The sequence below is a fragment of the Hyperolius riggenbachi genome, chromosome 1 (genome assembly GCF_040937935.1).
Source record: "Hyperolius riggenbachi isolate aHypRig1 chromosome 1, aHypRig1.pri, whole genome shotgun sequence".
NCBI classification, from domain to species: Eukaryota; Metazoa; Chordata; class Amphibia; order Anura; family Hyperoliidae; genus Hyperolius; species Hyperolius riggenbachi.
In genome coordinates, this window is record NC_090646.1 from 686,826,219 (window position 1) to 686,898,307 (window position 72,089).

A 72,089-nucleotide genomic window follows, 5' to 3' on the forward strand; every position below is an offset into this window, starting at 1 on the left:
TGGAGGAATGAAATAATTCAGCTTCCAGCACTTGTAGCCCATATAAAAACTTTTGCTAGAAAAAAAAACTCCGGGATGTGTTAATTACTATTCCCCCTCCAGGCCGCCATGGATAGTGGGGGAATGAAATAATTCGGCTTCCAGCACTTGTAGCCCATATAAAAACTTAGGCTACAAAAAAGGCGCCTGGTGTAGCCCATATAAAAACTTCGGCTACAAAAAAAAAGGCAATAATATGGGCTACAAAGGTGCACCCTACTGTAGCCGAAAACCTTGTAGCCGAAAAAATATGGGCTACAAAGGGGAGCACGCTTGTAGCCTATATCAAAACTCTTTTCTACACCTTGTAGCCCATATTTCGAGAAATATCATTGATGTCTATGGTGGCGCCCTTTTCATACAGGCAGCTCAGGCGCCCTTTTCAACCGATACCTGTAGCTCTGCCCCTCCTGACGTCGATCACTGCACGGATCGCCGCCTCTCTCCGCCCCTCTCTGTGAAGGAAGAGTGAGAGGGGCGGGCAGAGGCGGCGATCCGCTGCGATTGATGTCAGGAGGGGCAGAGCTGAAGCTGAAAGCTCTGCCCCTTCCAGGAAATGCCGGCGGATAGCCCCCCGGGCGATTTGGGGGCTCTGCAGGCCTCGATTTGCGGCGGGGACACGGCGAATTACTTGTAATGGGAGCACTGAAATGAACTATAAGGTAGGACACTTCATGTTCAGAAGAAATAATTAAAACTGTTAATATTGACATTTGAGGACTTTTTTTGTGAAATCCATTATGCGGCCCAGCCTCATCCTGACTTTGCCTCCTGCGGCCCCCAGGTAAATTGAGTTTGAGACCTCTGCTTTAAAGTGAAGCTGAACTCTTGCACAGGAAAGAAGGAAAACAGAGAAATGTACCATGTATGTATTTAGAGAGCCTGTCTAATCCACCCTCATCTGTGTCTAATCACAAGTTGTAATTTATCTCTACACTGTGTCACCTGACTGCCACAACATCTAAGCTCATTTGAAAGTCATACATCAGCATAATTTCTCAAGTATGCATGTCCAGAACACTATCGGCTGCTTTGCACATTCAGGCAGGAGCGCAAATTACAGGAATTATTTGCTGAATGGGGGGCAGAGCAGTGCAACTGAGATGAGCCCATTCAAACCAGTGATCGCTAGTCAGAGTGTTGGACAGAATGTATTTTGGTGGTGGTGGTGGTGGTGGTGGTGGTGTTGGTGACAGCAGGCCTAGGGCACTGGAAAGTATAAATCCGGCCCTGGTGATAATTATTGAGAAGTCAGTAGCCCAGCAGCTCACACCTGCGTTTACCGTTATGCGACCGCGAGAAGACATACACAATGAATCGCTCTGTATGCTGCACATTCGTTTTATTACAGCAGTATGACAGATCATTTGGAGCCATGTGGCAGTGTGGTCAGTCCCCAGTCAGTCCCCATGTGGTGTGCGGTCACCCCCGGTCAGTCTCAGTGTGGTCTATGGTCAGTCTCTGTGTGGCAGTGCGGTCTCTGTGTGGCAGTGCGGTCTCTGTGTAGCAGTGCGGTCTCTGTGTAGCAGTGCGGTCTCTGTGTAGCAGTGCGGTCTCTGTGTGGCAGTGCGGTCTCTGTGTAGCAGTGCGGTCTGTGTGGCAGTGCGGTCTCTGTGGCAGTGCGGTCTCTGTGGCAGTGCGGTCTATGTGTAGCAGTGCGGTCTATGTGTAGCAGTGCGGTCTCTGTGTAGCAGTGCGGTCTGTGTGGCAGTGCGGTCTCTGTGTGGCAGTGCGGTCTCTGTGGCAGTGCGGTCTCTGTGTAGCAGTGCGGTCTATGTGTAGCAGTGCGGTCTCCGTATGGCAGCATGGTCTCCGTGTTGTCTGTGGCCAGCTGTTAGCGAGCGAACTTGCAGCAGCGGGCGGAGGTCCAGTCGATGTTGGCACATCTGCAGTGACAGGTGTTGTTGTTCTGGACATCCCAGGATCCGCAGGCCATCCCACAGGAGCAGCCGGTGAGGGTGTAGCCTGACCAGAGACACAGAGATCAGAGATTATATAATGCCTGTGTATCAGACACACATTCACACAGAGCTATCATCCAGTAACAGAAATGTGAGATTTCAGATTAAAGGATGTCAAATGTGTAAAAAAAAAAGTTAACCACTTGAGGACCTCAATGTTTACCCCCTCCTAAAGACCAGGCCATTTTTCTTAAATTGGGCCACTGCAGCTTTAAGGCCTCGCTGCAGGGCTGCACAACACAGCACACAAGTGACTCCCCTCCCCTTTTCTCCCCACCACCAGAGCTTTCTGTTGGTGGGGTCTGATCGCTTCCCCAATGTTTATATATTTTTTTGGTAAATATATATACATTTTTTTTTTTATAAATTCCCTATCGCTTTAACAATTTCCCCTCCCTCCCCCAGTCAGCCTATCACCACAGATCGCAGCGCTGTACACAGTTATTAGACGGCACGCGCAATCTCCTGTTAGCCCGATATGAAGCCGTTCATGCCAATCGGCATGGAGTGGTCGTCAAGTAGTTCAGTACCTGTGTTTATTCTGTATCCCTGGAGGACGTCATCCACGCCCTCAATTTACTTCCACCTGATCCCCGCTCTGTGCCAGACCCCCGGTCGGCTCCCGACCCCACCACCCAGGTCGGCCTCTCCTGCCTCATGTAAAATGGCTGCCGAAGCTTGCCACGGCTGCACAGTCCGCATAGACGCGAGTGCGGCTGCACAGCTCTAGGGCTCTTCCTGCCGCTTCCTCCCTACAGGCCGTCTCCTGTGCGTGGTGCGGGGGGAGGCCCTATGTGGCTGCGCTGCTCTAGGGCTCATCCTGCCGCTTCCTCCCTACAGGCCGTCTCCTGTGCGTGGTGCGGGGGGAGGCCCTATGTGACTGTACAGCTCTAGGGCTCATCCTGCTGCGCGGGTGGGCCAGAGGCACGCGGAGGGCGCGGGTGGGCCAGAGGTACGCGGAGGGCGCGGGTGGGCCAGAGGCACGCGGAGGGCGCGGGTGGGCCAGAGGCACGCGGAGGGCGCGGGTGGGCCAGAGGTACGCGGAGGGCGCGGGTGGGCCAGAGGCACGCGGAGGGCGCGGGTGGGCCAGAGGCACGCGGAGGGCGCGGGTGGGCCAGAGGCACGCGGAGGGCGCGGGTGGGCCAGAGGCACGCGGAGGGCGCGGGTGGGCCAGAGGCACGCGGAGGGCGCGGGTGGGGCAGAGGCACGCGGAGGGCGCGGGTGGGGCAGAGGGACGCGGAGGGCGCGGGTGGGGCAGAGGCACGCGGAGGGAGCGGGTGGGCCAGAGGCACGCGGAGGGCGCGGGTGGGCCAGAGGCACGCGGAGGGCGCGGGTGGGCCAGAGGCACGCGGAGGGCGCGGGTGGGCCAGAGGCACGCGGAGGGCGCGGGTGGGCCAGAGGCACGCGGAGGGCGCGGGTGGGCCAGAGGCACGCGGAGGGCGCGGGTGGGGCAGAGGTACTCGGAGGGCGCGGGTGGGGCAGAGGTACACGGAGGGCGCGGGTGGGGCAGAGGTACACGGAGGGCGCGGGTGGGGCAGAGGTACGCGGAGGGCGCGGGTGGGGCAGAGGTACGCGGAGGGCGCGGGTGGGGCAGAGGTACGCGGAGGGTGCGGGTGAGGCAGAGGTACGCGGAGGGAGCGGGTGGGGCAGAGGTACGCGGAGGGCGCGGGTGGGGCAGAGGTACGCGGAGGGCGCGGGTGGGGCAGAGGCACGCGGAGGGCGCGGGTGGGGCAGAGGTACGCGGAGGGCGCGGGTGGGGCAGAGGTACGCGGAGGGCGCGGGTGGGGCAGAGGTACACGGAGGGTGCGGGTGGCGTGCTCCGGAGATACAGAATAAACACAGGTACTGAACTTATTTTTACACATTTGACATCGAAAGTCCTTTAAGGATAATATGGGCTGTTTCTTGGTGTGGGGTCCCAGAACCCCTTTTTTGGTTTATATCCTGTAGGGCCCCTTGGTGGGCATTACACACTGCAGGGCCTCTTGGTGGGCGTTATACACTGCAGGGCCCCTTGGTGGGCGTTACACACTGCAGGGCCCCTTGGTGGGTGTTATACACTGCAGGGCCCCTTGGTGGGCGTTATACACTGCAGGGCCCCTTGGTGGGCGTTACACACTGCACGGCCCCTTATTGGGAGTTATACACTGCAGGGCCCCTTGGTGGGCGTTATACACTGCAGGGCCCCTTGGTGAACATTACACACTGCAGGGTCCCTTGGTGGTCGTTATATCCAGCAGGGCCCCTTGGTGGGCGTTATCTACTGCAGGGCCCTTTGGTGGGTGTTATACACTGCAGGGCCCCTTGGTGGGCGTTATCTACTGCAGGGCCCCTTGGTGGGTGTTACACACTGCAGGGCCCCTTGGTGGGTGTTATACACTGCAGGGCCCCTTGGTGGGTGTTATACACTGCAGGGCCCCTTTGTGGGCGTTATACACTGCAGGGCCCCTTGGTGGGCGTTACACACTGCAGGGCCCCTTGGTGGGCGTTACACACTGCAGGGCCCCTTGATGGGCGTTACACACTGCAGGGCCCCTTGATGGGCGTTACACACTGCAGGGCCCCTTGGTGGGCGTTACACACTGCAGGGCCCCTTGGTGGGCGTTGCACACTGCAGGGCCCCTTGGTGGTCGTTATATCCTGCAGGGCCCCTTGGTGGGCGTTACACACTGCAGGGCCCTTTGGTGGGCGTTACACACTGCAGGGCCCCTTGGTGGGCGTTACACACTGCAGGGCCCCTTGGTGAACGTTACACACTTCAGGGCCCCTTGGTGGGTGTTACACACTGCAGGGCCTCTTGGTGGGCGTTACACACTGCAGGGCCCCTTGGTGGGCGTTACACACTGCAGGGCCCCTTGGTGAACGTTACACACTGCAGGGCCCTTTGGTGAACGTTACACACTGCAGGGCCCCTTGGTGAACGTAATACACTGCAGGGCCCCTTGGTGGGCGTTATACACTGCAGGGCCCCTTGGTGGGCGTTATACACTGCAGGGCCCCTTGGTGGGCGTTATACACTGCAGGGCCCCTTGGTGGGCGTTACACACTGCAGGGCCCCTTGGTGGGCGTTACACACTGCAGGGCCCCTTGGTGGGCGTTACACACTGCAGGGCCCCTTGGTGGGCGTTACACACTGCAGGGCCCCTTGGTGGGCATTATACACTGCAGGGCCCCTTGGTGGGCATTATACACTGCAGGGCCCCTTGGTGGGCGTTACACACTGCAGGGCCCCTTGGTGGGCGTTACACACTGCAGGGCCCCTTGGTGGGCGTTACACACTGCAGGGCCCTTTGGTGGGCATTACACACTGCAGGGCCCCTTGGTGGGCGTTACACACTGCAGGGCCCCTTGGTGGGCGTTATACACTGCAGGGCCCCTTGGTGAACGTTACACACTGCAGGGCCCCTTGGTGGGCGTTATACACTGCAGGGCCCCTTGGTGAACGTTACACACTGCAGGGCCCCTTGGTGGTCGTTATATCCTGCAGGGCCCCTTGGTGGGCGTTACACACTGCAGGGCCCCTTGGTGGGCGTTACACACTGCAGGGCCCCTTGGTGGGCGTTACACACTGCAGGGCCCCTTGGTGGGCGTTACACACTGCAGGGCCCCTTGGTGGGCGTTACACACTGCAGGGCCCCTTGGTGGGCGTTACACACTGCAGGGCCCCTTGGTGGGCGTTACACACTGCAGGGCCCCTTGGTGGGCGTTACACACTGCAGGGCCCCTTGGTGGGTGTTATACACTGCAGGGCCCCTTGGTGAATGTTACACACTGCAGTGTCCCTTGGTGGTCGTTATATCCTGCAGGGCCCCTTGGTGGGCGTTACACACTGCAGGGCCCCTTGGTGGGCGTTACACACTGCAGGGCCCCTTGGTGGGCGTTACACACTGCAGGGCCCCTTGGTGGGTGTTATATCCTGCAGGGTCGCTTGGTGGGCGTTACACACTGGAGGGCCCCTTGGTGGGCGTTACACACTGCAGGGCCCCTTGGTGGGCGTTACACACTGCAGGGCCCCTTGGTGGGCGTTACACACTGCAGGGCCCCTTGGTGGGCATTATATCCTGCAGGGTCGCTTGGTGGGCGTTACACACTGCAGGGCCCCTTGGTGGGCGTTACACACCGCAGGGCACCTTGGTGGGCGTAATACACACTGCAGGGCCCCTTGGTGGGCGTTACACACTGCAGGGCCCGCACACACAGCCCCTGGACTGGAGGACACACATACAGTGGACTGGAGGACACACATACAGTAACTGAGCTGTGTGCAATGCTCTCACCTGATGGGCAGGCAGCGTAGGCTCCTGACTGCTGGTTCACATCCACACACACAAGATTACCCCCATCAGAGCTCGTGCAGCCTAAGAGAGAGGACAGGAGAAGCAGAGGTCACATTCTCTCATGATTTTTATAGACAGCAATAACAGCCTGTCCAATGTTCTCAACCTTTTCTTTTCTGCACAGCACTGCATACTTATTACATGCTGCCCTATACTCACTGCACCCTGCCCTGCACTCACTGCATCCTGCCCTTCACTCACTGCACCCTGCCCTATACTCACTGCACCCTGCCCTATACTCACTGCACTCCGCTCTGCACTCACTGCATCCTGCCCTGCACTCACTGCACACTTCCCTGCACTCACTGCACCCTGCCCTATACTCACTGCACCCTGCCCTGCACTCACTGCACTCCGCTCTGCACTCACTGCACCCTGCCCTGCACTCACTGCACCCTGCCCTATACTCACTGCACCCTGCCCTGCACTCACTGCATCCTGCCCTTCACTCACTGCACCCTGCCCTATACTCACTGCACCCTGCCCTATACTCACTGCACTCCGCTCTGCACTCACTGCATCCTGCCCTGCACTCACTGCACACTTCCCTGCACTCACTGCACCCTGCCCTATACTCACTGCACCCTGCCCTGCACTCACTGCACTCCGCTCTGCACTCACTGCACCCTGCCCTGCACTCACTGCACCCTGCCCTATACTCACTGCACCCTGCCCTGCACTCACTGCACCCTGCCCTGCACTCACTGCACCCCGCCCTGCACTCACTGCACCCTGCCCTGCACTCACTGCACCCCGCCCTGCACTCACTGCACCCTGCCCTATACTCACTGCACTCCGCTCTGCACTCACTGCACCCTGCCCTATACTCACTGCACCCTGCCCTGCACTCACTGCACCCTGCCCTATACTCACTGCACCCTGCTCTGCACTCACTGCACCCTGCCCTATACTCACTGCACCCTGCCCTGCACTCACTGCACTCCGCTCTGCACTCACTGCACCCTGCCCTGCACTCACTGCACCCTGCCCTATACTCACTGCACCCTGCCCTGCACTCACTGCACCCTGCCCTGCACTCACTGCACCCCGCCCTGCACTCACTGCACCCTGCCCTGCACTCACTGCACCCCGCCCTGCACTCACTGCACCCTGCCCTATACTCACTGCACTCCGCCCTGCACTCACTGCACCCTGCCCTATACTCACTGCACTCCGCTCTGCACTCACTGCATCCTGCCCTGCACTCACTGCACACTTCCCTGCACTCACTGCACCCTGCCCTATACTCACTGCACCCTGCCCTATACTCACTGCACTCCGCTCTGCACTCACTGCACCCTGCCCTGCACTCACTGCACCCTGCCCTATACTCACTGCACCCTGCCCTGCACTCACTGCACCCTGCCCTGCACTCACTGCACCCCGCCCTGCACTCACTGCACCCTGCCCTATACTCACTGCACCCCGCTCTGCACTCACTGCATCCTGCCATTCACTCACTGCCAGTGGTGCTCAGCAGAGCTCGAATATTCGAGTAGCTCGAATATTCGAGCTCTTTTTCAGCTATTCGAGCTCGGTATTCGAGCTCCGAATAGCTGGAGCTATTCGAATGGGCTATCCGAGTACACTCGAATAGCCCATTCACTATTCGAGCTATTCGAGCAACTCGGCGCTATTCGAGCTCGGTACCGAGCTCGAATAGCGTCATAGCCCAGATTGATGTCCTTAGAGCCAATCAGAGGGCTCCCAGGCCCTCTGACGGCAGCCAATCACAGAGGGGGACCCTGGCCAGCCCCTACCCTATAAATAGCGGCCGCCATGTTCCGTTTCTCCATGCTTGCCTGAGACTTGTACAGAGAGAGAGTTGCTCCTTTGTGCTTTGGCTTAGCAAGTGCTCTATTGTGATCATTTACCTAGCGTTTTTGCTCACCTACACCTGCCATATACACCTATATTGTTGTTAGTTAGATAGACATTGTATTTTAGTTAGTAGCTTGTGTGTTACATTAGAGACAGGCAGCTGCTGCAAGCTTACAGGTTTAGGCCTCAGGGGGGCCTTGCCTCTGTGGGCAGCTGTCCTCTGTTTATTTCTCTCATCTATACCAGTATTTCTGCTGTCCTTTACTAATAGTATTGTAGTTATACTGTACTAGGAGTAGGACACTCACTGACTGTCACTGTTTATAGGCTACTAGCTAGCTCCTGCGTGTGTGCACTCACTCACTGTCTGTGTGTACACACACTCTATTTCCTTCTGATTACTGATAGATTATTGTTAGTTAGTTGTACTTACTGTTACTACTTACTCTTACTGTACTAGGAGTCTAGGACACTCAGTCAGACAGTCACTGTGTTCATAGGCTACTAGCTCCTGCGTGCGGTCACTCACTGTCTGAGTGTACACACACCACCCACACTCCATTTCCTTCTGATCGCTGATTGATTATTGTAATTAGTTAGTTCTACTTACTGTTACTACTTACTCTTACTGTACTAGGAGTCTAGGACACTCAGTCACTGTGTTCATAGGCTACTAGCTCCTGCGTGCGGTCACTCACTGTCTGAGTGTACACACACCACCCACACTCCATTTCCTTCTGATCGCTGATTGATTATTGTAATTAGTTAGTTCTACTTACTGTTACTACTTACTCTTACTGTACTAGGAGTCTAGGACACTCAGTCACTGTGTTCATAGGCTACTAGCTCCTGCGTGCGGTCACTCACTGTCTGAGTGTACACACACCACCCACACTCCATTTCCTTCTGATCGCTGATTGATTATTGTAATTAGTTAGTTCTACTTACTGTTACTACTTACTCTTACTGTACTAGGAGTCTAGGACACTCAGTCACTGTGTTCATAGGCTACTAGCTCCTGCGTGCGGTCACTCACTGTCTGAGTGTACACACACCACCCACACTCCATTTCCTTCTGATCGCTGATTGATTATTGTAATTAGTTAGTTCTACTTACTGTTACTACTTACTCTTACTGTACTAGGAGTCTAGGACACTCAGTCACTGTGTTCATAGGCTACTAGCTCCTGCGTGCGTGCACTCACTGTCTGAGTGTACACACACTAAATTTACTTGTGATTACTACTGATTATTGTAACTGCTAGTTGTACTTCCTGACTGTTACTACTTACTTACTGTACTAGGGGACACTCACTCAGTCACCTCACCAACCAACCCACTCCATTAAAGTACCCCACTTTTCACCCGCCCTTTTACAAAACTTTTGTCTATACGCCCAAAACATTTAAGATGTCTGGAAGTGGCAGCCAGCGCGGTTTGGGCAAGGGGAAGGGCAGCAAGGGAATCAGGAGGAGAGGGAGCAGCATTGTGGCAAGCCGCGGCCGCGGGCGCGCCACCATGCACAGTTCCGCAGCAGCAGCAGCAGCGTCAGTGGCTAACATTCCTCCCATAGCCACTGGCCGTGGACGCCTTGGGCGCCGCCCAGCAGGAGCATCTGCAACTCACGCTGCAGAGACACAGCAGCAGCAGCGTGTAGCACCTGCTCCGATTTTCCTCCAGCCGGGTCGGAAACGTCCCATTGAGGAAAAGGATGCAGACACTGTGGTGCAACTCATGACGGAGGATGAGCAGCCCGCCATCAGCTCTGCATCCGAGGCCTCCACCCTCACCACCACCACCACCACCACCCCTGTTCGCAGCAGCCGCCCAGCAGGGTCTGGGGAGGAGGCCAGTTCACCGTCAGTCGCCGACCTCTCATTCAGCACTCTTTTGACCCCAGGCATGATGAGTCAATTGTCTGCTGTTGTTGGCGATTTTGAGGAGGAGATGCTGATGGGCACTTTGGGGGATGAGGGATTGGACAGCAAGACTGTGGCGACAGTCAAGCAGCCCATCCATGCATCAGGAGAGGAGTTTGGGGGGTCATCATCCCAGCAGGACATGTTTGAGGAGGGGGAGGATGATGTTGATGACCCGGTGACAGACAGAGACTGGGTGCCACCACCTCCAGGGGATGTCGTCCTCAGCAGCTCGGAGGAGGAGGAGGATGCGCTTGTGGGCCTTGCAAGGAGGCGCATCATTGCAAGCATTGGCAGCGACCCACAGCCTGCTGGTGTCTCAGGCTCAGCAGCAGCAGCAGCAGCATCAGCCAGTACCACCACCAGCCGCACCCAAGCCCCCCCCCCCAACCACCACAGGGAGACAGGCAGCAGCGCTTCCATGCCGTAGGGGGATGTTTCTGTCACCAATCTGGCGCTTTTTCACCATGCCCACTGTGTACAGCAAGTACGCCACTTGCAACCACTGTCAGCGGAAGTTGAGCAGAGGTGCAGACCCCTTAAAGTTCAGCACCAGCTCGCTGATCAACCACCTTGCGGCTAAACATTTCCACCAGCATGAGGAGTTCCAGAGGCTGAAGGCATCTGGTGCTGGCAGTGGCACCACACCCATCACTGCACAGCCTTCAGCAGCAGCAACAGCAGCCACCCGCCCTCCTGCTCCTCCAGCAGCACCAGCAGGAGTGCGGAAACGCACTGCTCCTCCCCCCTCTGCAACTCCTGCCGCCGACACTGAGGCCTGTTCTGGCAGCCAGTCCTCAGTGGCCTCCTCCGCTGTGTCTGGTGATTCCCGTGTCAGCAAAAGGCCACGCCAGAGCCTTTTGAGCGAGTCCTTCCAGGGGGTGGTTAGGGCTCTGCCTCCCAGCAGCCGTCGCGTGCGGCAGCTGAACGGCTTGCTGGCACGGGCCATGTGCTCCCAACTCCTGCCGTACACGCTCGTGCAGGAGGGGAGCGACATGCGGGCGCTGCTTGCTTGTGCAGCCCCAGACTGGCAGCTCCCCAGCAGACACTTTTTCTCCCGCAAGGCCATTCCAGCACTGCACCGCTTTGTGATGGCCAATGTGGAGCGAGGGCTGGAGCACGCGGTTGGTGAAAGGGTCCACGTCACCATGGACTCCTGGAGCAGCCGCTTCGGGACAGGCCGCTACCTGTCCTTCACTGTCCACTGGGTCAGCTTGGTGGAAGGGGGTGAGGATGGGAGAGCAGCAGCGGGCACAGCAGCAGCAGCAGCAGCAACACAGTGGGTGGTGCCACCCCGCAGGGTCAGGGGAACTGCAGCGGGTTCCTCCGATCCTCTGCCATCCTCCGCCACACCTGGCCAAACCCCCCGCCTCAGCAGCAGCGTGAAGGCCCGCCACTGCCAAGCGCTGCTGCACTTGGTCAGCCTTGGCAAGACCAAGCTGACGGCAGCCCACGTGTTGGCCAAACTCCAGGAGCAGGAGAGGATTTGGCTGACCCCCAGAGGCCTCAGAGTCGGAGAGGTGGTGTCCGACAATGGGGCCAATCTGGTTGCTGCCATAGACAGGGGAAACCTGACCCACATCCCCTGTCTTGCCCACGTGCTGAACCTGGTGGTGCAGAAGTTCCTGCGCACCTACCAGGGGATGGGCGAACTGCTGGAAACGGCAAGGAATGTTGTGCGTCACTTCCGGCGCTCGGCTGCAGCCTGTGCGAGCCTGGAAGACGTGCAAAAGGAGCTGGATCTGCCACGCCATCGGCTGATCATTGACGTTCCGACTCGCTGGAACTCCACCCTGGCGATGTTGGAGCGTATGGTTGAACAGAGGCACGCTGTCAACCAGTACCTTGCCCTGGCCACTGTTTCCGCAGCTCGGAGAAGGGACAAGACCAGCAACATCCCGTCCATCGTCCCCGATGATGACTGGAGGCACATGCAGCAGGTGTGCTTTGTGCTGGCTCCCTTCCTGCAGGCCACAAACATGGTGAGCAGGGACCATGCTATGGTCTGCGAGTGGGTGCCCCTGGTTTCTCTGCTGAACAGGGCCCTCGATGGTTTGCTGGAACAGGGAGCGGCAGCCTTGGACCAGCAGGAGCGGCAACCAGCTGCGCAGTCCACCTCTGAGGGGGAGGAGGAGGAGGACTTGGTGGAGGTCCCTGACCTGGCTGCTGATGAGGGGGATCAGCACAGCGCAGCTGAGTTGGTGCGGGGGTGGAGAGAGGATGAGGCGGCAGAGGAGGAGGATGAGGACAGCACTGACGTCGATGTGCCAGCAGACGTGGCCCGCCTCTTCCCAATGGCAGCGCACATGCTGGCGTGCCTGCGCAGGGACCCCAGGGTGATCCAGATGAAGCAGAGGGAGGACATCTGGATCAGCATGATGTTGGACCCACGCCTCAAGGGGAAGTTGAGCCAGTTCCTGCCGCCTGCAGGAGGAGACCCAGCGCAACAAATAAGGAGCTTGCAGCAGGCCCTTGTTGAGCGCTTGGAGGAAGCCTTCCCCCAGCCTTCCACCCCCACTGTCCAGCAGCCAGCACAGAGGCAGCAGCAGGTGCCTGCATCCAGCAGCAGCAAGCGCCCCACAGACCTGCTGTCTCTCAGCCACGAGCTCTACAGGACTGTAGAGGCTCCGGCAGCAGTGACTAGAGAGGAGATGCATGCAGCAGCATCCTCCTCCGGTCACAGCCAGCGCCTGACCCGCATGGTGGCTGACTACATGGGGTCGTACAGCGGGCTTGACAGCGATGCCCCTGTTGATCCCATGGAGTATTGGGTCAAGCGCATGGAGATCTGGAGCGAGCTGGCGCAGTACGCCCTGGAAGTGCTGTCCTGCCCCCCTTCCAGCGTGCTGTCCGAGCGCTGCTTCAGTGCAGCTGGTGGCGTGGTCACCGAGAAACGCTCACGTCTGTCTCACAAGTCTGTGGACAGACTGACGTTTCTCAAGATGAACCAGGCGTGGGTGGAAGGCGAGTTCCTGGCCCCTGTTGTCGGCGAGAGGGGGACATGAACTGGCTGCCGGAACCATCGTTAATGTGCCTTACCACCCTTTACCACCTCCTGGCTCCTGCTCACTAAGCCAGCCTGGTTCACTTTGACTATTACGTCGCCTGCAGCCACACATTTTACACCTACAGTGGGCTGCTGTGTACTGCCCTTCTGCTGTCTGTCTGTGTTTCCCACTGCCAGGGTACACAGAATGACCTTCTTCTGCTGCCACTCTGCCACCAGCTATTACGTCAAACAATAGCTATATTGGTTGCAAAACCGAAACCAAACAAACCATTAAAAAAAAAAAAGGTTTAATTTTTCTGAGGTGCCCGGGTTGAAAACTGTGTTGTTCCAGTTGTGTATTGGACACAATGTGGGCTGCACGACCGCTGTCTGGGACCTCCTGTTGTGTTTATTTACGGCCCTGGTATCACCGCTAGGTACCAGGGCTATTATGTCACGCTGCCTACCTGCTGCCACACTCACACTGCTCCTCCATACCTCCTCCTGCTGCTGCTGCTGCTGTCTGTCTGTGTTTCCCACTGCCAGGGTACACAGATGATTTACCTTCTGCTGCCACTCTGCCACCAGCTATTACGTCAAACAATAGCTGCTCGCCTACTCCTCCATTCCTCCTCCTGCTGCTGCTGTCTGTCTGTGTTTCCCACTGCCAGGGTACACAAAATTACCTTCTTCTGCTGCCACTCTGCCACCAGCTATTACGTCCAAAAATAGCTAAATTGGTTGTAAAACCAAAAACCAAAAAACCATTAAAAAAAAAAAAAGGTTTAATTTTTCTGAGGTGCCCGGGTTGAAAACTGTGTTGTCCCAGTTGTGTATTGGACACAATGTGGGCTGCACGACCGCTGTCTGGGACCTCCTGTTGTGTTTATTTACGGCCCTGGTATCACCGCTAGGTACCAGGGCTATTATGGCACGCTGCCTACCTGCTGCCACACTCACACTACTCCTCCATTCCTCCTGCTGCTGCTGTCTGTCTGTGTTTCCCACTGCCAGGGTACACAGAATTACCTTCTGCTGCCACACTGCCACCAGCTATTACGTCAAACAATAGCTGCTCACATAATTACTCTCCTCCATTCCTCCTCCTGCTGCTGCTGCTGTCTGTCTGTGTTTCCCACCGCCAGGGTACACAGATTTACCTTCTGCTGCCACTCTGCCACCAGCTATTACGTCAAAAAATAGCTATATATCTGTGTAATTGGTTGTAAAACCAAAACTACAAAACCATTACAAAAAAAGGTTTAATTTTTCTGAGGTGCCCGGGTTGAAAACTGTGTTGTCCCAGTTGTGTATTGGACACAATGTGGGCTGCACGACCGCTGTCTGGGACCTCCTGTTGTGTTTATTTACAGCCATGGTATCACCGCTAGGTACCAGGGCTATTATGTCACGCTGCCTGCCTCATTGACTGCATGCTGCCACACACTCATCCTCCTCCTCCTGCTGCTAAATTTACCTCCTGCTGTCTGTGTGTTTCCACTGCCAGGGAGCACATACAATGGCGCTTCCAACATGCGTGCGCCACCAGCTATTTGTTGTTACGCTCAAAAATAGCTGCATTTCTTTAAAAAAAAAAAAATGAAAAGAGAAATAAGTGACGAAGAAGACGATATAGAAGAAGATGAAGAAGAAGAAGAAGATGAAGAAGATGAAGAAGAAGATGAAGAAGATGAAGAAGAAGATGAAGAAGATGAAGAAGAAGATGAAGAAGAAGATGAAGAAGATGAAGAAGAAGATGAAGAAGAAGAAGAAGAAGAAGAAGAAGAAGAAGAAGATGAAGATGAAGAAGATGAAGAAGAAGATGAAGAAGATGAAGATGAAGAAGATGAAGAAGATGAAGAAGAAGATGAAGAAGATGAAGATGAAGATGAAGAAGATGAAGAAGAAGATGAAGAAGATGAAGAAGAAGAAGAAGAAGAAGAAGAAGAAGAAGAAGATGAAGAAGAAGATGAAGAAGATGAAGATGAAGATGAAGATGAAGAAGATGAAGATGAAGAAGATGAAGAAGAAGATGAAGAAGATGAAGAAGAAGATGAAGAAGAAGAAGTAGAAGATGAAGAAGATGAAGATGAAGAAGATGAAGAAGAAGATGAAGAAGATGAATATGAAGAAGATGAAGAAGATGAAGAAGATGAAGATGAAGAAGATGAAGATGAAGAAGATGAAGAAGATGAAGATGAAGAAGATGAAGAAGAAGATGAAGAAGATGAAGAAGAAGATGAAGAAGAAGAAGAAGAAGAAGAAGATGAAGAAGATGAAGATGAAGAAGATGAAGAAGAAGATGAAGAAGATGAAGATGAAGAAGATGAAGAAGATGAAGAAGAAGATGAAGAAGATGAAGATGAAGAAGATGAAGAAGAAGATGAAGAAGATGAAGAAGAAGATGAAGAAGAAGAAGAAGAAGAAGATGAAGAAGATGAAGATGAAGAAGATGAAGAAGAAGATGAAGAAGATGAAGATGAAGAAGATGAAGAAGATGAAGAAGAAGATGAAGAAGATGAAGATGAAGAAGATGAAGAAGATGAAGATGAAGAAGATGAAGATGAAGAAGATGAAGAAGAAGAAGAAGAAGATGAAGAAGAAGAAGAAGATATAGAAGAAGAAGAAGAAGATATAGAAGATAAAGAAGAAGAAGAAGAAGAAGTATATACAGTACTGAACAAAATTCTGGACACAACTTCTCTTTTCACCTTTTTTTTTTTTTAAAGGAACATCCCCACATAATCACTTGCTGTTGTCACTTGGAAAAAAATATGTTTCTTGCATCATTAACCCTCAAAACAAGTGTTGGGAAGCTATTTAAGGCCAATTCGAATAGTCAGCTCGAATAGTTAGCTCGAATACCGACTCAAATAGTGAGCTCGAAGTCCGAGGTCGAATCGAATAGTAAAAATTATTCGACTCGAATATTCGACTGACCTCGAATAATTTACTATTCGAATTCGACCAAACTCGAATTTTAAAAAGGGGTATTTGAGCATCACTACTCACTGCACCCTGCCCTATACTCACTGCACCCTGCCCTGCACTCACTGCACCCTGCCCTGCACTCACTGCACCCCGCCCTGCACTCACTGCACCCTGCCCTGCACTCACTGCACCCTGCCCTATACTCACTGCACCCTGCCCTATACTCACTGCACCCTGCCCTGCACTCACTGCATCCTGCCATTCACTCACTGCACCCCGCCCTGCACTCACTGCACCCTGCCCTATACTCACTGCACCCCGCTCTGCACTCACTGCACCCTGCCCTGCACTCACTGCACCCCGCCCTGCACTCACTGCACCCTGCCCTATACTCACTGCACCCTGCCCTGCACTCACTGCACCCTGCCCTGCACTCACTGCACCCCGCCCTGCACTCACTGCACCCTGCCCTGCACTCACTGCACCCTGCCCTATACTCACTGCACCCTGCCCTATACTCACTGCACCCTGCCCTGCACTCACTGCATCCTGCCATTCACTCACTGCACCCCGCCCTGCACTCACTGCACCCTGCCCTATACTCACTGCACCCCGCTCTGCACTCACTGCACCCCGCCCTGCACTCACTGCACACTGCCCCGCACACTGCTCTGCACTCACTGCACCCTGCCCTATACTCACTGCACCCTGCCCTGCACTCACTGCACCCTGCCCTGCACTCACTGCACCCTGCCCTGCACTCACTGCACACTGCCCTGCACTCACTGCACCCTGCCCTTCACTCGCTGCACCCTGCCCTATACTCACAGCACCCCGCTCTGCACTCACTGCACCCTGCCCTGCACTCACTGCACCCTGCCCTGCACTCACTGCACCCTGCCCTGCACTCACTGCACCCTGCCCTGCACTCACAGCACCCCGCTCTGCACTCACTGCACCCTGCCCTGCACTCACTGCACCCTGCCCTGCACTCACTGCACCCTGCCCTGCACTCACTGCATCCTGCCCTTCACTCGCTGCACCCTGCCCTTCACTCACTGCATCCTGCCCTTCACTCGCTGCACCCTGCCCTATACTCACAGCACCCCGCTCTGCACTCACTGCACCCTGCCCTGCACTCACTGCACCCTGCCCTGCACTCACTGCACCCTGCCCTGCACTCACTGCATCCTGCCCTTCACTCACTGCACCCTGCCCTATACTCACTGCACTCCGCTCTGCACTCACTGCATCCTGCCCTGCACTCACTGCACCCTGCCCTGCACTCACTGCATCCTGCCCTTCACTCACTGCACACTTCCCTGCACTCACTGCACTCCGCTCTGCACTCACTGCACCCTGCCCTATACTCACTGCACCCTGCCCTGCACTCACTGCATCCTGCCCTTCACTCGCTGCACCCTGCCCTTCACTCACTGCACCCTGCCCTATACTCACTGCACCCTGCCCTATACTCACTGCACTCCGCTCTGCACTCACTGCACCCTGCCCTATACTCACTGCACCCTGCCCTGCACTCACTGCATCCTGCCCTTCACTCACTGCACACTTCCCTGCACTCACTGCACCCTGCCCTATACTCACTGCACCCTGCCCTGCACTCACTGCACTCCGCTCTGCACTCACTGCACCCTGCCCTGCACTCACTGCACCCTGCCCTATACTCACTGCACCCTGCCCTATACTCACTGCACCCTGCCCTATACTCACTGCACCCTGCCCTGCACTCACTGCACCCTGCCCTATACTCACTGCACCCTGCCCTATACTCACTGCACCCTGCCCTATACTCACTGCACCCTGCCCTGCACTCACTGCACCCTGCCCTGCATTCACTGCACCCCGCCCTGCACTCACTGCACCCTGCCCTGCACTCACTGCACCCTGCCCTGCACTCACTGCACCCTGCCCTGCACTCACTGCACCCTGCCCTGCACTCACTGCACCCTGCCCTATACTCACTGCACTCCGCTCTGCACTCACTGCACCCTGCCCTATACTCACTGCACCCTGCCCTGCACTCACTGCACACTGCCCCGCACACTGCTCTGCACTCACTGCCCCCTGCCCTATACTCACTGCACCCTGCCATATACTCACTGCACCCTGCCCTGCACTCACTGCACCCCGCCCTGCACTCACTGCACACTGCCCCGCACACTGCTCTGCACTCACTGCACCCTGCCCTGCACTCACTGCATCCTGCCCTTCACTCACTGCACCCTGCCCTATACTCACTGCACCCTGCCCTACACTCACTCTGCCCTGCACTCACTACATACTTCCCTGCACTTACTACACGCTGCCCTGAACTCACTGCATGCTGCCCTACACTCACTGCACACTACCCTGCACTCACTGTACGCTGCCCTGCACTTACTGCAGACTTCCCTGCACTCACTGCACCCTGCCCTGCACTCACTGCACACTGCTCTGCACTCACTGCGTACTTCACTGCACCCTGCCCTGCACTCACTGCATACTTCTCTGCATTCACTGCATACTTAACTGCAGACTGCCCTGCACCGTGCCCTGCACTCACTGTATCCTGCCCTGCACTCACTGCACACTTCCCTGCACTCAATGCACCCTGCCCTATACTCACTGAATACTTCACTGCACTCACTGCACACTTCCCTGCACTCACTGCATACTTCTCTGCACACTGCCCTGTACTCACTGCACACTTCTCTGCACCTACTTCATCCTGCCATGCACTCACTGCATACTTCCCTGCAATCACTGCACCCTGCCCTGCACTCACTGCACCCTGCCCTGCACTCACTGCACCCTGCCCTGCACTCACTGCACCCTGCCCTGCACTTACATAGTGTGAAGTGACAGTGTAAGAGCTGTATATACTGTGGCAGTGACGGTGTAAGAGCAGTACATACTGTGGCAGTGACAGTGTGAGAGCTGTATATACTGTGGCAGTGACAGTGTAAGAGCAGTACATACTGTGGCAGTGACAGTGTGAGAGCTGTATATACTGTGGCTGTGACAGTGTGAGAGCAGTATATACTGTGGCAGTGACAGTGTGAGAGCAGTATATACTGTGGCAGTGACAGTGTGAGAGCTGTATATACTGTGGCAGTGACAGTGTGAGAGCTGTACATACTGTGGCAGTGACAGTGTGAGAGCTGTATATACTGTGGCAGTGACAGTGTGAGAGCTGTATATACTGTGGCAGTGACAGTGTGAGAGCTGTATATACTGTGGCAGTGACAGTGTGAGAGCAGTATATACTGTGGCAGTGACGGTGTGAGAGCTGTACATACTGTGGCAGTGACGGTGTGAGAGCTGTACATACTGTGGCAGTGACAGTGTGAGAGCAGTATATACTGTGGCAGTGACAGTGTGAGAGCAGTATATACTGTGGCAGTGACAGTGTGAGAGCAGTATATACTGTGGCAGTGACCGTGTGAGAGCAGTATATACTGTGGCAGTGACAGTGTGAGAGCTGTATATACTATGGCAGTGACAGTGTGAGAGCAGTATATAATGTGGCAGTGACGGTGTGAGAGCAGTATATACTGTGGCAGTGACAGTGTGAGAGCAGTACATACTGTGGCAGTGACAGTGTGAGAGCAGTACGTACTGTGGCAGTGACAGTGTGAGAGCAGTATATACTGTGGCAGTGACAGTGTGAGAGCAGTACATACTGTGGCAGTGACAGTGTGAGAGCAGTATATACTGTGGCAGTGACGGTGTGAGAGCAGTATATACTGTGGCAGTGACGGTGTGAGAGCAGTATATACTGTGGCAGTGACAGTGTGAGAGCAGTATATACTGTGGCAGTGACGGTGTGAGAGCAGTATATACTGTGGCAGTGACGGTGTAAGAGCTGTATATACTGTGGCAGTGACAGTGTGAGAGCTGTATATACTGTGGCAGTGACAGTGTGAGAGCAGTATATACTGTGGCAGTGAAAGTGTGAGAGCAGTACGTACTGTGGCAGTGACAGTGTGAGAGCAGTATATACTGTGGCAGTGACAGTGTGAGAGCTGTATATACTGTGGCAGTGACAGTGTGAGAGCAGTATATACTGTGGCAGTGACAGTGTGAGAACAGTATATACTGTGGCAGTGACGGTGTGAGAGCAGTATATACTGTGGCAGTGACGGTGTGAGAGCAGTATATACTGTGGCAGTGACAGTGTGAGAGCTGTATATACTGTGGCAGTGACAGTGTGAGAGCAGTATATACTGTGGCAGTGACAGTGTGAGAACAGTATACACTGTTGGAGATACAACTGCATGTACTTTATATAGTACTGAGTATTAACACCACTAGACCAGTAGATGGCACTGTAGCAAATACTAAGGTTACCAGTTATGTGTGTCTGTCTGAAAACTTGTTTTCTTTATCTCTTCCTCTCTCTTCACAACTAAGATGTCTGCTGTTACAGTTTACTGAAATGCTCTGTATGCTTGCAACTTAATCCAGCCAAGTAAACCAAGTTCTGCCTCATCACGAGCTTCTAGTGTCTTCTCTAATACATAACCAACAGGTTATGGGCCCAGCTCCAGACACTAGAAAGAGGAAAACTACAAGCAAGTAAGTGCTGCATCTATAATCATACTGAATCCTGTGTGAGCTGCACCCAGAAAGATGGCAAGCGCTTCAGATATGAAGATTACAGTAGCAAAGCTTAACAATACAAACTACCAGCTGTGGAAGTTTAAGCTTGAAATGCTGTTATCCAAAGATGACTTGTGGCAGGTGCTGGATACAGACAGACCAAATGACAACCCAGAAGAATGGGACAGAAAAAACAGGCAAGCAAAAGCAGTCATAAGCCTGCTAGTGGAGGATGATCAACTCATTCATATAAGGAAAGAAAACACAGCTAAAGGTATGTGGACTGCATTACAAAGGCTGCATGAACGAGCAAACCTAAACAGTAAATTATATCTGCTACGCAAACTGTATAAGATGAGGCTGGAAAAAGGGCAGGAAATGAGTGAACATGTAAATGCTATGCTAGAGATTGTGGACCAGCTGGGTGCAATAGGCGAAGAAATGAAAGACAATCACGTAGTAGCATTACTGCTATGCAGCCTCCCGGAATCATACAGTGCCCTTATAAATGCGCTAGAAACTAGACCAGAAACTGAACTGACTCTAGAATATGTTAAGGGAAAACTAATTGATGAATACAGCAGAAGAAAGGAAAACCTGCATAGCGAAGAGAATGAGAGATCAGAGACAGCTCTAAAGGTGCAGGAAGGCACAAGACAAAGCAAAGAAACCAGGGTGTGTTTTTGCTGTAAAAAGGCCGGTCACCTGAAAAAGAACTGCTCAATCTGGAAAGCTGAGCAAAGAAAGCAGGAGCCACCCACAAGAGAAAGAGCTAAAGCAGTCATGCAGGAAAATGAAAGTGCATCATGGAGTGGTACTTTTAAAGTGACTCAGAACAGCACCTTAAGCGGATGGTACATCGATTCAGGGGCAACAAGTCACATGACAAGTGACGAGACATTCTTCACAGAAATTGATTACAGTGTTAAAGACAAAGTCTTCCTAGCAAATGGGAAAAGTATTACTGCTGAAGGTAATGGTCAGGGGTTTCTGAACTGCAAAACACCATCAGGGGGCAAGCAGAGTATCCTTGTAAAGAACGTTCTATATGTTCCAAGCCTAGAAGGAAGCCTATCAGTGAAAACCCTTGCAAGCAATGGACTCACCGTCCAGTTCAGAGGTAATGAATGCACAATTCAAAATGGAAAGCAAATCCTAGCAAGAGGAAAGTTAAATGAACACCTGTACAAGCTCGTCACTGAAAGTGAGAAGGCTAAAGCAGCAACTCATAACCCACATGACAAGTGCATCCACCTGTGGCACAGAAGATTGGGACATCGAAACCCAGAAGCTATAAAGGACCTTGCAAAGAGAGGTCTATCAGAAGACATGAAGATACTGCCTTGCCACACACATAGCAAGTGCACGTGCTGCATCAAAGCAAAAGCCACCAGAACCCCTCTTCCACAGATCAGTCAGAGAAAAACCACTAAACCTATGGAACTGATACATAGTGATGTGTGCGGACCAATGAAAACCGTCACACCCGGCGGGAACAGATATTTACTGACTTTCATTGACGATTATTCTAGGTACACAATAACTTATCTGATGAAGCACAAAAGTGAAACTTTAGAAAAACTTCAAGAGTTTATAGCTATGACAAGCAACAAGTTTCAAAGAAAACCTGAAATAATACGCACTGACAATGGAGGAGAATATACGAGTAAGGAGATGGAATCATACCTGAAGAAACAGGGTATCCTACACCAAACAACTGTACCATATACTCCTGAGCAAAATGGTGTAGCAGAAAGGAAGAATCGCACTCTTGTAGAAATGACCAGATGTATGCTTTCAGATGCTGGCTTACCTAACAGATACTGGGGAGAAGCTATAATGACTGCAACATACTTACAAAACAGGCTCCCATCAAAAGCTATCGAGAGTACACCATACGAAATGTGGAATGGATCAAAACCTAATGTAGGCCACATCAGAGTGTTTGGCTGTAAAGCATATGCCCACATTCCAAGTGAGAAATGCTCCAAGTTGGAGAACAAAGCCATAGAAGGCATTCTGGTGGGCTACAGTGAGCAGAGTAAGGGATACAGAATACTTTGTCCAAAGACCAATAAGGTGACAGTCAGCCGCAGTGTCTATTTTGACGAAAGCGAAGCACCAGATAATACAATTCTTGAAAAATGCGGAGAGGATTTGCGGGCTGAATCAGCAAGAGACACGGACTCATGTGAAGCAGAACAAGAGCCAGACCAAGAAGTGGAACTTACCATCAACGAGCCAGTAGAACCCACTGAGCAACAAGAAATCAGAAGATCCACTCGGACTACAAAAGGGATACCACCCCGCAGGTTATCATATGCTGCAAAAACACATCAAACACAGGAGCCAACATCCTGGGAAGACATAGAAACTTTGCCAAGAAGGGAAGCTGATCAATGGAGAAAAGCAGCTGAAGAAGAAATAAAATCACTTCAAGAAAATAAAACTTGGTCACTAACAGAACTCCCTCCCGGTCGCAAGACCATTGGAAGCAAATGGACTTTTAAAGTGAAATATGATGCAGAGGGAAACATCTATAGATACAAAGCAAGATTAGTTGCCAAGGGATACTCCCAGAAATTTGGAGAAGATTATGATGAAACATTTGCTCCAGTTGTGAAATATTCCACCATGAGAACACTCCTTAGCGTTGCTGCCGGAAAGGGAATGCAAGTGAAGCACCTAGATGTCAAAACTGCCTTTCTATATGGAGACATCAAGGAGGATCTATACATGGAACAGCCACCAGGATTTGAGGAGAAAAAGAACCTTGTATGCAAACTGCAGAAGAGCATCTATGGGCTCAAGCAAGCGGCAAGAGTGTGGAATGAAAAGGTGAACGAAATACTCACGAAAGAAGGATTCTCAAGAAGTAAAGCGGATCCATGTCTGTACTCGAAGAATCAAGAGAACAGATGGACATATATCCTAATTTACGTTGATGACATCTTGACGTGTTTTGAACAAGAAGGGGACTATGACCAAATAGTTCACAAACTGAAACAAAACTTTGAAATTAAAGAGTTGGGGAACATTACTCACTACCTAGGAATTCAAATAGAGCAGGAAGAGGATGGAAGCTATCTTCTTAACCAAAATCAGAAAATTACAGAAATATTAGAACAGTTTCACATGCAAGATGCAAAGGAAGTGAGAACGCCAATGGAACCAGATTATCTGAAATACAATGGAACAGAAAATTTGTTACCTAACAATGATTACTACCGCAGGGCAATTGGAAAATTGCTATACATTAGCACCGTGACAAGACCAGACATTGCTGTAGCAGTGGGAATACTTTGCAGAAAAGTCGCATCACCGTGTCAACGCGACTGGAACGCAGTAAAAAGGGTAATGCAATACCTAAAGGGAACAAATCAGATGAAGCTGAGACTTCCAGCATCGTCAAACCCAAAACTGATTGGATATGTGGACGCCGACTGGGCTGGAGACACCACTGACCGGAAATCTACAAGTGGTTACATCTTCCAGTATGGACAAGGAACCATAAGCTGGTCAAGTCGGAAACAAGCGACTGTTGCACTCTCTTCAACTGAAGCGGAATACATAGCAGCAGCTTATGCATGTCAAGAAGCCATTTGGATTCGTCAGCTTCTACTAGACATGGGACTAAATATGTCACAACCCACACCCATCTTTGAAGACAATCAGGGATGCATAAAGCTCACACAATCTGAGAAGGTTAACCCAAGAACCAAGCATATTGATGTAAAATATCATCTGCTTAGGGACATGCAAGAACAAGGAGTTATCGACATTCAGTACTGCCCATCAGAGGAAATGACTGCAGACGCACTCACCAAACCTTTGCCAAGGGAACGTCATTGTTTTCTACAAAAGAGACTGAATGTTGTATAATAACGCACATGCCGTTGAGAAGGGGTGTTGGAGATACAACTGCATGTACTTTATATAGTACTGAGTATTAACACCACTAGACCAGTAGATGGCACTGTAGCAAATACTAAGGTTACCAGTTATGTGTGTCTGTCTGAAAACTTGTTTTCTTTATCTCTTCCTCTCTCTTCACAACTAAGATGTCTGCTGTTACAGTTTACTGAAATGCTCTGTATGCTTGCAACTTAATCCAGCCAAGTAAACCAAGTTCTGCCTCATCACAAGCTTCTAGTGTCTTCTCTAATACATAACCAACATACACTGTGGCAGTGACAGTGTGAGAGCTGTATATACTGTGGCAGTGACAGTGTGAGAGCAGTATATACTGTGGCAGTGACAGTGTGAGAGCAGTATATACTGTGGCAGTGACAGTGTGAGAGCTGTATATACTGTGGCAGTGACAGTGTGAGAGCAGTATATACTGTGGCAGTGACAGTGTGAGAGCTGTATATACTGTGGCAGTGACGGTGTGAGAGCAGTATATACTGTGGCAGTGACGGTGTGAGAGCAGTATATACTGTGGCAGTGACAGTGTGAGAGCAGTATATACTGTGGCAGTGACGGTGTGAGAGCTGTATATACTGTGGCAGTGACGGTGTGAGAGCAGTATATACTGTGGCAGTGACGGTGTGAGAGCTGTATATACTGTGGCAGTGACAGTGTGAGAGCTGTATATACTGTGGCAGTGACAGTGTGAGAGCAGTATATACTGTGGCAGTGACAGTGTGAGAGCAGTATATACTGTGGCAGTGACGGTGTGAGAGCAGTATATACTGTGGCAGTGACAGTGTGAGAGCAGTATATACTGTGGCAGTGACGGTGTGAGAGCTGTATATACTGTGGCAGTGACGGTGTGAGAGCAGTATATACTGTGGCAGTGACGGTGTGAGAGCTGTATATACTGTGGCAGTGACAGTGTGAGAGCTGTATATACTGTGGCAGTGACAGTGTGAGAGCAGTATATACTGTGGCAGTGACAGTGTGAGAGCAGTATATACTGTGGCAGTGACGGTGTGAGAGCAGTATATACTGTGGCAGTGACGGTGTGAGAGCAGTATATACTGTGGCAGTGACAGTGTGAGAGCAGTATATACTGTGGCAGTGACAGTGTGAGAGCTGTATATACTGTGGCAGTGACAGTGTGAGAGCAGTATATACTGTGGCAGTGACAGTGTGAGAGCTGTATATACTGTGGCAGTGACAGTGTGAGAGCAGTATATACTGTGGCAGTGACGGTGTGAGAGCAGTATATACTGTGGCAGTGACAGTGTGAGAGCAGTATATACTGTGGCAGTGACAGTGTGAGAGCTGTATATACTGTGGCAGTGACAGTGTGAGAGCAGTATATACTGTGGCAGTGACAGTGTGAGAGCTGTATATACTGTGGCAGTGACAGTGTGAGAGCTGTATATACTGTGGCAGTGACAGTGTGAGAGCTGTATATACTGTGGCAGTGACAGTGTGAGAGCTGTATATACTGTGGCAGTGACAGTGTGAGAGCAGTATATACTGTGGCAGTGACGGTGTGAGAGCTGTATATACTGTGGCAGTGACGGTGTGAGAGCTGTATATACTGTGGCAGTGACGGTGTGAGAGCTGTATATACTGTGGCAGTGACGGTGTGAGAGCAGTATATACTGTGGCAGTGACAGTGTGAGAGCTGTATATACTGTGGCAGTGACAGTGTGAGAGCTGTATATACTGTGGCAGTGACAGTGTGAGAGCAGTATATACTGTGGCAGTGACAGTGTGAGAGCAGTATATACTGTGGCAGTGACCGTGTGAGAGCAGTATATACTGTGGCAGTGACAGTGTGAGAGCAGTATATACTGTGGCAGTGACAGTGTGAGAGCTGTATATACTGTGGCAGTGACAGTGTGAGAGCTGTATATACTGTGGCAGTGACAGTTTGAGAGCTGTATATACTGTGGCAGTGACGGTGTGAGAGCAGTATATACTGTGGCAGTGACAGTGTGAGAGCTGTATATACTGTGGCAGTGACAGTGTGAGAGCTGTATATACTGTGGCAGTGACAGTGCGAGAGCAGTATATACTGTGGCAGTGACAGTGTGAGAGCAGTATATACTGTGGCAGTGACAGTGTGAGAGCAGTATATACTGTGGCAGTGACGGTGTGAGAGCTGTATATACTGTGGCAGTGACAGTGTAAGAGCAGTACAGTATATACTGTGGCAGTGTGTTGTGTGAACAAGACATTACAGGTACTGACCCAGAGACTTGATTAGGTTGTTCAGTGTCAGGACATCATTGACTGTGCAGTCCCCGACTCCTGCTTGTGTGACGCCAGCGACCAGGAACATGGACATTAATGACAGGAAGAGCTTCATCTTGTAGAGGACACAGCGCAGTGACACAACTGCCAGAGAAACGTGGACACAGGTCACATATCATTACACCATACACAAGACACTGAGCATGCATGCCTCAGAAGAACTACATGGTGATGTACCAGGTCAGGGGTCATCCAGCTACAGCTACAGGGTGATGTACCAGGTCAGGGGTCATCCTGGTACAGGTTGATGTACCAGGTCAGTGGTCATCCTGGTCCAGCTACAGGGTGATGTACCAGGTCAGGGGTCATCCAGCTACAGCTACAGGGTGATGTACCAGGTCAGGGGTCATCCTGGTCCAGCTACAGGGTGATGTACCAGGTCAGGGGTCATCCAGGTCCAGCTACAGGGTGATGTACCAGGTCAGGAATCATCCAGGTCCAGCTACAGGGTGATGTACCAGGTCAGGGGTCATCCAGGTCCAGCTACAGGGTGATGTACCAGGTCAGGGGTCATCCAGCTACAGGTTGATGTACCAGGTCAGGGGTCATCCTGGTCCAGCTACAGGGTGATGTACCAGGTCAGGGGTCATCCAGCTACAGCTACAGGGTGATGTACCAGGTCAGGGTTCATCCTGGTCCAGCTACAGGGTGATGTACCAGGTCAGGGGTCATCCAGGTCCAGCTACAGGGTGATGTACCAGGTCAGGGATCATCCAGGTCCAGCTACAGGGTGATGTACCAGCTCAGGGGTCATCCAGGTCCAGCTACAGGGTGATGTACCAGGTCAGGGGTCATCCAGCTACAGCTACAGGGTGATGTACCAGGTCAGGGGTCATCCAGCTACAGCTACAGGGTGATGTACCAGGTCAGGGGTCATCCAGCTACAGCTACAGGGTGATGTACCAGGTCAGGGGTCATCCTGGTACAGCTACAGGGTGATGTACCAGGTCAGGGGTCATCCTGGTCCAGCTACAGGGTGATGTACCAGGTCAGGGGTCATCCAGCTACAGCTACAGGGTGATGTACCAGGTCAGGGGTCATCCCGCTACAGCTACAGGGTGATGTACCAGGGGTCATCCAGCTACAGCTACAGGGTGATGTACCAGGTCAGGGGTCATCCTGGTCCAGCTACAGCTACAGGGTGATGTACCAGGTCAGGGGTCATCCAGCTACAGCTACAGGGTGATGTACCAGGTCAGGGGTCATCCAGGTCCAGCTACAGGGTGATGTACCAGGTCAGGGGTCATCCAGGTCCAGCTACAGGGTGATGTACCAGGTCAGGGGTCATCCGGCTACAGCTACAGGGTGATGTACCAGGTCAGGGGTCATCCAGCTACAGCTACAGGGTGATGTACCAGGTCAGGGGTCATCCTGGTCCAGCTACAGGGTGATGTACCAGGTCAGGGGTCATCCAGCTACAGCCACAGGGTGATGTACCAGGTCAGGGGTCATCCAGGTCCAGCTACAGCTACAGGGTGATGTACCAGATCAGGGGTCATCCAGCTACAGCTACAGGGTGATGTACCAGGTCATGGGTCATCCAGCTACAGCTACAAGGTGATGTACCAGGTCAGGGGTCATCCAGGTCCAGCTACAGCTACAGGGTGATGTACCAGGTCAGGGGTCATCCAGCTACAGCTACAGGGTGATGTACCAGGTCAGGGGTCATCCAGGTCCAGCTACAGGGTGATGTACCAGGTCAGGGGTCATCCAGGTCCAGCTACAGGGTGATGTACCAGGTCAGGGGTCATCCAGCTACAGCTACAGGGTGATGTACCAGGTCAGGGGTCATCCAGCTACAGCTACAGGGTGATGTACCAGGTCAGGGGTCATCCTGGTCCAGCTACAGGGTGATGTCCCAGGTCAGGGGTCATCCAGCTACAGCCACAGGGTGATGTACCAGGTCAGGGGTCATCCAGCTACAGCTACAGGGTGATGTACCAGGTCATGGGTCATCCAGCTACAGCTACAGGGTGATGTACCAGGGGTCATCCAGCTACAGCTACAGGGTGATGAACCAGGTCAGGGGTCATCCTGGTCCAGCTACAGGGTGATGTACCAGGTCAGGGGTCATCCAGCTACAGCCACAGGGTGATGTACCAGGTCAGGGGTCATCCAGGTCCAGCTACAGCTACAGGGTGATGTACCAGGTCAGGGGTCATCCAGCTACAGCTACAGGGTGATGTACCAGGTCAGGGGTCATCCAGCTACAGCTACAGGGTGGTGTACCAGGTCAGGGGTCATCCAGCTACAGCTACAAGGTGATGTTCCAGGTCAGGGGTCATCCAGGTCCAGCTACAGGGTGATGTACCAGGTCAGGGGTCATCCAGCTACAGGTTGATGTACCAGGTCAGGGGTCATCCTGGTCCAGCTACAGGGTGATGTACCAGGTCAGGGGTCATCCAGCTACAGCTACAGGGTGATGTACCAGGTCAGGGGTCATCCAGCTACAGCTACAGGGTGATGTACCAGGTCAGGGGTCATCCATGTCCAGCTACAGGGTGATGTACCAGGTCAGGGGTCATCCAGCTACAGCTACAGGGTGATGTGCCAGGTCAGGGGTCATCCAGCTACAGCTACAGGGTGATGTACCAGGTCAGGGGTCATCCAGGTCCAGCTACAGGGTGATGTACCAGGTCAGGGGTCATCCAGCTACAGCTACAGGGTGATGTACCAGGTCAGGGGTCATCCTGGTCCAGCTACAGCTACAGGGTGATGTACCAGGTCAGGGGTCATCCAGCTACAGCTACAGGGTGATGTACCAGGTCAGGGGTCATCCAGCTACAGCTACAGGGTGATGTACCAGGTCAGGGGTCATCCAGCTACAGCTACAGGGTGATGTACCAGGTCAGGGGTCATCCAGGTCCAGCTACAGGGTGATGTACCAGGTCAGGGGTCATCCTGGTCCAGCTACAGGGTGATGTACCAGGTCAGGGGTCATACAGCTACAGGGTGATGTACCAGGTCAGGGGTCATCCAGCTACAGCTACAGGGTGATGTACCAGGTCAGGGGTCATCCAGCTACAGCTACAGGGTGATGTACCAGGTCAGGGGTCATCCAGGTCCAGCTACAGGGTGATGTACCAGGTCAGGGGTCATCCAGCTACAGCTACAGGGTGATGTATCAGGTCAGGGGTCATCCAGCTACAGCTACAGGGTGATGTACCAGGTCAGGGGTCATCCAGCTACAGCTACAGGGTGATGTACCAGGTCAGGGGTCATCCAGTTCCAGCTACAGGGTGATGTACCAGGTCAGGGGTCATCCAGCTACAGCTACAGGGTGATGTACCAGGTCAGGGGTCATCCAGGTCCAGCTACAGGGTGATATACCAGGTCAGGGGTCATCCTGGTACAGCTACAGGGTGATGTACCAGGTCAGGGGTCATCCAGGTCCAGCTACAGGGTGATTTACCAGATCAGGGGTCATCCTGGTACAGCTACAGGGTGATGTACCAGGTCAGGGGTCATCCTGGTACAGCTACAGGGTGATGTACCAGGTCAGGGGTCATCCAGGTCCAGCTACAGGGTGATGTACCAGGTCAGGGGTCATCCAGGTCCAGCTACAGGGTGATGTACCAGGTCAGGGGTCATCCAGGTCCAGCTACAGCTACAGGGTGATGTACCAGGTCAGGGGTCATACAGCTACAGGGTGATGTACCAGGTCAGGGGTCATCCAGCTACAGCTACAGGGTGGTGTACCAGGTCAGGGGTCATCCAGCTACAGCTACAAGGTGATGTTCCAGGTCAGGGGTCATCCAGGTCCAGCTACAGGGTGATGTACCAGGTCAGGGGTCATCCAGCTACAGGTTGATGTACCAGGTCAGGGGTCATCCTGGTCCAGCTACAGGGTGATGTACCAGGTCAGGGGTCATCCAGCTACAGCTACAGGGTGATGTACCAGGTCAGGGGTCATCCAGCTACAGCTACAGGGTGATGTACCAGGTCAGGGGTCATCCATGTCCAGCTACAGGGTGATGTACCAGGTCAGGGGTCATCCAGCTACAGCTACAGGGTGATGTGCCAGGTCAGGGGTCATCCAGCTACAGCTACAGGGTGATGTACCAGGTCAGGGGTCATCCAGGTCCAGCTACAGGGTGATGTACCAGGTCAGGGGTCATACAGCTACAGGGTGATGTACCAGGTCAGGGGTCATCCTGGTCCAGCTACAGCTACAGGGTGATGTACCAGGTCAGGGGTCATCCAGCTACAGCTACAGGGTGATGTACCAGGTCAGGGGTCATCCAGCTACAGCTACAGGGTGATGTACCAGGTCAGGGGTCATCCAGGTCCAGCTACAGGGTGATGTACCAGGTCAGGGGTCATCCAGGTCCAGCTACAGGGTGATGTACCAGGTCAGGGGTCATACAGCTACAGGGTGATGTACCAGGTCAGGGGTCATCCAGCTACAGCTACAGGGTGATGTACCAGGTCAGGGGTCATCCAGCTACAGCTACAGGGTGATGTACCAGGTCAGGGGTCATCCAGGTCCAGCTACAGGGTGATGTACCAGGTCAGGGGTCATCCAGCTACAGCTACAGGGTGATGTATCAGGTCAGGGGTCATCCAGCTACAGCTACAGGGTGATGTACCAGGTCAGGGGTCATACAGCTACAGGGTGATGTACCAGGTCAGGGGTCATCCAGTTCCAGCTACAGGGTGATGTACCAGGTCAGGGGTCATCCAGCTACAGCTACAGGGTGATGTACCAGGTCAGGGGTCATCCAGGTCCAGCTACAGGGTGATATACCAGGTCAGGGGTCATCCTGGTACAGCTACAGGGTGATGTACCAGGTCAGGGGTCATCCAGGTCCAGCTACAGGGTGATTTACCAGATCAGGGGTCATCCTGGTACAGCTACAGGGTGATGTACCAGGTCAGGGGTCATCCTGGTACAGCTACAGGGTGATGTACCAGGTCAGGGGTCATCCAGGTCCAGCTACAGGGTGATGTACCAGGTCAGGGGTCATCCAGGTCCAGCTACAGGGTGATGTACCAGGTCAGGGGTCATCCAGGTCCAGCTACAGCTACAGGGTGATGTACCAGGTCAGGGGTCATGCAGGTCCAGCTACAGCTACAGGGTGATGTACCAGGTCAGGGGTCATCCAGGTCCAGCTACAGCTACAGGGTGATGTACCAGGTCAGGGGTCATCTAGGTCCAGCTACAGGGTGATGTACCATGTCAGGGGTCATCCTGGTCCAGCTACAGGGTGATGTACCAGGTCAGGGGTCATCCTGGTCCAGCTACAGGGTGATGTACCAGGTCAGGGGTCATCCAGCTACAGCTACAGGGTGATGTACCAGGTCAGGGGTCATCCAGCTACAGCTACAGGGTGATGTACCAGGTCAGGAGTCATCTAGCTACAGCTACAGGGTGATGTACCAGGTAAGGGGTCATCCTGGTCCAGCTACAGGGTGATGTACCAGGTCAGGGGTCATACAGCTACAGCTACAGGTTGATGTACCAGGTCAGGGGTCATCCAGGTCCAGCTACAGCTACAGGGTGATGTACCAGGTCAGGGGTCATCCAGCTACAGCTACAGGGTGATGTACCAGGTCAGGGGTCATCCAGGTCCAGCTACAGGGTGATGTACCAGGTCAGGGGTCATCCAGCTACAGCTACAGGGTGATGTACCAGGTCAGGGGTCATCCAGCTACAGGGTGATGAACCAGGTCAGGGGTCATCCTGATACAGCTACAGGGTGATGTACCAGGTCAGGGGTCATCCAGCTACAGCTACAAGGTGATGTACCAGGTCAGGGGTCATCCAGCTACAGCTAAAGGGTGATGTACCAGGTCAGGGGTCATCCTGGTCCAGCTACAGCTACAGGGTGATGTACCAGGTCAGGGGTCATCCAGCTACAGCTACAGGGTGATGTACCAAGTCAGGGGTCATCCAGGTCCAGCTACAGGGTGATATACCAGGTCAGGGGTCATCCAGCTACAGCTACAGGGTGATGTACCAGGTCAGGGGTCATCCAGGTCCAGCTACAGGGTGATGTACCAGGTCAGGGGTCATCCTGGTCCAGCTACAGGGTGATGTACCAGGTCAGGGGTCATCCAGGTACAGCAGCTCTGGCCTAACACTGCTACTGCCTATAGAGCACTCCCTAGTGACTGCAGCTCTGGACTAACACTGCTACTGCCTATAGAGCACCCCCTAGTGGCTGCAGCTCTGGACTAACACTGTTACTGCCTATAGAGCACCCCCTAGTGGCTGCAGCTCTGGCCTAACACTGCTACTGCCTATAGAGCGTGCCCTAGTGGCTGCAGCTCTAGCGCTTTGAGTCCGCCAGGAGAAAAGTGTGATATAAATGTTATTTGTCTTGTCTAATTTTTCTCTTGACAACTGTTGAACACGAAAGGCAAGGCCATGCCTGCCTACATATCCTTAAGCAGTGGCTGGATGGTGTAATAGTTAAGGGCTCTGCCTCTGACACGGGAGACCAGGGTTTGAATCTTGGCTCTGTCTGCTCAGTAAGCCAGCACCTATTCAGTAGGAGACCTTAGGCAAGTCTTCCTAAAGGTGGCCATACATGGTACAATTTTTCAATTAGATAATTTAGTTCGATTATTCCGTTAGATCGAATATAAAGATTTTTCCAGTATGTCCGATCATTTTTCCCGAAAAAACGGGATAATCGTTCGAGTTTCTTGATCGCAAAAAAAAAATATTTTCAACTTTCATTCAATTCGATCATTTACATCGAATAAACGGGAAAATCAAATGTTTTTATTGTATCGTGTATGGGTACCATTACACTGCTACTGCCTATAGAGTGTGCCCTAGTGGCTGCAGCTCTGGTGCTTTGAGTCCGCCAGGAAAAAAGCGTGATATAAATGTTATTTGTCTTGTCTAATTTTTCTCTTGACAACTGTTGAACACGAAAGGCAAGGCCATGCCTTCCTACATATCCTTAAGCAGTGGCTGGGTGTTGTAATGGGTAAGGGCTCTGCCTCTGACACAGGAGACCAGAGTTAAAATCTCAGCTCTGTCTGTTCAGTAAGCCAGCACCTATTCAGTAGGAGACCTTAGGCAAGTCTTCCCAACACTGCTACTGCCTATAGAGCATGCCCTAGTGGCTGCAGCTCTGGTCCTTTGAGTCTGCCAGGAGAAAAGCATGATATAAATGTTATTTTTCTTTTGGATTGAGCATAAATTGTACATGCTAGGCTAGCTTCAGCTAGAAGTGTTGGTGGTATAATGGATATGTTAGTTACCTACCATACACTGAGACCTGGGTTCAATCCCCAGCCACGGTAAGTAAGCTGGCTTTTGAAATACTGGAGTTCCCTGGCAGATGAGACCCTCCTCCCTCCAGTAGGAGCGAATAGGTAGGAGGGTGGAGGGAAGCAGCTGTCCCTCAACTAATTAGTGTAGGCAGACAAATGAGTCAAATGGTATAAGGACCTTGCTTGAAGGAGGGAGGGGTGGGTCTAGAGCAGTGTGTTTGGCAATAATTTGCCTGCTGACTGTGATGTAGAGGGTCAAAGTTTTGCTCAATAGAGTATTATGGGGCGAATTGAACGTCCGCAAAAGTTCGCCTGCTGCAGGCGAACGCGAACTACTAAAGTTCACCTGGAACAGTTCGCTACATCTCTAGTCAGTGATCATCCAGGTCCAGCTACAGGGTGATGTACCAGGTCAGGGGTCATCATGGCCCAGCTACAGGGTGATGTACCAGGTCAGGGGTCATCCAGGTCCAGCTACAGCTGCAGGGTGATGTACCAGGTCAGGGGTAATCCAGGTCCAGCTACAGGGTGATGTACCAGGTCAGGGGTCATCCAGGTCCAGCTTTACCAAAGGATTTATAGTCTGCTACCAGCACAGTGGTGGACCTTTATACACCTCAATGGACCTATACAGACATCAATGATCCTGTATAGACCTGTATGGACCTCTTTAGACCTTTATAGACCTGTATGGACCTACCTTTTATAGACCTCTATAGACTTGTATGTATCTGTATAGACCTTTTATAGACCTGTATAGACCTCTTTAGACTTGTATGGACCTATATAGACCTCTATAGACCTGTATGGACATGTATAGGCCTGTACCAGGGGCGGACTGACCCTTTGGGCATTCGGGCATGGACCGAGGGCCCATGGTCAGTAGAGGGTCGGCCCCTGGCGCCCCTCCGATCCAGAGGTTTGGGTGCTGTGCTGCTTGGTTTGGGCGCTGGCTGTGGTGCCGCTGGGGCCCCCAACCCATCCTGCAGAGTTGCGAATGGAGCCAATTGGCACAGATACTTTAAGTACTTACGTGCTGCAGGCTCCAGCACCACCCCTCTCACTGCTGCTGGCGTCCTGTCCCCATGGTTTCTGCGGCGCCTCCTATGACGTCATAAGATAGGACGCTAGTGGCGTGCCCTGGAGCACATTAGTATCTGTGACAAGGCAACTAGTCCTCTCACAACTCTGCAGGGTGGGAGGAGGGCCCCTCGGCACCACAGCCAGCACCCAAACCAAGCAGCACCCAAAACTCCCACCCAAACCAAGCAGCACTCAAACCACCTTCCCAGCACATTCCTCAGGGGTGTTTCTATGCATAGGCAATCCAGGCCACTGCCTGGAGTGCCATTGGTCCTGGGGGGCTTCATGCCCCTGATTAAGCCTCGCCCCCAAACTAAGCCACACATCTGGTACTAAACCACGCCCCTAGATGGATGCCACACCCCCACGGGTGTTTGTTCCTCCTTTGTGCCTCTTTCTGTCCCCTTGTGCCACCTTCAGTTCCCCTGTGCCCCCTGTGTGTCCCTCGGTCCCCATGCCTTCTTCTGTCCCCCTGTGCCTCCTTCTGTCTCCTTGTACCACCTTCAATCCCCATGTGACACCTGTTCCCCCCCCCCCCCCCCCTGTGCATCCAAATGTGGATTACATTGAAATGGTGCCCTAGGTAAGAAATGACTTTGGGCCCACCCTTAATGGCCACCTAGCTTTTTTGGCAAGATTTGTTGGGGGATAGCATAAACCAGGCCCCTTGCCTGTCATCAGACACTAGGCACTTTGCTAAGTTTCTTTGTGAATGATCCGGCTCTGTGTGTTGCTCTGTGGCTCCCTCTGTCCCGCTGTGCCTCCTGTCCCTATTGTGCCTCCCTCCGTCCTCTTGTCCCAATATCTGTTCCCGCACCCCTCCTACACTCCCCCAGCTTAGTGTGTAAAGGCAGATTATAGCACAGCAGAAGCTGAGCTTTCACCTCTCCACTGGAGTCCAGTGCTGTGCCTGTGTGACCATCCTGTCTGTTTTCTTGCTACATGCAGTAGGAGATGCTGAGCACTAGGGTGAGTGGACACTGGATAGGCAGAAGCACAGCACTGGACTCCAGCGGAGAGGTGAGAGCACAGCTTCTGCTGCACTATACTCTGCATTACACACTAAGCTGAGGGAGTGCAGGAAGAGGATGGGGACAGACAGGATGGTCACACAGGCACAGCACTGGACTCCAGCAGAGAGGTGAGAGCACAGCTTCTGCTGCACTATACTCTGCATTTACACACTAAGCTGGGGGAGTGCAGGAAGGGTGTGTGCAACAAAATGCGATCAGTGGGTTGTTTGTATCTCAGGGACTCCCTGTATTATGCGAGAAGATATCATACAATATTACACTGTTATACAAGCTGTACACTGGCTGCTTTACATTGTATCACAGTGTCACATCTGCAGTGCTGTCCCATGAGAAGATATCATACAATATTTACACTGTTATACAAGCTGTACACTGGCTGCTTTACATTGTATCACAGTGTCACATCTGCAGTGCTGTCCCATGAGAAGATATCATACAATATTACACTGTTATACCAGCTGTACACTGACTGCTTTACATTGTATCACAGCGTCACATCTGCAGTGCTGTCCCATGAGAAGATATCATACAATATTACACTGTTATACAAGCTGTACACTGACTGCTTTACATTGTATCACAGTGTCACATCTGCAGTGCTGTCCCATGAGAAGATATCATACAATATTTACACTGTTATACAAGCTGTACACTGACTGCTTTACATTGTGTCACAGTGTCACATCTGCAGTGCTGTACCATGAGAAGATATCATACAATATATACACTGTTATACAAGCTGTACACTGACTGATTTACATTGTATCACAGAGTCACATCTGCAGTGCTGTCCAATGAGAAGATATAATACAATATTACACTGTTATACAAGCTGTACACTGACTGCTTTACATTGTATCACAGTGCTACATCTGCAGTGCTGTCCCATGAGAAGATATAATAACATAATTACAGAAATGTGAGAGAGTGTATGTGGGTTGGAAAGAGACACCCTGACATCAAGCTGATGTATTTCAATAATGCCAAAGAATCCAGTGAAAGGCAAATATCCCTTGCAGAGCGGAGACTAATGCTGCGAGGATTCTGATAATATTACACATTGGTGTTTCTTTGTATTTTCTGCATTCATGGAATTAGTTCTGATGGAAGAATGTTACTCAGTTCTAAAAATGTGGCAAAATTATGAAAAGTGAGAAATTGGGTAAATTCTTGGAGTTGTAATATAGAAATAGTTCTATGGAGCTACTCACCTTCTCTGTCCCCGACTAGTATTGTGAGCTCTGCCTGGGTACCGAGCATCTTATATAGCAGAGATGCTGGTCACATGATACTTGTCACATACATGACAGGACAATGGCAATACACAACCAGGAAAGTATTTACCTCGGATGTGACTCAAGTTCAGAGCCTACTGAGAGCAAAATGTGTGATCAACACAGAGAGTACGAGCAGGAGATACCACAGGGCTTATTACTGACTGTGATTATGGGCAGACATGGGTACAACAGGTAGCCAGAGGTGTCCCCCAGTATTAGGCAGCCAGAGGTGCCCCCAGTATTAGGCAGCCAGAGGTGTCCCCAGTATTAGGCAGCCAGAGGTGCCCCCAGTATTAGGCAGCCAGAGGTGTCCCCCAGTATTAGGCAGCCAGAGGTGTCCCCCAGTATTAGGTAGCCAGAGGTGTCCCCCAGTATTAGGCAGCCAGAGGTGTCCCCCAGTATTAGGTAGCCAGAGGTGTCCCCCAGTATTAGGCAGCCAGAGGTGTCCCCCAGTATTAGGTAGCCAGAGGTGTCCCCAGTATTAGGCAGCCAGAGGTGTCCCCAGTATTAGGCAGCCAGAGGTGTCCCCCAGTATTAGGCAGCCAGAGGTGTCCCCCAGTATTAGGCAGCCAGAGGTGTCCCCAGTATTAGGCAGCCAGAGGTGTCCCCAGTATTAGGCAGCCAGAGGTGTCCCCCAGTATAAGGCAGCCAGAGGTGTCCCCCAGTATTAGGCAGCCAGAGATGTCCCCAGTATTAGGTAGCCAGAGGTGCCCCCAGTATTAGGTAGCCAGAGGTGTCCCCAGTATTAGGCAGCCAGAGGTGTCCCCAGTATTAGGCAGCCAGAGGTGTCCCCAGTATTAGGCAGCCAGAGGTGTCCCCCAGTATTAGGTAGCCAGAGGTACCCCAGTATTAGGCAGCCAGAGGTGTCCCCCAGTATTAGGCAGCCAGAGGTGTCCCCAGTATTAGGTAGCCAGAGGTGTCCCCAGTATTAGGCAGCCAGAGGTACCCCCAGTATTAGGCAGCCAGAGGTGTCCCCAGTATTAGGTAGCCAGAGGTGTCCACCAGTATTAGGCAGCCAGAGGTGTCCTCAGTATTAGGTAGCCAGAGGTGCCCCCAGTATTAGGCAGCCAGAGGTGCCCCCAGTATTAGGCAGCCAGAGGTGTCCCCCAGTATTAGGTAGCCAGAGGTGTCCCCAAGTATTAGGCAGCCAGAGGTGTCCCCCAGTATTAGGTAGCCAGAGGTGTCCCCCAGTATTAGGCAGCCAGAGGTGTCCCCCAGTATTAGGCAGCCAGAGGTGTCCCCCAGTATTAGGCAGCCAGAGGTGTCCCCCAGTATTAGGTAGCCAGAGGTGTCCCCAGTATTAGGCAGCCAGAGGTGTCCCCAGTATTAGGCAGCCAGAGGTGTCCCCCAGTATTAGGCAGCCAGAGGTGTCCCCCAGTATTAGGCAGCCAGAGGTGTCCCCAGTATTAGGCAGCCAGAGGTGTCCCCAGTATTAGGCAGCCAGAGGTGTCCCCCAGTATAAGGCAGCCAGAGGTGTCCCCCAGTATTAGGCAGCCAGAGATGTCCCCAGTATTAGGTAGCCAGAGGTGCCCCCAGTATTAGGTAGCCAGAGGTGTCCCCAGTATTAGGCAGCCAGAGGTGTCCCCAGTATTAGGCAGCCAGAGGTGTCCCCAGTATTAGGCAGCCAGAGGTGTCCCCCAGTATTAGGCAGCCAGAGGTGTCCCCCAGTATTAGGCAGCCAGAGGTGTCCCCAGTATTAGGCAGCCAGAGGTGTCCCCAGTATTAGGCAGCCAGAGGTGTCCCCCAGTATAAGGCAGCCAGAGGTGTCCCCCAGTATTAGGCAGCCAGAGATGTCCCCAGTATTAGGTAGCCAGAGGTGCCCCCAGTATTAGGTAGCCAGAGGTGTCCCCAGTATTAGGCAGCCAGAGGTGTCCCCAGTATTAGGCAGCCAGAGGTGTCCCCAGTATTAGGCAGCCAGAGGTGTCCCCCAGTATTAGGTAGCCAGAGGTACCCCAGTATTAGGCAGCCAGAGGTGTCCCCCAGTATTAGGCAGCCAGAGGTGTCCCCAGTATTAGGTAGCCAGAGGTGTCCCCAGTATTAGGCAGCCAGAGGTACCCCCAGTATTAGGCAGCCAGAGGTGTCCCCAGTATTAGGTAGCCAGAGGTGTCCACCAGTATTAGGCAGCCAGAGGTGTCCTCAGTATTAGGTAGCCAGAGGTGCCCCCAGTATTAGGCAGCCAGAGGTGTCCCCAGTATTAGGTAGCCAGAGGTGTCCCCAGTATTAGGTAGCCAGAGGTGTCCCCAGTATTAGGCAGCCAGAGGTGCCCCCAGTATTAGGCAGCCAGAGGTGTCCCCAGTATTAGGTAGCCAGAGGTGTCCCCCAGTATTAGGTAGCCAGAGGTGTCCACCAGTATTAGGCAGCCAGAGGTGCCCCCAGTATTAGGCAGCCAGAGATGTCCCCCAGTATTAGGCAGCCAGAGGTGTCCCCCAGTATTAGGCAGCCAGAGGTGTCCCCAGTATTAGGCAGCCAGAGGTGCCCCAGTATTAGGCAGCCAGAGGTGTCCCCAGTATTAGGCAGCCAGAGGTGTCCCCAGTATTAGGCAGCCAGAGGTGTCCCCAGTATTAGGCAGCCAGAGGTGTCCCCCAGTATTAGGCAGCCAGAGGTGTCCCCAGTATTAGGTAGCCAGAGGTGTCCCCAGTATTAGGCAGCCAGAGGTGCCCCCAGTATTAGGCAGCCAGAGGTGTCCCCAGTATTAGGTAGCCAGAGGTGTCCCCAGTATTAGGCAGCCAGAGGTGTCCCCAGTATTAGGCAGCCAGAGGTGTCCCCCAGTATTAGGCAGCCAGAGGTGTCCTCAAGTATTAGGCAGCCAGAGGTGCCCCCAGTATTAGGCAGCCAGAGGTGCCCCCAGTATTAGGCAGCCAGAGGTGCCCCCAGTATTAGGTAGCCAGAGGTGCCCCCCAGTATTAGGCAGCCAGAGGTGTCCCCCAGTATTAGGCAGCCAGAGGTGTCCCCAGTATTAGGTAGCCAGAGGTGCCCCCCAGTATTAGGCAGCCAGAGGTGTCCCCCAGTATTAGGCAGCCAGAGGTGTCCCCAGTATTTGGCAGCCAGAGGTGTCCCCCAGTATTAGGCAGCCAGAGGTGCCCCCAGTATTAGGCAGCCAGAGGTACCCCCAGTATTAGGTAGCCAGAGGGACCCCCAGTATTAGGCAGCCAGAGGTACCCCCAGTATTAGGTAGCCAGAGGTGTCCCCCAGTATTAGGCAGCCAGAGGTGCCCCCAGTATTAGGCAGCCAGAGGTGTCCCCAGTATTAGGTAGCCAGAGGTGCCCCCCAGTATTAGGCAGCCAGAGGTGTCCCCCAGTATTAGGCAGCCAGAGGTGTCCCCAGTATTAGGTAGCCAGAGGTGCCCCCCAGTATTAGGCAGCCAGAGGTGTCCCCCAGTATTAGGCAGCCAGAGGTGTCCCCAGTATTAGGCAGCCAGAGGTGTCCCCCAGTATTAGGCAGCCAGAGGTGCCCCCAGTATTAGGCAGCCAGAGGTACCCCCAGTATTAGGCAGCCAGAGGTGTCCCCAGTATTAGGCAGCCAGAGGTGTCCCCCAGTATTAGGCAGCCAGAGGTGTCCCCAGTATTAGGCAGCCAGAGGTACCCCCAGTATTAGGCAGCCAGAGGTGTCCCCAGTATTAGGCAGCCAGAGGTGTCCCCCAGTATTAGGCAGCCAGAGGTGTCCCCCAGTATTAGGCAGCCAGAGGTGTCCCCCAGTATTAGGCAGCCAGAGGTGCCCCCAGTATTAGGTAGCCAGAGGTGCCCCCAGTATTAGGCAGCCAGAGGTGTCCCCAGTATTAGGCAGCCAGAGGTGTCCCCAGTATTAGGCAGCCAGAGGTGTCCCCAGTATTAGGTAGCCAGAGGTGTCCCCAGTATTAGGTAGCCAGAGGTGTCCCCAGTATTAGGCAGCCAGAGGTGCCCCCAGTATTAGGCAGCCAGAGGTGTCCCCAGTATTAGGCAGCCAGAGGTGCCCCCAGTATTAGGCAGCCAGAGGTGCCCCCAGGATTAGGTAGCCAGAGGTGCCCCCAGTATTAGGTAGCCAGAGGTGTCCCCAGTATTAGGCAGCCAGAGGTGTCCCCAGTATTAGGCAGCCAGAGGTGCCCCCAGTATTAGGCAGCCAGAGGAGCCCCCAGTATTAGGCAGCCAGAGGTGTCCCCCAGTATTAGGCAGCCAGAGGTGTCCCCCAGTATTAGACAGCCAGAGGTGTCCCCAGTATTAGGTAGCCAGAGGTGCCCCCCCCCCCAGTATTAGGCAGCCAGAGGTGCCCCCAGTATTAGGTAGCCAGAGGTGCCCCCCCCCCCCCAGTATTAGGAAGCCAGAGGTGTCCCCCAGTATTAGGTAGCCAGAGGTGTCCCCAGTATTAGGCAGCCAGAGGTGTCCCCAGTATTAGGTAGCCAGAGGTGTCCCCAGTATTAGGCAGCCAGAGGTGTCCCCAGTATTAGGCAGCCAGAGGTGTCCCCAGTATTAGGCAGCCAGAGGTGTCCCTAGTATTAGGTAGCCAGAGGTGTCCCCAGTATTAGGCAGCCAGAGGTGTCCCCAGTATTAGGCAGCCAGAGGTGTCCCCAGTATTAGGCAGCCAGAGGTGTCCCCAGTATTAGGTAGCCAGAGGTGTCCCCAGTATTAGGCAGCCAGAGGTGTCCCCAGTATTAGGCAGCCAGAGGTGTCCCCAGTATTAGGTAGCCAGAGGTGCCCCCCCCCCAGTATTAGGCAGCCAGAGGTGCCCCCAGTATTAGGTAGCCAGAGGTGCCCCCCCCCCCCAGTATTAGGTAGCCAGAGGTGTCCCCCAGTATTAGGTAGCCAGAGGTGCCCCCAGTATTAGGCAGCCGGAGGTGTCCCCAGTATTAGGTAGCCAGAGGTGTCCCCAGTATTAGGCAGCCAGAGGTGTCCCCAGTATTAGGCAGCCAGAGGTGCCCCCCAGTATTAGGTAGCCAGAGGTGCCCCCCCCCCCCCCCCCAGTATTAGGTAGCCAGAGGTGTCCCCCAGTATTAGGTAGCCAGAGGTGCCCCCAGTATTAGGCAGCCGGAGGTGTCCCCAGTATTAGGCAGCCGGAGGTGTCCCCAGTATTAGGTAGCCAGAGGTGTCCCCAGTATTAGGTAGCCAGAGGTGTCCCCAGTATTAGGCAGCCAGAGGTGTCCCCAGTATTAGGCAGCCAGAGGTGTCCCCAGTATTAGGCAGCCAGAGGTGTCCCCAGTATTAGGCAGCCAGAGGTGTCCCCAGTATTAGGCAGCCAGAGGTGTCCCCAGTATTAGGCAGCCAGAGGTGTCCCCAGTATTAGGCAGCCAGAGGTGCCCCCCAGTATTAGGCAGCCAGAGGTGCCCCCCAGTATTAGGCAGCCAGAGGTGTCCCCAGTATTAGGCAGCCAGAGGTGTCCCCAGTATTAGGCAGCCAGAGGTGTCCCCAGTATTAGGCAGCCAGAGGTGTCCCCAGTATTAGGCAGCCAGAGGTGCCCCCAGTATTAGGCAGCCAGAGGTGCCCCCAGTATTAGGCAGCCAGAGGTGTCCCCAGTATTAGGCAGCCAGAGGTGTCCCCAGTATTAGGCAGCCAGAGGTGTCCCCAGTATTAGGCAGCCAGAGGTGTCCCCAGTATTAGGCAGCCAGAGGTGCCCCCCAGTATTAGGCAGCCAGAGGTGCCCCCAGTATTAGGCAGCCAGAGGTGCCCCCCAGTATTAGGCAGCCAGAGGTGTCCCCAGTATTAGGCAGCCAGAGGTGTCCCCAGTATTAGGCAGCCAGAGGTGCCCCCAGTATTAGGCAGCCAGAGGTGCCCCCAGTATTAGGCAGCCAGAGGTGTCCCCAGTATTAGGCAGCCAGAGGTGTCCCCAGTATTAGGCAGCCAGAGGTGTCCCCAGTATTAGGCAGCCAGAGGTGTCCCCAGTATTAGGCAGCCAGAGGTGTCCCCAGTATTAGGCAGCCAGAGGTGTCCCCAGTATTAGGCAGCCAGAGGTGTCCCCAGTATTAGGCAGCCAGAGGTGTCCCCCATTATTAGGTAGCCAGAGGTGTCCCCAGTATTAGGCAGCCAGAGGTGTCCCCAGTATTAGGCAGCCAGAGGTGTCCCCCATTATTAGGTAGCCAGAGGTGTCCCCAGTATTAGGCAGCCAGAGGTGTCCCCAGTATTACTGTCTCACTACCGAAGGATAAATGTACAGGTAAAAACTGTCTATCACACGTTGCCGATCAGGCTTGACCTTATTGTACAAACTATAGTTAATTAAAACTTATCCCTGAGTAGCAGTATGTATTAGTTGTGTATCTGCTCACAGGGATTTACTAGAAATTTTACAGTGTGTTGGACAACATTCAGTTGTCTCACTACTGACTCTCTCCGTGATTGGTTGAATAAGTGAGTAACGCTATAGGGGTCTTTGCTGATCCCCCCCACACAGATGTTGTGGGGTGTAGCTATCCCACAGCTCCTACTCCTTCAATATACTTCAACCAATTGGATATGTCAGATATACAGTGAGACATTCATGTCCAATTGCACACACATAATCGATGTCAGAAGTTGGCCTATACATATATGGCCATTCTGATATCTATATCATACATCGTCACCATAGGGGACATAAAAGCCTTCATAGAAGGTGGCTGGGTAGGAATGTTATCACCATTGGGGTGTGTGAACAGTGAAAATAGATGCCCAAGGGTGCCACTCAACAATTGTTTCGCCTCAAGCTGAGGTGTCGTCAGGAGTATGTGAAACACAGCATTTACAAATATATACAACAGTTCAACCCTCCACCCAACCAACAGAGATTCCCCCAGCAACTCGCTCAAGTCAGAGCTAGGCAGCCAGAGGTGTCCCCAGTATTAGGCAGCCAGAGGTGTCCCCAGTATTAGGCAGCCAGAGGTGTCCCCAGTATTAGGCAGCCAGAGGTGTCCCCAGTATTAGGTAGCCAGAGGTGTCCCCCAGTATTAGGCAGCCAGAGGTGTCCCCAGTATTAGGCAGCCAGAGGTGCCCCCCAGTATTAGGCAGCCAGAGGTGCCCCCAGTATTAGGCAGCCAGAGGTGTCCCCAGTATTAGGCAGCCAGAGGTGTCCCCAGTATTAGGTAGTAGTGTTGGGCGAACACCTAGATGTTCGGGTTCGCGAACGTTCACCGAACATCGCCGCGATGTTCGGGTGTTCGCGCCGAACTCCGAACATAATGGAAGTCAATGGGGACCCGAACTTTCGTGCTTTGTAAAGCTTCCTTACATGCTACATACCCCAAATTTGCAGGGTATGTGCACCTTGGGAGTGGGTACAAGAGGGGAAAAAAATATTTGAAAAAGAGCTTATAGTTTTTGAGAAAATTGATTGTAAAGTTTCAAAGAAAAAACTGTCTTTTAAATGTGGAAAATGTCATGTTTCTTTGCACAGGTAACATGCTTTTTGTCGCCATGCAGTCATAAATGTAATACAGAGAAGAGGTTCCAGGAAAAGGGACCGGTAACGCTAACCCAGCACCAGCAGCAGCACACGTCATGGAACAGGAGGAGGCGCAGGAGGAGAAGGCCACGCTTTTTGAGACACAACAACCCAGGCCTTGCATGAGGACAAGAAGCGTGCGGATAGCATGCTTTGTACCGCCATGCAGTCATAAATGTAATAAAGATAAGAGGTTCCATAAACAGGGACCGGAAACGCGAACCCAGCAGCAGCACACGTGATGTAACAGGAGGAGGCGCAGGAGGAGAAGGCCACGCTTTGAGACACAACAACCCAGGCCTTGCATGAGGACAAGAAGCGTGCAGATAGCATGCTTTTTACCGCCATGCAGTCATAAATGTAATAAAGATGAGAGGTTCCATAAACAGGGACCGGCAACGCTAACCCAGCAGCAGCACACGTGATGGAACAGGAGGAGGCGCAGGAGGAGAAGGCCACGCTTTGAGACACAACAACCCAGGCCTTGCAGGAGGACAAGAAGCGTGCGGGTAGCATGCTTTTTACTGCCATGCAGTCATAAATGTAATAAAGATGAGAGGTTCCATAAACAGGGACCGGCAACGCTAACCCCGCAGCAGCAGCAGCACACGTGATGGAACAGGAGGAGGCACAGGAGGAGAAGGCCACGCTTTGAGACACAACAACCCAGGCCTTGCAGGAGGACAAGAAGCGTGCGGATAGCATGCTTTTTACCGCCATGCAGTCATAAATGTAATAAAGATGAGAGGTTCCATAAACAGGGACCGGCAACGCTAACCCAGCAGCAGCAGACGTGGCTGAGCGAGGTACACAGAGTGGCAGTAAACAGAATGCTATATAGTGTGGCTGAGCGAGCGGTGTACTACTATTCCCAGCAGACACAGAGTGGCAGTAAACAGAATGCTATATAGTGTGGCTGAGCGAGGTACACAGAGTGGCAGTAAACACAATGCTATATAGTGTGGCTGAGCGAGCGGTGTACTACTATTCCCAGCAGCGACACAATGACTGGGGGGACCCTGGCTAGCGTGGCTGGAGCGCGAACTACCCTGCCTGCCTACCCAAAGCTACAGGCAGAGAGCGAAAGCAACAGGCATACAGGCAGAGAGCTAGAGCAACAGGCATACAGGCAGAGAGTGAGAACAACAGGCATACAGGCAGAGAGTGAGAACAACAGGCATACAGGCAGAGAGTGAGAACAACAGGCATACAGGCAGAGAGTGAGAGCAACAGGCATACAGGCAGAGGGCGAGAGCAACAGGCATACAGGCAGAGAGCTAGAGGAACAGGCATACAGGCAGAGAGCGAGAGCAACAGGCATACAGGCAGAGAGCGAGAGCAACAGGCATACAGGCAGAGAGCTAGAGGAACAGGCATACAGGCAGAGAGCTAGAGCAACAGGCATACAGGCAGAGAGCTAGAGGAACAGGCATACTGGCAGAGAGTGAGAGCAAAAGGCATACAGGCAGAGAGTGAGAGCAACAGGCATACAGGCAGAGGGCGAGAGCAGCAGGCATACAGGCAGAGAGTGAGAGCAACAGGCATACAGGCAGAGAGTGAGAGCAACAGGCATACAGGCAGAGAGTGAGAGCAACAGGCATACAGGCAGAGGGCGAGAGCAACAGGCATACAGGCAGAGAGTGAGAGCAACAGGCATACAGGCAGAGGGCGAGAGCAGCAGGCATACAGGCAGAGAGTGAGAGCAACAGGCATACAGGCAGAGAGTGAGAGCAACAGGCATACAGGCAGAGAGTGAGAGCAACAGGCATACAGGCAGAGAGTGAGAACAACAGGCATACAGGCAGAGAGTGAGAGCAACAGGCATACAGGCAGAGGGCGAGAGCAACAGGCATACAGGCAGAGAGCTAGAGGAACAGGCATACAGGCAGAGAGCGAGAGCAACAGGCATACAGGCAGAGAGCGAGAGCAACAGGCATACAGGCAGAGAGCTAGAGGAACAGGCATACAGGCAGAGAGCTAGAGCAACAGGCATACAGGCAGAGAGCTAGAGGAACAGGCATACTGGCAGAGAGTGAGAGCAACAGGCATACAGGCAGAGGGCGAGAGCAGCAGGCATACAGGCAGAGAGTGAGAGCAGCAGGCATACAGGCAGAGAGTGAGAGCAGCAGGCATACAGGCAGAGAGTGAGAGCAACAGGCATACAGGCAGAGAGTGAGAGCAACAGGCATACAGGCAGAGAGTGAGAGCAACAGGCATACAGGCAGAGAATAAGAGCAGAGGACCTTGACTTGCCAGGAGCACTTCTGCATACTGGCAGACCACAGGGTTGTGATTGGTGGCAGCACTGCTAATATATCACTAGATCTATGGGTACCTTAACCTGGCCACACACAGAAACACAATCTTCCTTGCTTCTTCTTATCTCCATGGCTGTATCGGCATAAGGTGACCCCTGACATGGATTATTGCTCTGTAATTTCTGCTCATCCTATCTACACCCTACATTCTCCAAATTAAATACATGTACTTCCTGATAAACTTACTTTCAATCTTATTTTTCTCACGGTTTGTTTGTTATTTTTGCTTGTAGAATGCATGACATGTTTCGGGGAGCGGAAAGCACAGAAGGTGAGATAATTCCAGGGGAGTTTTAGGAAGTAACTTCAAAGAAACACGACAAGGAAGTTGCTAAACAAAATCCACCGACAGCTTCATCATCAATAATCCTCTCCGCCAAAGAGCTTCGTCATCAATAATCCTCTCTAACAAAGAGCTTCGTCATGCCCCAATACAGTCAGACCTTTGGGAGTGGCCATTGTGTCCCCCGTACAACAGTCAAATCTCTGGGAGTGGCCATTGTATCCCCCGTACAACAGATCAGACCTCTGGCAGTGACTATTGTGTCCACATACAAAACATGGGAGCGATCTGCAGCCCAGGAAGGACTATCTTCTTATGTCTGGTAATGCACTGGGATTACTATTATAAAAGCAGGGCAGTTACTAGTATAAAAACCTATCAATATCATGTTCCATCAAAGTGCCAACCTTAATCCACCTTTTCTGACAAGAAAGATTAGCCCATGATGAGATGTCACTGTTGACTATTATGAGTCACTGTATAGAGGCATTGTCCTGATGGAGGCTCAGCCCAACCCAGCAATACCTCATTCTCTTCTTACAGAGGCCACTAAGCCTCAATCACTCTCCATAGGCCACTCAGCCTCATTCCCTTTCCATGGGCAAGTAAGCCTCAATCACTCTCCATGGGCCACTAAGCCTCAATCACTCTCCATAGGCCACTCAGCCTCATTCCCTTTCCATGGGCAAGTAAGCCTCAATCACTCTCCATGGGCCACTTAGCCTCAATCGCTCTCCATAGGCTACTAAGCCTCAATTGCTCTCCATGGGCCACTAAGCCTCAATCGCTCTCCATGGACCACTAAGCCTCAATCACTCTCCATGGGCCACTAAGCCTCAATCACTCTCCATGGGCCACTAAGCCTCAATCGCTCTCCATGGACCACTAAGCCTCAATCGCTCTCCATGGGCCACTAAGCCCCAATCCCTCTCCATGGGCCACTAAGCCTCAATCGCTCTCCATGGACCACTAAGCCTCAATCACTCTCCATGGGCCACTAAGCCTCAATCACTCTCCATGGGCCACTAAGCCTCAATCGCTCTCCATGGACCACTAAGCCTCAATCACTCTCCATGGGCCACTAAGCCTCAATCGCTCTCCATGGACCACTAAGCCTCAATCACTCTCCATGGGCCACTAAGCCTCAATCACTCTCCATGGGCCACTAAGCCTCAATCACTCTCCATGGGCCACAAAGCCTCATTCCCTTTCCATGGGCCACTAAGCCTCAATCGCTCTCCATGGGCCACTAAGCCTCAATCACTCTCCATGGGCCACTAAGCCTCAATCGCTCTCCATGGGCCACTAAGCCTCATTCACTCTCCATGGGCCACTAAGCCTCAATCACTCTCCATGGACCACTAAGCCTCAATCTCTCTCCATGGGCCACTAAGCCTCATTCACTCTCCATGGGCAACTAAGCCTCAATCACTCTCCATGGGCCACTAAGCCTCAATCACTCTCCATGGGCCACTAAGCCTCAATCGCTCTCCACAGTCCACTAAGCCTCAATCACTCTCCACGGTCCACTAAGCCTCAATCACTCTCCATGGGCCACTAAGCCTAAATCACTCTCCATGGGCCACTAAGCCTCAATCACTCTCCATGGGCCACTAAGCCTTAATCACTCTCCATCGGCCACTAAGCCTCATTCCCTTTCCATGGGCAACTAAGCCTCAATCCCTCTCCATGGGCCACTATCACTCTCCATGTCCCACTAAGCCTCAATCGCTCTCCACGGGCCACTAAGCCTCAATCACGCTCCATGGGCCACTAAGCCTCAATCGCTCTCCATGGGCCACTAAGCCTCAATCGCTCTCCATGGGCCACTAAGCCTCAATCACTCTCCATGGGCCACTAAGCCTCAATCACTCTACATGCACTAAGCCACAATCACTCTCCATGGGCCACTAAGCCTCAATCACTTTTCATGGGCCACTAAGCCTCAATCGCTCTCCATGGGCCACTAAGCCTCAATCACTCTACATGCACTAAGCCACAATCACTCTCCATGGGCCACTAAGCCTCAATCAGTCTCCATGGGCCACTAAGCCTCAATCACTCTCCATGGGCCACTAAGCCTCAATCCCTCTCCATGGGCCACTAAGCCTCAATCACTCTCCATGGGCCACTAAGCCTCAATAACTCTCCATGGGCCACTAAGCCTCAATCACTCTCCATGGGCCACTAAGCCTCAATCACTCTCAATGGGCCACTAAGCCTCAATAACTCTCCATGGGCCACTAAGCCTCAATCACTCTCCATGGGCCACTAAGCCTCAATCACTCTCCATGGGCCACTAAGCCTCAATCGCTCTCCACAGTCCACTAAGCCTCAATCACTCTCCATGGGCCACTAAGCCTCAATCACTCTCCATGGACCACTAAGCCTCAATCTCTCTCCATGGGCCACTAAGCCTCATTCACTCTCCATGGGCAACTAAGCCTCAATCACTCTCCATGGGCCACTAAGCCTCAATCACTCTCCATGGGCCACTAAGCCTCAATCGCTCTCCACGGTCCACTAAGCCTCAATCACTCTCCACGGTCCACTAAGCCTCAATCACTCTCCATGGGCCACTAAGCCTAAATCACTCTCCATGGGCCACTAAGCCTCAATCACTCTCCATGGGCCACTAAGCCTTAATCACTCTCCATCGGCCACTAAGCCTCATTCCCTTTCCATGGGCAACTAAGCCTCAATCACTCTCCATGGGCCACTAAGCCTCAATCACTCTACATGCACTAAGCCACAATCACTCTCCATGGGCCACTAAGCCTCAATCACTTTTCATGGGCCACTAAGCCTCAATCGCTCTCCATGGGCCACTAAGCCTCAATCACTCTACATGCACTAAGCCACAATCACTCTCCATGGGCCACTAAGCCTCAATCAGTCTCCATGGGCCACTAAGCCTCAATCACTCTCCATGGGCCACTAAGCCTCAATCCCTCTCCATGGGCCACTAAGCCTCAATCACTCTCCATGGGCCACTAAGCCTCAATAACTCTCCATGGGCCACTAAGCCTCAATCACTCTCCATGGGCCACTAAGCCTCAATCACTCTCAATGGGCCACTAAGCCTCAATAACTCTCCATGGGCCACTAAGCCTCAATCACTCTCCATGGGCCACTAAGCCTCAATCACTCTCCATGGGCCACTAAGCCTCAATCACTCTCCATGGGCCACTAAGCCTCATTCCCTTTCCATGGGCCACTAAGCCTTAATCACTCTCCATGGGCCACTAAGCCTCAATCACTCTCCATGGACCACTAAGCCTCAATCACTCTCCATGGACCACTAAGCCTCAATCGCTCTCCATGGGCCACTTGTCCTCAATCTCTCTCCATGGACCACTAAGCCTCAATCACTCTCCATGGGCCACTAAGCCTTAATCACTCTCCATGGGCCACTAAGCCTCAATCACTCTCCATGGGCCACTAAGCCTCAATAACTCTCCATGGGCCACTAAGCCTCAATCACTCTCCATGGGCCACTAAGCCTTAATCACTCTCCATGGACCACTAAGCCTCAATCACTCTCCATGGACCACTAAGCCTTAATCACTCTCCATGGGCCACTAAGCCTCAATCACTCTCCATGGGCCACTAAGCCTCAATCACTCTCCATGGGCCACTAAGCCTTAATCACTCTCCATGGGCCACTAAGCCTCAATAACTCTCCATGGGCCACTAAGCCTCAATCACTCTCCATGGGCCACTAAGCCTCAATCACTCTCAATGGGCCACTAAGCCTGAATAACTCTCCATGGGCCACTAAGCCTCAATCACTCTCCATGGGCCACTAAGCCTCAATCACTCTCCATGGGCCACTAAGCCTCAATCACTCTCCATGGGCCACTAAGCCTCATTCCCTTTCCATGGGCCACTAATCCTCAATCACTCTCCATGGGCCACTAAGCCTCAATCACTCTCCATGGACCACTAAGCCTCAATAACTCTCCATGGGCAACTAAGCCTCAATCACTCTCCATGGGCCACTAAGCCTTAATCACTCTCCATGGACCACTAAGCCTCAATCACTCTCCATGGACCACTAAGCCACATTCCCTTTCCATGGGCCACTAAGCCTTAATCACTCTCCATGGACCACTAAGCCTCAATCACTCTCCATGGACCACTAAGCCTCAATCACTCTCCATGGACCACTAAGCCTCAATCACTCTCCATGGGCCACTTGTCCTCAATCTCTCTCCATGGACCACTAAGCCTCAATCACTCTCCATGGGCCACTAAGCCTTAATCACTCTCCATGGGCCACTAAGCCTCAATCGCTCTCCATAGGCTACTAAGCCTCAATCATTCTCCATGGGCCACTAAGCCTCAATCCCTCTACATGGGCCACTAAGCCTTAATCACTCTCCATGGGCCACTAAGCCTCAATCACTCTCCATGGGCCACTAAGCCTCAATCGCTCTCCATGGGCCACTAAGCCTCAATCGCTCTCCATGGGCCACTTGTCCTCAATCGTTCTCCATGGGCCACTAAGCCTCAATCCCTCTCCATGTGCCACTAAGCCTTAATCACTCTCCATGGGCCACTAAGCCTTAATCACTCTCCATGGGCCACTAAGCCTCAATCGCTCTCCATAGGCTACTAAGCCTCAATCGCTCTCCATGGACCACGAAGCCTCAATCACTCTCCATGGGCCACTAAGCCTCAATCGCTCTCCATAGGGCACTAAGCCTCAATCGCTCTCCATGGGCCACTAAGCCTCAATCACTCTCCATGGGCCACTAAGCCTCAATCACTCTCCATGGACCACTAAGCCTCAATCTCTCTCCATGGTCCACTAAGCCTCATTCCCTTTCCATGGGCAACTAAGCCTCAATCACTCTCCATGGGCCACTATCACTCTCCATGTCCCACTAAGCCTCAATCGCTCTCCACGGGCCACTAAGCCTCAATCACGCTCCATGGGCCACTAAGCCTCAATCGCTCTCCATGGGCCACTAAGCCTCAATCGCTCTCCATGGGCCACTAAGCCTCAATCACTCTCCATGGGCCACTAAGCCTCAATCACTCTACATGCACTAAGCCACAATCACTCTCCATGGGCCACTAAGCCTCAATCACTTTTCATGGGCCACTAAGCCTCAATCGCTCTCCGTGGGCCACTAAGCCTCAATCACTCTACATGCACTAAGCCACAATCACTCTCCATGGGCCACTAAGCCTCAATCAGTCTCCATGGGCCACTAAGCCTCAATCACTCTCCATGGGCCACTAAGCCTCAATCCCTCTCCATGGGCCACTAAGCCTCAATCACTCTCCATGGGCCACTAAGCCTCAATAACTCTCCATGGGCCACTAAGCCTCAATCACTCTCCATGGGCCACTAAGCCTCAATCACTCTCAATGGGCCACTAAGCCTCAATAACTCTCCATGGGCCACTAAGCCTCAATCACTCTCCATGGGCCACTAAGCCTCAATCACTCTCCATGGGCCACTAAGCCTCAATCACTCTCCATGGGCCACTAAGCCTCATTCCCTTTCCATGGGCCACTAAGCCTTAATCACTCTCCATGGGCCACTAAGCCTCAATCACTCTCCATGGACCACTAAGCCTCAATCACTCTCCATGGACCACTAAGCCTCAATCGCTCTCCATGGGCCACTTGTCCTCAATCTCTCTCCATGGACCACTAAGCCTCAATCACTCTCCATGGGCCACTAAGCCTTAATCACTCTCCATGGGCCACTAAGCCTCAATCACTCTCCATGGGCCACTAAGCCTCAATAACTCTCCATGGGCCACTAAGCCTCAATCACTCTCCATGGGCCACTAAGCCTTAATCACTCTCCATGGACCACTAAGCCTCAATCACTCTCCATGGACCACTAAGCCTTAATCACTCTCCATGGGCCACTAAGCCTCAATCACTCTCCATGGGCCACTAAGCCTCAATCACTCTCCATGGGCCACTAAGCCTTAATCACTCTCCATGGGCCACTAAGCCTCAATAACTCTCCATGGGCCACTAAGCCTCAATCACTCTCCATGGGCCACTAAGCCTCAATCACTCTCAATGGGCCACTAAGCCTGAATAACTCTCCATGGGCCACTAAGCCTCAATCACTCTCCATGGGCCACTAAGCCTCAATCACTCTCCATGGGCCACTAAGCCTCAATCACTCTCCATGGGCCACTAAGCCTCATTCCCTTTCCATGGGCCACTAATCCTCAATCACTCTCCATGGGCCACTAAGCCTCAATCACTCTCCATGGACCACTAAGCCTCAATAACTCTCCATGGGCAACTAAGCCTCAATCACTCTCCATGGGCCACTAAGCCTTAATCACTCTCCATGGACCACTAAGCCTCAATCACTCTCCATGGACCACTAAGCCACATTCCCTTTCCATGGGCCACTAAGCCTTAATCACTCTCCATGGACCACTAAGCCTCAATCACTCTCCATGGACCACTAAGCCTCAATCGCTCTCCATGGGCTACTAAGCCTCAATCATTCTCCATGGGCCACTAAGCCTCAATCCCTCTACATGGGCCACTAAGCCTTAATCACTCTCCATGGGCCACTAAGCCTCAATCACTCTCCATGGGCCACTAAGCCTCAATCGCTCTCCATGGGCCACTAAGCCTCAATCGCTCTCCATGGGCCACTTGTCCTCAATCGTTCTCCATGGGCCACTAAGCCTCAATCCCTCTCCATGTGCCACTAAGCCTTAATCACTCTCCATGGGCCACTAAGCCTTAATCACTCTCCATGGGCCACTAAGCCTCAATCGCTCTCCATAGGCTACTAAGCCTCAATCGCTCTCCATGGACCACGAAGCCTCAATCACTCTCCATGGGCCACTAAGCCTCAATCGCTCTCCATAGGGCACTAAGCCTCAATCGCTCTCCATGGGCCACTAAGCCTCAATCACTCTCCATGGGCCACTAAGCCTCAATCACTCTCCATGGACCACTAAGCCTCAATCTATCTCCATGGTCCACTAAGCCTCATTCCCTTTCCATGGGCCACTAAGCCTCAATCACGCTCCATGGGCCACTAAGCCTTAATCACTTTTCATGTGTCACTAAGCCTCAATCACTCTCCATGGGCCACTAAGCCTCAATCACTCTCCATGGGCCACTAAGCCTCAATCACTCTCCATGGGCCACTAAGCCTTAATCCCTCTCCATGGGCCACTAAGCCTCAATCACTCTCCACGGGCCACTAAGCCTCAATCACTCTCCACGGGCCACTAAGCCTCAATCACTCTCCATGGGCCACTAAGCCTCAATCGCTCTCCATGGGCCACTAAGCCTCAATCACTCTCCATGGGCCACTAAGCCTCATTCCCTTTCCATGGGCCACTAAGCCTCAATCGCTCTCCATGGGCCACTAAGCCTCAATCACTCTCCATGGGCCACTTGTCCTCAATCATTCTCCATGGGCCACTAAGCCTCAATCCCTCTACATGGGCCACTAAGCCTTAATCACTCTCCATGGGCCACTAAGCCTCAATCACTCTCCATGGGCCACTAAGCCTCAATCACTCTCCATGGGCCACTAAGCCTCAATCGCTCTCCATGGGCCACTAAGCCTCAATCCCTCTCCATGTGCCACTAAGCCTTAATCACTCTCCATGGGCCACTAAGCCTCAATCACTCTCCATGGGCCACTAAGCCTCAATCGCTCTCCATGGGCCACTAAGCCTCAATCACTCTCCATGGGCCACTAAGCCTCAATCACTCTCCATGGGCCACTAAGCCTCAATCACTCTCCATGGGCCACTAAGCCTCAATCACTCTCTGTGGTGATATACTGGGGTGCTTATGATGTAAGGAATACAGGAACATATTTCTTTCATTTTTCTGACTGTATCATATGGGATTGTCTGTTAGCCAGTCTGGCTTTGAAGGCTGGCAACTAGCTTCCTGGAATTCCGTATAAAATGTAAATTACCTCTATCGTTGTCTGCTTCTAATTAGGAAACCCTTAATTAGACAGGTGCTGTGAAGCCTATACAGGTGGTCAGACCATGTTGTCTGAATAATGTCTCAGAGGTGTATTGTGTTTGGGAGCAATTGTCACCTGGACTGGCTGCAGTATGCTTTGAAGCAGATCACACCAGCCTGAGCCAGGACTTTACACATGACATCCTGCTGCAATGTGAAAGCCTTAATCAATTGTCACCTTTAACCTGGGGAAATTGGATGTTAAGGAAGTCTTTTGTTGTGTGTGTGCTATAATGCTATAATACACTTTTCACATGTGGATGTTAGATCTCTGGGAATCAAATTATGTCTGAGGATAAAACTAGTCCCCCCCCCCTATCCAAACAGGCTTGCAACCTAAAGGCAGATATTCCAGCATAAAAAGCAGGGGGCAGATACCTAAAATCAGTCTACTCCTGGCGGTAGCTGGAGCTGGACTCCCGGTCTAAGCTAAGTTGGCTCCTGATCCAATCAGAACGGTGTCCGTCCACAGAACCCAAGTCCAAGATTCGTCTATCTTGATCCCTGTTATTGGTAAGCAAATAGCCTTGTGTGTATCTTTGTAAACTCTTAATTTTGTAACTTTTTTTATTTTGTTTTTTGTAATCTTTTGTATATATTCTGTTCTGCATTGTTCCACTTTTTCCTGGAATATTAAATTGCTATTTAATAAGCTTGACTTCTGCTGTACTAAACTAACACTTATAGCCTAGAAGAGACTGCAGTGTAACTGTGCATAAGTCCATGCCTAATTGTATGCTTGAGCAATACTACCATATGAAATTGTAATTGCATTGTGTGTATGGGGCACTTCTGCGCTTGACAGCAGAGTGGGAGTGGCTAACAGTATCGTTCGGAACGACTGTTAGTGGTTTTGCTGCACAACAGTGTAACTTGCATTACAAGTCAGTGCCTGATTGTGCTGTGTTACTGAACAACTGTACTGTGTGTGTGGGTGTGTGGCGTTCCCGTATTTGGCCTAAGCGCAAAGCTGACTACGAAAACGCATATTGCGTGTTGAGCAGTCGACAGCTGAGTTGACGTGTCTAGCAACCGCTAGTGGTGGCAGTAAGAAGCTGTTTAGGGGTCACAGCCTTGTTTGTAGCTCGAATAAGGCTGATCCCCGCTTGATCTGGTCAAAAGATACACACTTGGTATTTTGCTTTCCCTCCCCCCCTTTTTTCTTTTTATTTTGCAACACGATGGCTCAGAAAGCATCCAGCTATGCAAGGCAAAGCAAAGAGATACTACTTAACCTGTGTGAGCACAAAGGCATCGAGACGGCGAGCGGCTAGACTAAGGAGCAGTTAGTTCATGCCCTCGAGGAGTATGATGAGGCAGAGCAAGCCCGTGCTCCAACGCCACCGGATGCAGCTCACGACATGCCAGAGGAGGAATCGCTCCCGCCACAGAATGCGAGTGGAGACCATGTCCTGGACGATCCACCGAACACGGAGATGACATCTCTGGAAGCGGAACTACAGCTACTGAACTCGGCTGATCCTGAACTGGGCCTAAAGCTGATCCTACGGCACCGACAGGCAGAGGAGGGAAGAGCTGAACGGCGACACCAGGCCGAGAGGGAAAGTGCTGATCGGCGACACCAAGCCGAGAGGGAACAAGCTGCACAGCGACTCCAGACCGAGAGGGAAAGAGCTGAACGGCAACACCAGCTGGAGCTGGCTAAACTTCAGCAGCAGAACAGGTCTGCTGGACCCGCAGAACGCGAAGGTGAGCAAATCTACAGAATCCCCTGGATAAGTTCCCCGCTATGGACAAAGACTCTGACATAGACACTTTCCTACAGGGGTTGGAAAGGACTTGTCGGCAGTATGGGGAGCCCGTGAGCAGTGGGCAAGATACCTCACACCAGGGCTGAGAGGCAAGGCCCTGGAGGCGTTTGTGAGTCTCCCCCAGGAGGAAGAAACAGACTTTGAGGTGATTAAGAAAGCCATCATTGCGCGATACCACCTCACGCCAGAGGTGTATCGCAAACGTTTCAGGACAGTGCAGCGAGGTCCTAATGACAGTTACCTGGATCATGCGTGCAACCTGCGCACCGCCTTCCAGCAGTGGGTAAAAGGACTGGCGGTTGAAACCTTTGATGCCCTGCTGGAACTGATAATAAAAGACCAGTTCCTCCACTCTTGTCCTGTTGAGGTCCGGCAGTTTGTATGGGACCGAGAGCCAAAGACCGTGGATGAGGCCGCGAAAGTCGCTGATTCCTACACGTCCAATCGTGCAACGGATTTTCGGATGACTACGGCGCCCAGCTGGAAGGGAGAAAAGACTGCGAGACCTTCTCCTCTGAGCACCCAGCGAAGCCCAGCACCGCAGCCTCCTGGAGGTAGAACAGCCACCGTTGACACTCGGAAATGTTTTGCCTGTAACAAACCGGGTCACATCAGTGCTACGTGCCCAGAAAAGAAGAAGGAAGCCCCAAACTCTGGCGGGGCCCGAAATGCATTGTGTGCCACCAGGAATGCAGGTAGCTATGCAGAGAATCTGCAACCTGTCACGGTTGGGAATACAGTTACCATTGGTCTGAGAGACACTGGAGCAGAGGTGACTCTAGTGCACCCCCAGCTTGTGAACCCTGAGGAGTACATTCCTGGCAAGACTATGGCTGTCATAGGAGTTGGGGGTGTCACCCCCGCCATACCCACCGCCTTGGTCCACCTGGATTGGGGGGCCGGCAGCAGAATGAAAGAAGTGGGGGTAACGGATGCCATCCCCACGAACGTTTTGTTGGGTACTGACCTGGGATGGTTAGTGGCCCCGTATGAGCCTACTCCAAACCCTGTGGAGCCTGCATCCCCAGCAGAAGTTAAGTACTCTTGCGAGGTACTGTTTGATAACGCTGTGCAAGTGGGGAGTGCTGGTGAGGCCCCAGGGGCTACGGACTGTGTACTAGGAGCCAGCCCTAGTGAGTCTCCAGTGCCCAGGCCTGGAGGGGGACACGTTGTTACCATGAATGCAGATAATGTTGATGTAATATGTGATGTGTTGCATGATGACATGTGTACAGTGAACGCTCCGTCAGCTGCAGTGGTGACCCGAAGTGCTCACCGGGCTGCAGCAGACGAATTCTCCACTGAAGGGGCTGATGTCACTGGGTCGGGCTCTTCCACTTCAGAGCCTGGCTCGGAGGGCCCAGAGGCCTCTCAGTTTGCCACCTCCCTGGTGCCTGTGGCCGACAGCACTGAGTTCTCCGAAGCTGTACGGCTTGATAGCAGCCTGGAAGAGCTCAGGGGTCTGGCGGACAGGGCACCGGTTGAGGGCGGCAGAGTGAGGGTGTACTGGGAGCAAGGCAGACTGTACAGAGAGGTTCTTCCCTCTGAGCCATCTGAAGTGGAGGAGGCAGACCGGCAGTTGATTGTTCCCCACAGGTACAGGGAGCAGCTATTAAGAATAGCACATGAGGTGCCCCTGGCTGGTCACTTGGGGATCCACAAGACCAAATCCCGTCTTGCCCACAATTTTTATTGGCCCCACATGGGGACAGATATTGCCGATTTTTGCCGGTCTTGTGTCGCATGTCAGCGGGTCGGCAAAGCAGGTGACACAGACAAAGCCCCACTGAGGCCCTTACCCATAATAGAGGAGCCCTTCCAAAGGGTTGCTGTTGACATCATTGGGCCTCTAGCAATACCCAGCAGCACAGGGAAACGTTTCATTCTTACGGTGGTAGATTATGCCACTCGCTACCCTGAAGCTGTAGCCCTGAGCTCCATACGGGCAGACAAGGTTGCGGACGCATTGGTGCGCATTTTCTCACGGGTCGGTTTTCCCCGCGAAATGATCATGGCCCGCAATTCATGTCGTGCCTAATGGAATGCCTCTGTAAGCAAATGCAGGTAGAACACATCATGGCCAGCCCTTACCACCCCCAGACAAATGGGTTATGTGAGCGGTTCAATGGTACTCTGAAACAGATGCTAAGGGTGTTTGTTGAATCGCAAGGGAGAGACTGGGAGCGATACCTGCCCCACTTACTGTTTGCTTATCGTGAGGTGCTACAGGCATCCACCGGGTTCTCGCCCTTTGAGCTCTTATATGGGAGGAGGGTACGCGGACCCCTCGATCTCATTCGAGAGGCCTGGGAGGGGCAGGATATGGGTCCCGGGGTCTCCATAGTGGAATACGTTCTAAAGTTCCGGGAAAAGATGGACACCCTGGTGGGGTTAGTGCAAGAGAATCTTACTCAAGCCCAGGCCACCCAGAAGCAGTGGTATGACCGCGGGGCTAGGGAGAGAGTTTATGAGGTAGGTCGCAAGGTATGGGTCCTAAACCCGATGCGACAGAATAAGCTGCAGGCCGCTTGGGATGGGCCCTATACCATACATAGGAAGATTAGTGATGTGACCTATGTGGTCGCGCTGGAAGACCGAGGTAAGCAGCTGAAAACATACCATGTAAATATGTTAAAGGAACATCATGCTAGAACCGCTTGCGCTCTCCCTGTCTGCAGTTTGCTACCGGACGGTGAAGCAGAGGGCCTGGTTGACATCCTGGCATCCACCCAGGAAACCGACTCTGTTACCGAGGTGCAGATCAATCCGGAGTTGACAGCAGAGCAGCAGGCTGGGCTATCTGATGTGCTGACCCTTTACCGTGGTACTTTTACAGCCCGCCCTGCTCTGACCAGCCTGGCTGTACACCATGTTGACACTAGAGTTGGGCCGAACGGTTGGGCGGAAGTTCGGTTCGCCCCATAATGCACCATGGAGGGTCAACTTTGACCCTCTACATCACAGTCAGCAGGCCCAGTGTAGCCAATTAGGCTACACTAGCCCCTGGAGCCCCACCCCCCTTATATAAGGCAGGCAGCGGCGGCCATTACGGTCACTCGTGTGCCTGCATTAGTGAGAGTAGGGCGAGCTGCTGCAGACTGTCTCTCATAGGGAAAGATTAGTTAGGCTTAGCTTGTTCCTGGCTGCATACCTGTTCTGTTCAGTGAGACCACTGCATACCTGTTCAGTGAACCTGCCACTGCATACCTGTTCTGTGAACCCACCACTGCATACCTGTTCTGTGAACCCACCACTGCATACCTGTTCTGTGAACCCACCACTGCATACCTGTTCAGTGAACCTGCCACTGCATACCTGTTCTGTGAACCCACCACTGCATACCTGTTCAGTGAACCTGCCACTGCATACCTGTTCTGTGAACCCACCACTGCATACCTGTTCTGTGAACCCACCACTGCATACCTGGTCTGTGAACCCACCACTGCATACCTGGTCTGTGAACCCACCACTGCATACCTGTTCAGTGAACCTGCTACTGCATACCTGTTCTGTGAACCCTCCACTGCATACCTGTTCAGTGAACCTGCCACTGCATACCTGTTCTGTGAACCCACCACTGCATACCTGTTCAGTGAACCTGCCACTGCATACCTGTTCTGTGAACCCACCACTGCATACCTATTCTGTGAACCCGCCACTGTATTCCTGTTCAGTGAACCCGCCACTGCATACCTGTTCTGTGAACCCACCACTGCATACCTGTTCTGTGAACCCACCACTGCATACCTGTTCTGTGAACCCACCACTGCATACCTGTTCAGTGAACCTGCCACTGCATACCTGTTCTGTGAACCCACCACTGCATACTTGTTCTGTGAACCCACCACTGCATACCTGTTCAGTGAACCTGCCACTGCATACCTGTTCTGTGAACCCACCACTGCATACTTGTTCTGTGAACCCACCACTGCATACCTGTTCTGTGAACCCACCACTGCATACCTGTTCAGTGAACCTGCCACTGCATACCTGTTCTGTGAACCCACCACTGCATACCTGTTCTGTGAACCCACCACTGCATACCTGTTCAGTGAACCTGCCACTGCATACCTGTTCTGTGAACCCACCACTGCATACCTGTTCTGTGAACCCACCACTGCATACCTGTTCAGTGAACCTGCCACTGCATACCTGTTCTGTGAACCCACCACTGCATACCTGTTCAGTGAACCTGCCACTGCATACCTGTTCTGTGAACCCACCACTGCATACCTGTTCTGTGAACCCACCACTGCATACCTGTTCTGTGAACCCACCACTGCATACCTGTTCAGTGAACCTGCCACTGCATACCTGTTCTGTGAACCCACCACTGCATACCTGTTCAGTGAACCTGCCACTGCATACCTGTTCTGTGAACCCACCACTGCATACCTGTTCTGTGAACCCACCACTGCATACCTGGTCTGTGAACCCACCACTGCATACCTGGTCTGTGAACCCACCACTGCATACCTGTTCAGTGAACCTGCTACTGCATACCTGTTCTGTGAACCCTCCACTGCATACCTGTTCAGTGAACCTGCCACTGCATACCTGTTCTGTGAACCCACCACTGCATACCTGTTCAGTGAACCTGCCACTGCATACCTGTTCTGTGAACCCACCACTGCATACCTGTTCTGTGAACCCGCCACTGTATTCCTGTTCAGTGAACCCGCCACTGCATACCTGTTCTGTGAACCCACCACTGCATACCTGTTCTGTGAACCCACCACTGCATACCTGTTCTGTGAACCCACCACTGCATACCTGTTCAGTGAACCTGCCACTGCATACCTGTTCTGTGAACCCACCACTGCATACTTGTTCTGTGAACCCACCACTGCATACCTGTTCAGTGAACCTGCCACTGCATACCTGTTCTGTGAACCCACCACTGCATACTTGTTCTGTGAACCCACCACTGCATACCTGTTCTGTGAACCCACCACTGCATACCTGTTCAGTGAACCTGCCACTGCATACCTGTTCTGTGAACCCACCACTGCATACCTGTTCTGTGAACCCACCACTGCATACCTGTTCAGTGAACCTGCCACTGCATACCTGTTCTGTGAACCCACCACTGCATACCTGTTCTGTGAACCCACCACTGCATACCTGTTCTGTGAACCCACCACTGCATACCTGTTCAGTGAACCTGCCACTGCATACCTGTTCTGTTCAGTGAACCCGCCACTGCCGTCACTACACAAACAGCTGTTTGCGGTGCGTTACACGGTGAGTTTGGTGTGTCAGTGTGAAGCAGTACCTTAATTACACTACCTGATTGATGTATACACATGCAAGATGTTTTAAAGCACTTTAGGCCTGTCATTTAGCATTCAATGTGATTTCTGCGGCTGCCCTTAAAACGCTGCTTTGCGTCAAATCCAGATTTTTCCCGGGGACTTTTGGCGTGTATCCCACTCCGCCATGCCCCCCTCCAGGTGTTAGACCCCTTGAAACATCTTTTCCATCACTTTTGTGGCCAGCATAATTTTTTTTTCCCAAAGTTCGCATCCCCATTGAAGTCTATTGCGGTTCGCGAACTTTAACGCGAATCGAACCTTCCGCGGAAGTTCGCGAACCAGGTTCGCGAACCTAAAATCGGAGGTTCGGCCCAACTCTAGTTGACACTAGTGTTGGGCGAACAGTGTTCGCCACTGTTCGGGTTCTGCAGAACATCACCCTGTTCGGGTGATGTTCGAGTTCGGCCGAACACCTGATGGTGTTCGGCCAAACCGTTCGGCCACATGGCCGAACTAAGAGCGCATGGCCGAACGTTCCCCGAACGTTCGGCTAGCGCTGTGATTGGCCGAACGGGTCACGTGGTTCGGACCCAAACGCGCTCTGATTGGCCGAACGGTTCACGTGGTTCGGGCCCGAACGCGCTCTGATTGGCCGAACGGTCACGTGGTTACCCGAACCACGTCATATCTCCGCCATTTGTCTGTGGGTTTAGCTTTGGGTAGGCAGGCAGGGTAGTTCTCTCTCCAGCCAGGCTAGCCAGGGTCCCCCCAGTCATTGTGTGTCGCTGCTGGGAACAGTAGTACACCGCTCGCTCAGCCACACTATATAGCATTGTGTTTACTGCCACTCTGTGTACACGGCTCAGCCAGACTATATAGCATTGTGTTTACTGCCACTCTGTGTACACGGCTCAGCCACACTATATAGCATTGTGTTTACTGCCACTCTGTGTACACCGCTCAGCCAGACTATATAGCATTGTGTTTACTGCCACTCTGTGTCTGCTGGGAACAGTAGTACACCGCTCGCTCAGCCACACTATATAGCATTGTGTTTACTGCCACTCTGTGTACACCGCTCAGCCACACTATATAGCATTGTGTTTACTGCCACTCTGTGTCTGCTGGGAATAGTAGTACACCGCTCGCTCAGCCACACTATATAGCATTGTGTTTATTGCCACTCTGTGTACACCGCCCAGCCACACTATATAGCATTGTGTTTACTGCCACTCTGTGTCTGCTGGGAACAGTAGTACACCGCTCGCTCAGCCACACTATATAGCATTGTGTTTACTGCCACTCTGTGTCTGCTGGGAACAGTAGTACACCGCTCGCTCAGCCACACTATATAGCATTGTGTTTACTGCCACTCTGTGTACACGGCTCAGCCACACTATATAGCATTGTGTTTACTGCCACTCTGTGTCTGCTGGGAACAGTAGTACACCACTCACCCGCCACTGTATAGCATTGTGCTCTGTGTCGCTGCTGGCAATAGTGGTACACCGCTCACCCACCACTGTATAGCATTTCTGTACTGCCACTGTACTGCTGCCAGTCAGCGTGTACTTTAAGGATAAGTGAAATGAGGAAGAAATCCGGTGAAAGAGGGAGGGGCAAGGGAAGAGGTGTTTCCCCTGACGGTTCACGTACAGGCCACAGGGGAGCACCCAAGAAAACCCACTCAATACCGCCCATGTTGTCCAGGACAACAACCCTCACAGATCCAAAAGAACAGGACCAGATAATTACTTGGATGACCTCTCAAGCGTCCAGCAGTGGGTTAAGCAGCACCAGCACATCACGCACGAGGTCCGAGTCCTCAGCCAGTTACAAGGAGCCAGTGGGCACAAAGCTGACACAACCGGCAGCGACACCACGCACACAACTGCCAGATAACCAGTCCGATGAATTACCTCAGGACACAATGGGGTATTCGCAGGAGCTATTCCCAGGCCAACAAACTTCCACCTTTGAAAGGTCAATGGAGGAACAGCCAGAAATGTTGTGCCCGGATTCACAACCATTAACTGTGGGAAATTCACCGGGCACTGAAATACAAGGCGAGTCCGAGGACTTTGAAACCCAAATTCCAGAGCAAGTTGGGCAGGAGGGGTTGCAATTGCAGGAGGTCGGCCGAGAAGCTCTGGAAGACGACGTTGGAGTGAGCTGCGCAGAGGTTGTTCTGGGGAGCTCTACTCCACGGTGGTGGCGGCACCCCACAATGACATATGACGAGTTTGAGGAGATGGAAGAGGAGGATATGGACAATGTGGACATAGACCCAGATTTTGTTTGTGAACGAGAACATCCCCGTCGTAGCAGCAGCACAGATGAGTCTGTTGAAGAACCCACTGCTGCACGAGTTCGCCTTGTGCCACAAGGTAGGCGGCGCGCAATTTCAGGCACCACAAGCGTGGAAGTTCAAGTGAGAGGCAAAAGAGGCGCAAACAGAAATCGCCAGCAAGGCAGGTGCTCCAAAGTCTGGGCTTTCTTTGAAGACTGCACTGAGGATGTTACCATGGCGATTTGCAAGGTGTGCAAGACCCGCCTGAGCAGGGGGAAAAGTATTAACAACCTCTCCACCACCAGCATGAGCCGCCACATGCTATCCAAACATCCCACTCTGTGGGCAAACGCGGCAGGACAGGGTACCAGCAACACTGCCTCCCTTGGGTTCACCAGACTCGCCACCAGACCCGCCTCAGCAGCAGCAGTAGCCCAGCCATTGCGTGGTTCACAACATTCACAAACATCAGACGACGCTGACACTGTCACTTTCCGGACTAGTGCTCTTGAGGTCTCCCAGTCTTCATCAAACACAAAAACCAACAGCCCTTCAGTGTGCAGCCCTATGGTTCAGTTGTCTGTCTCGGAGATGTTTGAGCGCAAGAGGAAATTGCCAGCAAATGACCCCCGGGCCGTGGCACTAACAGCCAGCATAGCCAAGCTTCTGGCCTGCGAAATGCTGCCATATCGAGTGGTGGAGACAAACAGCTTCAAGGGCATGATGTCAGTGGCCATCACACATTACGTGGTTCCCAGCCGCTACCACTTTGCGCGCTCTGCAGTGTCTGAGTTGCATGAGCACGTGGTCAGCAAAATAACCCGAAGCTTGAAGAATGCCATTGCCTGCAAGGTTCACCTCACCACTGACACCTGGACGAGTGCGTTCGGCCAGGGTCGATACATCTCCCTTACCGCGCACTGGGTGATCCTTGTGGAGCCTGGCAGCGATTCCTCACCTGCTACGGCGCGGGTGTTGCCCACGCCGCAAACAGCTGCACCGCTGTCCCTCCCACTGGATAACAACAGCAGCACCTACCTCTCTGACTCCTTCTCCTCCAACGCATCTCAAAGCTGTACCTCATCCGGAAACGCTAACCCAGCAGCAGTAGGATCGTGGAAGCAGTGCAGCACAGCTGTTGGCATGCGTCAGCAAGCGTTGCTGAAGCTGATCTGCCTTGGGGATAAGCAGCACACAGGGGAGGAAATTTGGAGGGGAATAAAGGAACAGACGGATTTGTGGCTGGCACCGCTGGACCTGAAACCAGGCATGGTTGTGTGTGATAATGGGAGTAATCTCATTCGCGCTTTAAGGTTGGCTAAGCTGACACACATCCCTTGCCTGGCGCACGTGATGAACCTAGTAGTTCAGCGGTTCCTGAGGACATACCCAGGCGTGGCCGATCTTCTGTTGAAGGTGCGTCGAGTGGCCAAACATTGTAGAAATTCCAGTACTGCTTCGGGGGCACTCGCCAAGATGCAGGAGCGCTTCAATCTCCCCCACCATCGCTTGCTGTGTGATGTCCCTACGCGCTGGAATTCTACGCTGCACATGCTAGCCCGCTTTTGCGAGCAGAAGAGTGCAGTGGTCCAGTACATGACGGCGCAGTACCGAGGCGCATCCGGCCAGCTGCCAAGCTTTTGTGGATCCGATTGGGCCAACATGTTGGACCTCTGCCAAGTCCTCCAAAATTTTGAGCAATCCACGTTGCTTGTGAGCAGTGACAACTCTTCAGTCAGCATTACCATACCACTGCTGTGTTTACTGAAGAGGTCAATGTTGAAAATCAAGGAAACAGCTGTCATGATGCAACTGGGGGAATCTGAAGGAGAAAACGATCAGCGTGATGGTACCAACATCAGGCCATCCGCTTCAGGAAACGCTGGCCCCAGCAGCTATGACGAAGAAGAGGAGGAGGAACAGCTGGAGTTGGAGCAGGAATTTCCTGCCACCACTGACGAGGGCCAGAGCGGTGCACGTTGGACTTCCACAATTCAGCGCGAATGGTCAGCAGAAGCAGACCAGGAAGAAGGTGACGACTATGATGCATCACAACAACTATCACAACGCTCACAAGAGGATGATGAGGATTCTGGTAGGACTCTGGCACACATGGCTCAATTCATGCTAGACTGCATTGAACGCGACCCACGCATTGTGCGCATTCTGGACAACACCAATTACTGGGTTTATACACTTCTGGATCCACGGTACAAACACAATGTTCCAAAACTGCTTGAAGAAAGAGTCAGACAGGTCAAAATGGAAGAATACCAGCAGGCCCTTGTGGAGACTTTAGAGAGGAGATTGACATCCTCCCCCTCCTCTAGCCAGTTGTACGCCGACAGACTGACTTCCGCAAACCCAGGACGACCAGGAGGGCAGCAAACAACACAAGCCGCAGCTAGTGCCCAAAAGGGAATGGTATCGGCAGTGTCCTTGGAGTGGGAAAATTTTCTGACACCCATGCAGCAGCAGCCCACAGAACAGCAAGCGTGCAGATCCACCTCCAACACCGATCGCCTGGAGAAGATGGTCAAGGACTACATGTCAGATGGCGTAGCTGTGTCGAACAATCCATCTGCATTGGGTATCGAAGCTAGACACCTGGCACGAACTGGCAATGTACGCAATAGAGGTGCTGGCCTGCCCGGCAGCCAGCGTTATGTCGGAACGCTGTTTCAGTGCTGCCGGAGGCATCGTCACAGATCGGCGTATCCGCCTCTCCACAGAAAATGCAGACCGTCTGACTCAAATTAAAATGAATCAATCCTGGATTGGAAACGACTACGCAACACTCCAGGACCCCAACCAAGTAACATGACCAATGAACATCTGGGATGGTTTAGCGTTTCCGGTCCCTGTTTATTGAACCTCTCATCTGTATTACATTTATGACTGCATGGCGGCAAAAAGCATTGCTGCTATATCCGCACGCTTTTTGTCCTCATGCAAGGCCTGTGTTGTTGTGTCTCAAAAAGCGTGGCCTTCTCCTCCTGCGCCTGCTCCTGTTTCATCACGTGTGCTGCTGCTGCTGCTGGGTTAGCGTTGCCGGTCCCTGTTTATGGAACCTCTCATCTTTATTACATTTATGACTGCATGGCAGTAAAAAGCATGCTATCTGCACGCTTCTTGTCCTCATGCAAGGCCTGGGTTGTTGTGTCTCAAAGCGTGGCCTTCTCCTCCTGCGCCTCCTCCTGTTCCATCACGTGTGCTGCTGCTGCTGCTGCTGGGTTAGCGTTGCTGGTCCCTGTTTATGGAACCTCTCATCTTTATTACATTTATGACTGCATGGCGGTAAAAAGCATGCTATCCGCACGCTTCTTGTCCTCATGCAAGGCCTGGGTTGTTGTGTCTCAAAGCGTGGCCTTCTCCTCCTGCGCCTCCTCCTGTTCCATCACGTCTGCTGCTGCTGGGTTAGCGTTGCCGGTCCCTGTTTATGGAACCTCTCATCTTTATTACATTTATGACTGCATGGTGGTAAAAAGCATGCTATCCGCACACTTCTTGTCCTCATGCAAGGCCTGGGTTGTTGTGTCTCAAAGCGTGGCCTTCTCCTCCTGCGCCTCCTCCTGTTCCATCACGTGTGCTGCTGCTGCTGCTGGGTTAGCGTTGCCGGTCCCTGTTTATGGAACCTCTCATCTTTATTACATTTATGACTGCATGGCGGTAAAAAGCATGCTATCCGCACGCTTCTTGTCCTCATGCAAGGCCTGGGTTGTTGTGTCTCAAAGCGTGGCCTTCTCCTCCTGCGCCACCCTCCTCCTGTTCCATCACGTGTGCTGCTGCTGGGTTAGCGTTACCGGTCCCTTTTCCTGGAACCTCTTCTCTGTATTACATTTATGACTGCATGGCGACAAAAAGCATGTTACCTGTGCAAAGAAACATGACATTTTCCACATTTAAAAGACAGTTTTTCCTTTGAAACTTTACAATCAATTTTCTCAAAAACTATAAGCTCTTTTTCAAATATTTTTTTTCCTCTTGTACCCACTTCCAAGGTGCACACACCCTGCTAATTTGGGGTATGTAGCATGTAAGGAAGCTTTACAAAGCACGAAAGTTCGGGTCCCCATTGACTTCCATTATGTTCAGAGTTCGGCGCGAACACCCGAACATCGCGGTGATGTTCGGCGAACGTTCGCGAACCCGAACATCTAGGTGTTCGCCCAACACTAGTTGACACCGGAAAAAACAAGCCGGTTAGACAGTCAGCATATAGAGTCTCCCCTGAAGTTCAGGCCCACATCAGCAAGCAGATTGAGGAAATGCTGTCACTAGGGGTGATCCAACGGTCGCACAGTGCATGGGCATCACCTGTAGTGCTAGTACCCAAACGGGACCAGACCACTCGGTCTGTGTAGATTATCGAAAACTAAATTTGATAACTGCATCAGATGCTTACCCAATGCCGAGGGTCGACGAATTGTTAGATAAGCTAGCTGGCGCGCAATATCTAACAATCGTGGATTTGAGTCGGGGATACTGGCAGGTCCCTCTAACGGCTGAGGCACGGGAGAGGTCTGCCTTTATCACCCTCTCAGGTCTGTTTGAGTTTAATGTAATGCCTTTTGGAATGAAAAGCGCCCCAGCCACCTTCCAAAGGGTTGTAAATGGTCTCCTGGAAGGATTGGATTGGAACACTGCGCTGTCGCCTACCTAGATGACATCGCCGTGTTTAGCGCCAACTGGAAAGACCACTTAGCGCAGCTGTCACAGGTTTTGGGACGCATCACTGCAGCAGGACTAACAGTCAAGCCTAGCAAGTGTCAGATAGGTATGAAACAGGTACAGTACCTGGGACATGTGGTGGTGGGGGGGGAGAGCTTCGTCCAGATACGGGGAAGGTAGATGCCATTGTGTCCTGGCCCACCCCCCAAACGAAGAAACAGATTCAGTCCTTCTTAGGGACTGCTGGGTACTATAGAAAGTTTGTCCCCAACTACAGTGCCCTCGCCAAGCCATTGACAGATCTCACCAAAAAGAAGCTGCCCAAGCAGATTCTCTGGACGCCAGAATGCGAACAGTCATTCACAGCTCTGAAGAGGGCCCTAGCTAGCCCTCCCGTGTTGCAAGCTCCAGACTTCAGCCGACGGTTTGTGGTCCAGACTGACGCCTCAGCCTTTGGCCTAGGTGCTGTGTTAAGCCAGGTAAACCAAACTGGGGAAGAACATCCGATTCTGTATTTAAAGAGACACTGAAGCGAAAAAAAAATGATGATATTATGATTTGTATGTGTAGTACAGCTAAGAAATAAAACATTAAGATCAGATACATCAGTCTAATTGTTTCCAGTACAGGAAGAGTTGAGAAACTCCAGTTGTTATCTCTATGCAAACAAGCCATTAAGCTCTCCGACTAAGTTAGTCCTGGAGAGGGCTGTTATCTGACTTTTATTATCTCAACTGTAAGTTAACTGTTTACTTTTCCTCTGGCAGAGGAGAGGTCATTACTTCACAGACTGCTCTGAAAGACTTATTTTGAATGCTGAGTGTTGTGTAATCTGCACATATTATAGAATGATGCAATGTTAGAAAAAACACTATATACCTGAAAATAAAAATATGAGAATATTTTCTTTGCTGCTAATCTTTTAGTAATTATTCATAGTACACAACCAATTCACTATATCATATTTTTTTTTTCGCTTCAGTGTCTCTTTAAGTCGGAAGCTGCTACCCCGGGAGGTAGCCTACGCCACCATAGAGAAGAAGGAGTGCTTGGCAATTGTATGGGCCCTACCAAAGCTGCAGCACTATCTCTACGGTCGCGTATTCACGGTCATCACCGACCACAGCCCTCTTGGTTACATCGGGTTTCTGGTGACAATGGAAAATTGCTGAGATGGAGCTTAGTTCTCCAACAATATAGCTTCACTATTCAACATAGGAAGGGGAGCAATCATGGGAGTGCGGATGGGCTGTCCCGTCAAGCAGAGCCAACAGTGTAGGTGCAGGCAGGATGATCTGGGAAGATCTTCTGCCTTGCACCAAGTTAACAGCGGAGGTGTGGTGATATACTGGGGTGCTTATGATGTAAGGAATACAGGAACATATTTCTTTCATTTTTCTGACTGTATCATATGGGATTGTCTGTTAGCCAGTCTGGCTTTGAAGGCTGGTGTCACAGGAGCCCTAGTGGCTGACCACACTTAGCCTTCTAAACGGTGCCAGCGCACAGATCGTGCGAACTCTGGTCGCAGTCAATGCGCAGAAACTGTTAAGAATTAGCCGCAGACAACTCAGAAGGGAGCCTGTGAGACACGGGTGATTACAACTTCACCCACTGGTTCAGAGTAAACTGCCACCACCGCGGTTACCATGGGACCGTGGAGCCCACTAACTGACTGACTAGTCCTGCGAATAAAACGGTTAAACACACGGTATTCTGTCTAGCCAACAACAAACAAACAGTAGCGTATCTTCAGAGACCCGGGATCAGTTCTGTGTGTGCTGATAAGCAGGGTAGCGGACAGTGAATGACTTGGAGAAAGTCGTTTATTCACGCAATATAAATAATTAATATATACAGACAATTATTAAAATCACAATTATTAAGACAGTAATAGCCAGTATAAAAAATAAAAGAAGGGAGAAAAATACTTAGTTCCTGGAAAGATGTCCTTTTTGTGGGAAAAACAGAGTTCTGGGTTTCAATCAGAGTTCAGACCAGGTGGATGCCACCATATCCTCAAGCTGGCACCTGATGAGTTCAAGGTGTTTTCAGGGTGGAGGACACTGAGTTTGGGTCCTCTGCCATTCTTATGCCCCTGATTCAGTAGGAGGGAGTGAGGGCGGGCCCACCCCCCCCCTTAGAACATGAGATGAGTCCTCCCCTTGTCCTGGGGGCCAGAAATCATGCCTTAACCATATATGGGCTCTATCTCACAGAACCGTACAGGTCAGGGCCGATTTATTAACATTTTCAGGTCTGTCTCGATTTACCCAGCGCCCTGATACCAGACATGAGGGGTGGGACCCCTGTGGTATCATCAGGGCATTTTCAAACTGCCTAACTGGCAGTCCTTACCTCAGAATGTTCTGAAACTTCCTCAGAACCAGCACCGGGGCTCATGCTACACTTCCCCCACGTTTGGCGAAGCTGCCATCTCAGGAACCCCAGAAATATGACAGATCTGGGAAGTTATGGATATGCTATGAGACTCAGGTTATTCCCAGGCAAAGGCTCTTTGAAGTTTGGAGCAGCCAGCTAGGTGTCACCTCCCCTGCTGGGAGGGAGCCAGTGGGTCTGGCTTCCCCCCAACTAGATTGCTTCTGCCATGGTGCTTGTCACCTTATACCTGATGGATGGGCCATCAGCACAGCTTGAAGCCAGGGACTCTCTGGGCCCAGGCTCATTA

The 72,089-nt window shown here is 52.4% G+C and overlaps 1 protein-coding gene across 1 annotated transcript; it reads right to left on the bottom strand.

Annotated features, from left to right (window-relative positions):
• Positions 1-1,364: 1,364 nt before the first annotated feature.
• On the bottom strand, positions 1,365-37,435 carry LOC137561450 (resistin-like beta). Its single transcript, XM_068272749.1, has 4 exons — positions 37,371-37,435; positions 26,750-26,896; positions 6,278-6,358; positions 1,365-2,004 (listed from the first exon to the last, which is right to left on the bottom strand). The coding sequence occupies exons 1-4, from the start codon at positions 37,417-37,419 to the stop codon at positions 1,874-1,876; spliced, it is 408 nt and encodes a 135-aa protein (XP_068128850.1). The 5' UTR covers positions 37,420-37,435; the 3' UTR covers positions 1,365-1,873.
• Between the last annotated feature and the right edge of the window lie 34,654 nt (positions 37,436-72,089).

Bases quoted from the DNA above. Each gene is read 5' to 3' on its own strand.
- LOC137561450 (XM_068272749.1), bottom strand. From the start codon at position 37,419: ATGCTCGGTACCCAGGCAGAGCTCACAATACTAGTCGGGGACAGAGAA. The intron at 26,897-37,370 runs GTGAGTAGCTCC...TTTCTCTGGCAG, and splicing joins ACTAGTCGGGGACAGAGAAG to TTGTGTCACTGCGCTGTGTC. The intron at 6,359-26,749 runs GTCAGTACCTGT...CCTCTCTCTTAG, and splicing joins CAACCTAATCAAGTCTCTGG to GCTGCACGAGCTCTGATGGG.